Source organism: Amblyraja radiata, chromosome 17 (genome assembly GCF_010909765.2).
Source record: "Amblyraja radiata isolate CabotCenter1 chromosome 17, sAmbRad1.1.pri, whole genome shotgun sequence".
In the NCBI taxonomy this organism is placed as follows: Eukaryota; Metazoa; Chordata; class Chondrichthyes; order Rajiformes; family Rajidae; genus Amblyraja; species Amblyraja radiata.
In genome coordinates this window covers 24776430-24848518 of record NC_045972.1, presented here as the reverse complement: position 1 = coordinate 24848518, position 72089 = coordinate 24776430, and the positions used below count along the sequence as shown (strand labels likewise).

At 44.4% G+C, this 72089-nt stretch overlaps 1 long non-coding RNA gene across 1 annotated transcript; it reads right to left on the bottom strand.

The window, feature by feature from the left end:
* Positions 1 to 28950: 28950 nt before the first annotated feature.
* LOC116982940 lies at positions 28951 to 57602 on the bottom strand. Its single transcript, XR_004414565.1, has 3 exons — positions 57593 to 57602; positions 49667 to 49703; positions 28951 to 28971 (listed from the first exon to the last, which is right to left on the bottom strand). It is a non-coding gene; the product is annotated as an uncharacterized LOC116982940 (long non-coding RNA).
* Between the last annotated feature and the right edge of the window lie 14487 nt (positions 57603 to 72089).

The window sequence follows — 72089 nt, the reverse complement described above, 5'->3', positions numbered from 1 at the left end:
GAAACTGCAGCGGATCCTCAGGCTCCTGATGTCAGCCATCACATCATTTGCTCGTTCTGTGGACAATACGGAGATGACCACTAACCAACTCTCGCGCTGTTGTGCAACACGCAGTTTGAGATAAATAACCTCCGTAAAGAAATTATAAGACCTGCCCTAAAACCAAAATTCGCGGCATTGTGCAAAACCCCAGCCACTGAGCCAGACACACTGCTCTTTGGCAAAGACCTCACGAAAAAAGTAAAGGATATGGAAGAGGCCTCTAAAAAACTTTCGGTCTCATGAGGGCAGGCCCCGGGACGAGCAAACCCAAAAAAACAATACCCAAGCGGCAGCACCCCATCGCGTCCACCAGTCGACGTCTACCCTATGGGACTGGTGAAAGCTCGGGGTCCGCATATCACCACCTGAAGTATTTTTTAGTGTTTTGATGTGGGGGAAGAGGGTACGGTGCGGGGGATACCGTCCTTCAGCCGCTTCCTGGTGAAGACGCGACTATTATTCGAGTCGCGTCCCCCCCCCCCAGCGGCCTACCTACCGGATTGGCGTGGCCTTTCCTGCTGGGATCGACCAGAGCTCCAGCAGCGGCGGGACAGCGCTGTAACATCGCGGGGCTGGCGATGCCTTATCGGGGATCGCCGTCTGGAGCCCGGAGTGCTGGACCTGTGGCACCGACATCATGGAGCTGCGGTTTGCGGGTTTGCGGGCTCCCAACGCGGGCGGCGCTGATGGACAGCGCGGGGTCCTGTGACTCTGCCCGGCTCGGCCTGCGGACTCGGGAGCTGCGGACTCCGGCTGCGGGAGGCGGCTGATCAGGAGGTCCGGGCCGCTGAGGAGGAGGATGTTCACCGTCGGGGTTCGGCGTCGGCGTTCCACCGGCCCGGCGTGAGGGCCTGAACATCGGGCCGCCCGGGGCGGCGACTGCGGGTGCTAGGAAGGCCTCGACCACGAGTGAACATCTGGGAAGAACGGAGGGGAGGCTGGCTGGACTATGGTGCCTTCCTCACCTTGGTGCCACTGTGTTATGTTGTGTCGTGGACTTTCAGTGTTTGTTTTTTTTATTTTTTATTCTATTTTATTTTTAATATGTTTTATTATTTATTATTATTTATTTATTTTTATTTTTATGATACTGCCTGTAAGGGAAATTCATTTTGTTGTCTCTAACTGAGACAATGACAATAAATTTGAATACAATACAACAATACAATTCACCCCAGAGGGTCTTTTCCCTCTCAGTTAAAGAGAAACGAGAGGGACAAGCTGAACTGGTGAGAATAATCACTAAGGGTAACATGGGAAAAAAACAAAACATGAACCCTTGGAATTTGTGTCAAATATATTCACTAAAACTAAAAAAGATGGTGGGTGTCGCATCATCATTGACTTAACTTCACTAAATATGTTTGTTAAGTATGTACATTTCAAAATGGGAACGTTTGTTACTGCCAAACAACTGATTACCAAAGGATACTTCATGGCAAGCATTGACCTCAAAGATGCTTACTATTCAGTACCCATTCACAAGGATCATCACAGATACCTGAAATTTACCTGGATGGGACAGCAATGGCAGTTTAAAGCATTACCCTATGGCTTAACATCAGCCCCAAGATTATTCACCAAGATACTAAAACCAGCCCTGGCAATATTAAGAAGACAAAAACATATGGTCATGGCATATCTTGATGATATCTTAATAGTAGGCAAGACCATGTAATTGGCATATCAGCTGTGTCAGCTACCAAACAGTTGTTCGAAACCTTGGGATTTGTCTTACATCCAGATCAATCTAAATTGAAGCCATCCACAACCATAGACTACTTGGCCTTCACAATTAACTCAGCCCACATGTCTGTAACTTTGCCAAAAGACAAAACAACAGAATTGGCACAATCATGCAACAATTTAATGGTCAACGAGCGACCAACTATTCGACAAGTAGCAAGAGTAATTGGGGAAATGGTAGCAGCATTTCTGGCTACACAATTTGGACATTTGCACTATCAAAACTTACAAAGAGCAAAGGTACAGGCATCATTAACCCTACTTTAGTTATCCAAACAAATGCCAGTGCTCAAGGCTGGGGAGCGACTAACTCCATATCCAGCACAGGTAGTAGATGGGCTAACCTAGAGTCATCATTACTACTTACACTGGGCATTAACTATCTAGAGATGTTGGGTGCCTTTTATGGTTTAAAAGCATATGCATCCAATATGCATCACTTGCATGTACGGTTACAAATAGACAATACTACGGTGGTGGCCTACATTAACCATATGGCCGCATAAAATCGATATCATGCAACAAATTGGTCAACACAATTTGGCAATGGTGTGTCGAAAGACATATTTTGCTATCAGCAACTTACCTGCCAGGTAAGCTAAATACAGTGGCAGACACCAGGTCACGCAAATTTAATGACAACACCGAATGAATGTTAAACCCCAAAATGTTTGCAAAGATTATTAAGCAATATGGCACGCCAGATATCGACTTATTTGCATCAAGGCTAAATCACCAGGTACCTATGTATGTCGCTTGGGAACCAGACCCTGAGGCTGCAGCGGTAGATGCGTTCGCGCTGGATTGGGGAAATGTCTTCTTCTATGCATTTCCTCCCTTCTGCCTCATCAGCCGTGTACTACGCTAAATACAAATGGACTCTGCTTCAGGTATTTTGATAGTACCCGACTGGCCTACACAGCCATGGTTCCCATTACTCCATGACATCCCTCCGAACATCCACAAGAAAACAGTACTTGTCCAGCATCAAAAAGTAGGAGAAGTACTGCTTGGATACAGGGACCACCTACTCAACCGCTACAGTTACCAACGTACTGGAATTCCAGGCGAACCTTCACCACGATGAAGGACTCAGCTACAGTGCCATCAACACAGCTAGAAGTGCCCTGTCTGTCTATTTAAAACAAGCTCCAGGACAACAGGCCATGGGGTCCCACCCGCTGGTGGTCAAACTAATGAAGGGTATTTACAACTCTAACCCCCCTAGACCAAGGTACACCCATATATGGGATGTCAGTGTGGTCCTGACATACCTCAGGGGGATGGCCACCAGCCAGATCCCTCAACCTGGAACAATCTACACTCAAAACACTCATGTTGATGGCACTTGTATCTGCACAGAGGGTCCAGTCACTACAACTATTGCGACTGGACAACATGATCACAGCTCCAGACCAGATCTTTCATTATCCAGGGACTGATCAAACAGAGCAGACCAGGAACACCTAATCCAGTCGTGGAATTCCGGGCTTACCCGCCAGAACCACGGTTATGTGCCATGACCCACCTACTGTCCTACATAGACACAACCAAAAATATTCGAGGGAGTGAAAAAGCCTTATGGGTCAGTCATAAAAAACCTTATGGTCGGGTGACGAGCCAAACCATTTCGAGATGGCTCAAACAAGTGCTAAAAGCTGCTGGGATAAACACTAACATGTACAAATCTCACTCCACCAGGGCAGCATCCACGTCGACGGCCAAAAGAATGGACGTGCCTATAGACCACATCTTGGCTACAGCAGGATGGTCAGGGGAAAGAATGTTCAGAACGTTTTATAATAAGCCGTTGGCAAAACCTGCTTTATTTGCAGAAACATTTTTACAGACTGCAAATATTTAATTTAAGCCCAGGGGAGCAATTTAATTTCTTTGTTCAAAAGGGAACTGCAGATGCTGGAATATCGAAGGTACACAAAATTTAATTTCTTTGTTGTTATTGTTAAAAAATACCGTTGTGTTTTTCTACAAACAAATTCATTGGTTGATTACGATAACACACTTCCTCCCTCAAGGACTTCGGCAGTGAGTGAAGTAATAACTGTTACACGGCTTGAAATCACAGAGATTTAAAATCTTCATGTAGTCACTCACGTGACTCCGAATTAAATTAGTAAGATTAAACGAGAACTTACCAGTTTGAAGTTTGATCTGTATTTTATGAGGTTACGATGAGGGATTACGTGCCCTCCGCTCCCACCCTCAATAATATGGGTCAAACTGATAACTGATGTCTCCTTTTCTTTACTATGTTTATTTCAATAACTGTGTCTATCTGTGATTCCACACCGCTGCTTTGAAGTATGCCGCGCATGCGTGCTGAGCGGGCTCTTCACGTAATCCCTCATCGTAACTCCTCATAAAATACAGATCAAACTTCAAACTGGTAAGTTCTCGTTTAATCTTACTATTCTTGATTAGTACGGGTGTCAGAGATTATGGTGAGAAGACAGAAGAATGAGGTTAGGAGGGAGAGATAGATCAGCCATGATTGAATGGCGTAGTCGACTTGATGGGCTGAAATGGCCTTCTTCTTCTTCTTGCGTATGCCGTGCACAGCCTAAAGTTGCAAGTCAACTTGTTCTATTTGATCTCTTTGTTTGTGCACGTCGGGTTGATTGCATTAGTCGAAACAGAGTAGACCACGTGAAGGTTGCAATCTTCCACCCTGCTGAAATGGCCTAATTCTGCTCCTATCACGTATGATACATATGATACTTATGACTGAAACTGTGAGGCAACAGCACTATTAGCTGTGCCACTGAGCCACAGAATTATTAACCAAAACTTGACACCGAAGATCTTGGGATATCTGGAGTTCATTTGAAGAGAGACATTTTACTGAGTGCCTTAAAAGAGAAAATAGATAAAGCAGATGGATAGAGTCAAATCCAGAACTGTGCAGTCAGCCAGACGCAGAGACACAAAGTGTCAAGATTCAGGAGTGTTTTATTGTCATATGTTATAAAACGGAACAACAAAATTCCTAATTGCAGCAACACAACAGATATAGAAACATAGAACTCTGTAAGACCCATAACAAACAACCAAATAGTTCAGTATATATTAAAGAAACAGAAAAAATAAATAGTCAAAAATAATGTCCCCAAATCTATATGGTTTAACAATAATAATAATTTATTTGTCATTCGAACATCTAAATATTTATGGAACATATGATCCATACATTTGAACAAAATGTCATTCCTCACGGTGCCATGCAAGGTGCATAGTGGTTGATATTAATGTATGGTGCCAGTGCAGTGGGTGTGTGTGTTTTAGGTGAGGAGTGTGTGTGTGTTGGGGGGCAGCAGCAAGGTGTTCATCATTCTAACAGCCAGGGGGAAGAAACTGTTGCACATCCTGGTGGTGCTGGCCTTGATGCTCCGGTACCTCATGCCGGACAGCAGTGGGACAAAGAGTCCATGGGAGGGGTGGGAGGAATCCTTTATAATGTTGGAAGATTTTCAGAGGCACCTTTTGTTGAAAATGTCCAGAGTGAATGGGAGAGGATGATGATGTTCTCCGCTGTCTTGACTAATCGCTGCAGGGTCTTCCTGCCTGATGCGGTGCAGTTCCCGTACCAGATGGTGATGCAGCTGGTCATGAAGCTCTCTTTGGTACCTCTGTAGAACATAGAGAGAGGATGGGTGGTGGAAACCTCTCTCGTTTCAGCCTCCTGATGAAGTACTGCCTCTGCTGAGCCCTCCCGGCCAGGTGTGTAGTGTTGAGAGACCAGGAAAGGTCATGCACCCCTTGGAATTTGATGTTGTTCACCCTCTCCGTGATGGAGCCATTGATGTACAGGGGGGAGTGGGTGGCCTGCGTTCTCCTGAAGTCTACAATCATCTCTTTGGTCTTGGTGACGTTCAGAGACAGATTGTTGTCTTCACACCAGTTCATGAGCTGTGCCACTTCCTCTCTGTAGGCAGTCTCATTGTTGTCTCTGACGAGGCCCGCCACTGTAGTGTCATCTGCAAATTTGATTATTTGGTTGGTGTTGTGTTTGGCAGCACAGTCGTGGGTAAGTAGTGTGAATAGTAGTGGACTAAACACGCAGCCTTGGGGGGCTCTTCAACTAGATGAAGAAGACAATCATTCTTGAGTGGGAACGGCCAGAATGCCCAGGGTGGCACGATGGTGCAGCGTTAGAGTTGCTGCCTCACAGCGCCAGAGACCGGGGTCGATCCTGACTACGGGTCCCGTCTGTACGGAGTTTGTACATTCTCTCTGCATTCGTGTGGGTTTCATCCCTCACTCCAAGGACATGCAGGTTTGTAATTAAATTGGTTTTGTTAAAAGTGTAAATTTTCCAAACTGTGTAGGATAGTGTTAGTGTACGGGGTGATCGACAGTCAGCATAGACTTGATGGGCCGAAGGGCCTGTTTCCGTGCTGTATCTTCAAAGTCTAAACTCTAAATTACACTGGATTATGTATGAAGCAACTGGAAATGGTGGCACAGTGATGGAACATTGAGAGAGAGAATCACAGAGCTCCCGGTAAAGAGAGGAGGAAATCAGAGCAGGACTAGAGAGAGAGAATGCCATAGATTCCCTGTCGTCGAGAGATCATAGATGGGGAGCAGTGTCTCATAGAACTCCTGCAGAGAGAGGAGGGGATCACAAAGGGGGAGGAGAGTGTAATAGAGAGATTAACAGATCAACTGGCAGAGAGAGGAGGAAATCGGAGAGGGACAGGGAGAGAGTCACTGAATTCAGTTGTGGAGAGATCACAGAGGGGGAACAGAAAGGGTCTCACAGCACTCCTGGGAAGCTAGGGGAGGGAATCACAGAATGGGGGTGGGGTAGAGAGTCTCACAGAACCACTTTCATAGAGAGATCACAGTGAGAGAGCAGAGAGAGGGTCTCACTGAATACCTGGCAGAGAGAGGAGAAAAACAAAAGGGGAGCAGTGAAGGAGAACCTCACAGAATTCCTGTCATAGAGAGATCACAGCGGAGGAGCAGTAGGAGAAAGACTCGTTGAACTGTTGGCAGAAAGAGAAGGGGATCACAGAGCGGGGAACAGTGAGTGAGGGAGAGAGAAAGAAAGTGAGAGATGGGGAGAGGGAGAGGGAGAAGGAGAGAGAGAGCGTCTCAGAGCACGTCGTAGAGAGGAGGGAACGTAACTCTTGATTTTCTCTTTGCTTTTTCATGAACAAGTGTAACAGCTATTAAGAATGTTCTTGTGGCAAGGTGCATTCTTGAAAGAGACGACTTAAATATTGATCCATTTGCGCCCTTCGTGACTCTCTCAGTCAGCACAAGTTACATGAAGGGGAAGCAAGGGGATTTTAAACAAATATTTTTTTAAAAGAGGTTATATTAATATCAATGCGAATCTAAGGTACAGTGCTTTTTACAATAAACGTATTGTCATCCCGCAGCTCGACAGATGGATAACAGCGGCCGTGCCATTGCAGTGGTTGGCAAGACATGACCTCTATACGTCACGTTGAATAAAGTAATAAATGGCAGGCAATGAGTTACAAGGCCGTAATTCAATCAATGAGATGTGGTGACGTTTCAAACCACAAGAGCAAAAGCTCCGTAGATTCTGTTTGTCAGCAGAAGTTAGTGATTCAATTACTGCCTCAGCTCTTGTGCTAGTCTGTTATCAGGTCTAACTATAATGCAGAGTTATTGTCCATCGGTGTTTGAAATGGCTGGTACATCACAGGGATTCTTCTTCTTTTCGTGTCTTTGAAGCTGGTTGACTATATGACAGTTTCCCATTCCTTTACACAGTCCTTTGCGTTTTTGTTGAACACTGCAAGATCCTTTGAGCTGCACTGGTTGGGTAGTAGGGGGCAGACAAGGCAGTGCTGCATCACAGGGATTAATAGTTGCTTATAGTTTAGTTTAGTTTATTATTAGTTTTGTTTATTATTGTCTCAAGGGGCGTAATGGGAGAGTTGCTGCCTTACAGTGCCAGAGACCCGGGTTTGTTCCTGACTACGGGTGTTGTGATGGAGGTTGTACATTCACCCAGTGACCGTGTGGGTTTTCTCTGGGTTCTTCGGTTTCCGCCCACACTCCAAACTCTTGTGGGTTTTTAGGTTAGTTGGCCATGATAATTTGTCCCCAAATGTTTAGGGGGTGCAAGAGTGGGATAAAATAGAACTTGTGTGAATGGGCGATCGATGGTCATCATGGACTTGGTGGGTCGACAGGCCTGTATCCATGCTGTATCTTTAATATAAAAAACTAAAATTAAAAACAAAGAATTGTTGTGTATCAATGTAAATCAATGGCTTGCAATGCTTAAGAAGCTAAGGGCTCACATCTCAGTTAAATCCTTTTCCCCCAGGGTGGAAATGTCTGGCACTAGAGGGCATAGCTTATAAGGTGAGAGGGGGAAAGTTTAATAAAGAAGTGCAGGGCAAGTTTTTTACTCAGAGAGTGGTCGGGTCCAGAGATGCTGCAGTTGTTACAATGGACTAAGAATTGTCAAGTCTAAGAATGGCTCTGACCTGAAACATCACCTATCCATTTTCACAATGCTGCCTGACCCACTGAGTTACTCCAGCTTTTTGTGTCCATTGAGGGGTATGGATCATGTACAGGCAGATGAGATCAGTTTACGTGTAGGAAGCAGGTGCTGGTTTCTGCCGAAGATAGACACGAAATGCTGGAATAACTCAGCGGGTCAGCCAACATCTCTGTAGAAAAGGAATAGGTGATGTTTCGGGTCTATGTACTATGTTCAATGTACTAAGATGCAAAGGGGATGAGGAAGAATTTATTTAGTCAGAGGGCGGTGAATCTGTGGAATTCATTGCCACAGACGTGTGTGGAGGCCAAGTCAATGGATATTTATAAGGTGGAGAATGACAGATTCTTGATTAGTGAGGATGTCAGGGGTTATGGGGAGAAGGCAGGAGAATGAGGTTGAGAGGGAAATATAGATGAGCCATGATTGCATGGCGGAGTAGACTTGATGGGCTGAATGGCCTAACTCTGCTCCTACAACTTATGAACATGAACCCATACCTTGCATAATAGGTGGACTCCAGTAATAACCTGATTGAAACAGGGCATTCATGTTGAACAGTCGATTTCACAGCTGTTTTACTATACATGTCTCATCCATCTACTCTGTACTTCACCCCATTCACATATCTTACTTACCTTTGAGTTTATCCAACTTACTCTGCAGTTCATATCAACCATCCCTCTTGATAATGAGATCCACATTCACACAACTCTTGAATTCATTAGTTTTATTAATGACTGGAGCAATGGTTGCAAAATTTTGTTTTATAATCGCAAAGCATGGCAGTGTAAAAAACTTTACTCAGTGGGAAACACTATCATCAGAAAGATGCAAGAGCTGTCTTTTGTTTCTTCACCATTATTGTCCTCGTTTTACCTTACTTCAGCATTCTTATTGTAATTTATTCCCTCTTGCCTTCTACCCTGTCACAAATCTTGTCTACTCTTCCATACTCTCCTCCTTCTCTATCTGATTAAGACTCATGATTGTTGTTGTCACTGCCAGTTTGGACACAATGCTATGATCTCAACTCTGTTTCTTTCACCACAGCTGCAGCTTGACCTGCTGAGTAGCTCCACCATTTTCTGTTTGAGAAAATAGAACACAGAACAGTGCAGCACAGGAACAGGCTCTTCTTCCACCAATGCCCATGCTGAACATGATGTCAGGTTAAACTAATCTCCTCTATGTGTTCTACAGAAGAACAATGAACAATGGTGGACCCAGTATGGGGGGACCACCATGAAGGAGGGTGAGGGGGAGGGGGAGAGGAGAGGGGAGAGGGGAGAACCAAAGGGGACCTGGCGCGGGGGTACTTTGTAACTTTGTAAGCGCCCTCTATAAGGCGACTATTTGCATACCTTGGGTACGCAAGCAAAGAATTTCACTGTGATTTGTCACATGTGACAATAAAGTATTCATTCATTCATTCATTCATTCGTTCATTCATTCTACCTACAATTGATCAATTTCTCCCATTCTCCGCATGTCCCTGTGCCGATCCACAAGCCTCTTAAATGCCACAATCATATCTGCCTTCACCACCCCTAGTGGCACGTTCCAGGCACCCACCACTCTCTGATAAAAACCTTGCCCCGCACATCTCCCTTAAACTTTCCCCTCCCACCTCAATGTTCTGCCTTCTAATCTGATATTTCCATCCTGGGGAAAAGGTATTGACCATCTAGCCTACTTGTCCCTTTTGTAATTTTATATACTTCTATTAGGCCCCACTTCAGCATCCGAAGCTCTAAAAAAAAATGCCATGTTTGTCCAACCTCCCTTACAGCAGGCACCCTCTAATCCAGGCAGCATTCAGGTAAACCTCTTCTGCACCCTCTCCTAAGCCTTCCCATCCTTCCTGTAACCGGCGACCAGAACTACATGCAATATTCCAAATGCAGTCTGACCAAAGATTTATAAAACTGCAACATGCCTTCCTGATTCTTATATTCAATGCCTTGACCGATCAAGTCAAGCATAGCCTATGCTTTCTTTACCACTCTATTTAGTTGTGTTGCCACTTTTAGTGAGATATGGACTTGGACCCCAAGATCCATCTGTACATCAATGTTGCTAAGGGTCATGCCATTAACTCTATACCTCCCCCTTCAATTCAACCTCCATTATCTGTTTTATATTTTGGATTTCTCTTTCCCTCTCAATCCCATACTCCTGCCTTCCCCCCATAACCTATGACACCGTTACCAATCAAGAATCTGTCCATCTTCACTTTAAAAATACTCAGTGACTTGGCCTCCACAACCATTGTGGCAATGAATTCCACAGATTCACCACCCTGTGGTAAAATAAATTCCTCCTCATCTCCTTTCTAAAGGTTCATCCGTTTTATCCTGAGGCTGTGACCTCTTGTGCTAGACTCTCCCACCAGTGGAAATATCCTCCCCAATTCCCACCGATGTCTCAATGTGGACGCCTTGCCAATTGATATGAGTCAAATGTTTTTTTGAAATCCCACATTGCCAGCTGAGGAATTTTAATTCAAGCTTAAATGATAAAATGAAAAGTTAATATAATAGTGGTGACTATGAAATTAACAGATATTCATAAAATCTCATCTAATCCACGAACATCCCTTTGAGTATCGAAATGTGCAGGCAAATATGTGATTCTGATGTCATTAACTTTCAAATATGTTATAAAATGTCCACGTCAGACATACAGCTCAGTCTGAAAAAGGGTCCCAAACTATTGTGCAGCCCTAATTATTTTAATGTGTTTTGTTACTGGGCTGTCCCGATGATATTGCACTTGATGAGTACAAAAGTACAGCTGGTGATGATGGAAGGGGAAATCCATGCTACATCCATCGTTGTGGACTGCTTTCTTCATTCAGTTGCATTAAGTGCAAATTCTGGGCCAAAAGAAAATGCAGTATACTGTATCAGGAGCTGGAATATAGTTTTAGTTTTAGTATTTTTTTAATTTGCATGGAAACAGGCTCTTCCTCCCACTGAAGATACACACAAAATGCTGGAGTAACTGAGCGGGACAGGGTGACATTTTGGGTCAAGACCCTTCTTGAGAAGTCTGAAGAAGGGTCTCGACATGTAACCTCACCCATTCCTTTTATCCAGCGATGCTGCCAGACCCGCTCAGTTACTCCAGCATTTTGTGTCTATCTATGGTGTAAACCAGCATCTGCAGCTCGTTCCTACACCTTCCTCCCACTGAGTACACTGGTTCTATGTTATCCCACTTTCGCATCCACTCTCTACATGTTAGGGGCAGTTTTACAACCTAATAAAAACACATGTCTTTGGGATGTGGGAGAAAACTGGAGCACCCAGATGAAACCCATGAAATCACAGGGAGAATGTGCAAACTCTACATGGACAGCACCCGAGGTCTGGATCAAATCCAGGTCTCTGGCACAGTGGGATAGCAGCTCCACCAGCTGTGCCACTGCACCACACTGCAAATCCAGATTTTCTTTTACTCCTTGAGAATTGACATTATAATTCCTAATTTCCAATATCACATTAAGATTTGAAGGACATATAAGCATCTATTAACACCACTGGGTAAATTCCCTAAATAGAAATCATACAATTCTTTTTTTTTTTGTTCCTTTCGAAGCTTAATCCTCAGTCAGATCAATACTGATTCGCATTTAATTATTCTGCCTCTTCAGAATACGCTGTGATAATGGGCCTGACTGTCTATCTTCCTGTCATATGGATTCCCTGGAAATTAGTGATCCTATCTAGAAAAAATTCCACCTTTCAATTCTGCTTATAAAACAAAATGATCAGATATGCAATTTATTCCAAATGATCTCTCAGCCTCAGGACAGCAATTATATGAACGCTCAGAAATGGAGGTAAGGGGAAAAGAGGTCTTTATTTTACACAATCTTTAAATTCTGCCTGCAGAAGGTGTACAGATAGGTGTACACAATCATGAGGGGCATAGATAGTGTGAATGCACATATTTTCTTTTCCAAGCATTGGGGAAATGAGGAATTATAAGGTGAGAAGGTTAAGGTTCAATAGGGACCTGATGGACAACTTTTTCATACAGAGGGTGGTAGATATATGGACCAAGTTGCCAGAGGAAGCAGTTGAGGCAGGTAGAAGAACGACAGTTAAAGTCATTTGGACCGGTGCATGGATAGGAAAGGTTTAGAAGGATATGGGCCAAACGCGGGCAGATGGACCAGGTTAGAGGGTCACCTGGTTGGCATGGATATGTTGGGCCGAAGGGCCTATTTCTATGCAGTTTGAATCAATGACTGTGATTGAGTCAAAGAGTCACCAAGTCATCACAGTACGGAGTGATGTGGGGGTGTCGACTCAGAAAGAATCTGTTGATACTCAAAGCAATAAGGAAGCAAATGGAGTATTGTCCTTAATTGCAAAGCGAATGGAGTACTAACGTAATCTTGTTGTAGCTTTAAATCGAGTCATTGAGTCATACAGTATGGAAACAGGCTCTTCGGCCCAACTTGCCCACTCCGACCAACATACCCCATCTACACTACTACCACCTGTCTGCGTTTGGCACATATCCCTCTAAACCTATCCTATCTATGTACCTGTCCAGATGTTTCTTAAACATTGCGATAGTACCTTCCTCAACTACCTCTTCAGCGCCACATTCCATACACCCACCCTCCTTTGTGTAAAAAGGTTACCGCTCAGGTTCCGTTTAAATCTTTCCCCCCTCACCTTAAACCTATGTTCTCAGATTTTTGATTCCCCTACTCAGGGCAATCTATTCCTCTTATGATTCTGTACACCTCTATAAGATCACCCCTCATCCTCTAGTCTTCCAAGGAATAGAGTCCAAGCCTGCTCAACCTCTTCCTGCAGCTCACGTCCTTGGGACTTGGCAACATCTTCATAAATCTTTGCCACACCCTTTCCAGCTTGATATCTTTCCTATGACATGGTGCCCAAAACTGAACACAATACTCTAAATATGGCCTCAACAATCTCTATAACTTTAAAAATCTCATCTTGTATGTGTGTGTGTGTATGTGTGTGTGTATTTGTGTGTATATGTGTGTGTCTTTATAATTTCGCCAAAACTTTAGCAGAAACCACGACTGACAAAAACCTCCGGGAACCGCACGGAAACCTTGGGTGGGGCGCAAAGTCTCCAGAGGTTTCCGTTCAGGTTTCCTAAGTGGGACAGTGGCATTATGCCTCATCTGGAATACTGCATACAGTTTTGCTGTCTTTAATTAAGGAAGAGCTTACTTTCACCGGATGCAGTTCAAAAAAATTCATGACATTAATTATCGGGTGTAAGAGATTGTTTTATGATGGAAGTTTGTGCAGGATAGACTGATACTCATTGGAGAATAGAAATGTGGGAGATGATATCTGATTTCTTTGAGACATGTATGGTTTTGAGGGGAGGCCAGAGGGTGCAGGCTGACAGAATGTGACTGCCTCAGGGTAACCAAGAACGAGGAGTATAGTTTGAAAATAAGAGAGGTTTTGTGAGAGATTTCATCTCTTGGAGGGCTTTGGGCAGTCCAGTGGCGCAGTGGTAGAGTTGCTGCCTCATAGAGCCAGAGACCCAGGGTCGATCCTGACCGAGGGTGCTGTTTGTATGGAGTTGGTATGTTCTCCTTGTGATTGTGTGGGTTTTCTATGGGTGCTACAGTTTCCCCCCACTCTCCAAAGATGTGCAGATTTGTAGGTTAATTGGCTTCTGTAAAATTGTCCCCAGTGTGTAGGATAGAACTCGTGTGCGGGGATCACTGGTCAGCGCGGACTCAGTGTGCCGAAGGGCCTGTTTCCATGCAGTATATCTAATGTCCCAAGACAGCTTTGAATTCTTCACTTTAGAAAGCTCTTAATACAGTCATTGAATATGTTCACGGATGAGATACATTTCTGAACCTTGGGGAAGTTAAGTGTTTAGGGAGAACAGGCGGAACAATGGAGCTGAGGCCAACAAAATGGATCAGCCAAGTTATTGTGGCACCATGACTCGAGCGATTAAAAAGCCAAGTCTTGCTCTTGTTTTTCATGCTCCTGTGATGGAGATATGCCTGATGTAAATAAAGCAAGTCTCTTATCTGAACCTAACTCAGCAATGTAATAGCCCTGTCCCACGGTACGAGTTCATAGAAACATAGAAAATAGGTGCAGTAGTAGGCCATTCGGCCCTTCGAGCCTGCACCGCCATTCAGTATGATCATGGCTGATCATCCAACTCAGTATCCTGTACCTGCCTTCTCTCCATACCCCCTGATCCCTTTAGCCACAAGGGCCGCATCTAACTCCCTCTAAAATATAGCCAACGAACTGGCCTCAACTACCTTCTGTGGCAGAGAATTCCAGAGATTCACCACTCTCTGTGTGAAAAATGTTTTCCTCATCTCGGTCCTAAAAGATTTCCCCCTTATCCTTAAACTGTGACCCCTTGTTCTGGACTTCCCCAACATCGGAAACAATCTTCCTGCATCTAGCCTGTCCAACCCCTTAAGAATTTTGTAAGTTTCTATAAGATCCCCCCTCAATCTTCTAAATTCTAGCGAGTACAAACCGAGTCTATCCAGTCTTTCTTCATATGAAAGTCCTGACATCCCAGGAATCAGTCTGGTGAACCTTATCTGTACTCCCTCTATGGCAAGAATGTCTTTCCTCAGATTAGGAGACCAAAACTGTACGCAATACTCCAGGTGTGGTCTCACCAAGATCCTGTACAACTGCAGTAGAACCTCCCTGCTCCTATACTCAGATCCTTTTGCTATGAATGCTAACATACCATTCGCCTTCTTCACTGCCTGCTGCACCTGCATGCCTACTTTCAATGACTGGTGTACCATGACACCCAGGTCTCGTTGCATCTCCCCCTTTCATAATCGGCCACCATTCAGATAATAGTCTACTTTCCTGTTTTTGCCACCAAAGTGGATAACCTCACATTTATCCACATTATACTGCATCTGCCATGCATTTGCCTGCTCACCCAGCCTATCCAAGTCACCTTGCAGCCTCCTCACAGCTAACACTGCCCCCCAGCTTTGTGTCATCCGTAAACTTGGAGATGTTGCATTCAATTCCCTCGTCCAAATCATTAATATATATCGTAAATAGCTGGGGTCCCAGCACTGAGCCTTGCGGTACCCCACTAGTCACTGCCTGCCATTGTGAAAAGGACGCGTTTACTCCTACTCTTTGCTTCCTGTCTGACAGCCAGTTCTCTATCCAGAGTTCATTCCAAGAGCTCTCCCGAGTTTGCCCTGATTCGAACTTGGAGATTTACGGTAATGTCCACTCGTCGGTATTGGGGCTCTCGTGGACATTTTCAACATGTTGAAAAATCTTCACGAGTCTTCCCATGCTTACCTGCCGTTAGCGAGTCTTCCCGAGTAACTGCCGTTATCGTTACGAGCCGCTAGGAGACGTCCCCGAGCTCCGACGTACCCACTACGTTCATTCTCCGTGCTTGCCACGAGTTCGATTTTTTTTAACTCGGGAGAGCTCTTGGAATTAACTCGTACCATGGGACAGGGCTTTAACCCTGAGCATGCACAGTGAAAAGGAGAATGTGTGAATGTTTATGGCTATGTGTGTGTGTATACTCATCTAAATGTTTCATAAACGTCGCCACAGTCACTGTCTCAACTATCTCCTCTGAAATGCACCCATCATCCTTTGTGTAAAAAAGTTACACCTCAGGTTTCTATCCTGCTCAGCATCTTTCCTGCTCACCTTAAACTTATGTCATCTGGTTCTCAAATACCCCACGTTGGGCAAGAGACTCTGTGAGTGAACCCAATCTATTCTTCTCATGATTTTGTACACCTCTGTACCCCCTCATCCTCCTGCACTCCAAGGAACCCTAATTTGGTGAAACTCTCCCTATAGCTCTGGCCCTTGTGTCCTGGCAGCACCCCCGTAAATCTCCTTTGCACCAACTTGACAACTGATTTCCTATAACATGGTGCCCACAATACTCTAAATGTGGCCTCACCAACATCTTTTATAACTGTAACAGGACTTCCGCACTTCTACACTCAATACTTTCCTTAAAGTAGTGGGATCATCAAATGATAAGAGAGTGGCATGTGCACAAAGTGGCCTTTTTGATAATTTAGATTGTTTATTCAGAGTAAATTTTGACATAATGTCCATTTGTATTGAAATCAGTAATCTTCCAATTACAACAAGAAAAAATAGCATTTGTAAAAGAATGATATAAAGTCCGTTGTGAGTTGGTGCTGAGGTAAGGTTGTGCTGGGTGGTTCATGAGGCTGATGGTTGATGGGAAGAATCTGTTCATGAACCTGGAGGACATGGTTCTCATGGTCCTGTACCTTCCTCCCGATGGCAGCAGTGAGACGAGAGCGTGGCCAGGTTTGTGTGGGCCTTTGATGACTTTAGATGGCTTTTTGAGACAGTGCCTCCTGCAGATCCCTTCAATGGTGGGCACTTGAAGTGCAATTATGCGGATTAGATACTGTAGGTGGCGGACAATGATCGTAGAATTTAGAAGGGTATAACACAGGAACACAAGGGCGGCTTGGTGGCACAACTGTTGAGTTGCTGCCTTACAGCACTGGAGACCTGGGCTTGATCATGACTACGGGTCTTGTCTATACGAAGTTTGTACGTTCTCCCTGTGATCACATGGGTTTACTCTGAGTGCTTCGGTTTCCTCCCACATTCCAAAGACGTATAAGTTTATAAGTTAATTGGCTCCGGTAAAATTATAAATTGTCTCTCGTGTTTAGGATAGTGCTAGTGTACGGGGTGATTTAATTGTCCGTTGATCCCGTGTTAACCTACATATGAGAAATAAAACTGAACTGAACATAGTGACAACTGCATTGTCAGAGAAACAGTATTCCATGAAATAATAAGCCACGTTCTTGAACAGAGTCCAACATAGACATGATTGGCCCAATGACCATAGTCTTGTGTCACACATTGCCACGATTCTCTCTATAAATGTGAATTAAATATCAATACTCTACATAATCACTAAATTAATTATTTGCCACACTTTTCTCATGCCCAATGTACCCATTTCTATAGCATTGACATAAAATTTAGTTTAGTTTAGTTTAGTTTAGTTTAGCAAAAGAGTGTTGAAGCAGGCCCTTCAGCCCGCTGAGTTCTCGCCAAGCAGATTTTCTCTGGGTGCTCCGGTTTCCTCCCACACTCCAAAGACGTACAGGTTTATAGATTAATTGGCTTTGGTAAAAATTATAATAGTCCTTGTTTGTAGGATAGTGCTAGTGTATGGGGTGATTGCTGGTTAGTGTGGACTCATTGGACGGAAAGACGTATTCTGGGCTGCAGTAGAGTAGTTTGCACATACTCTTTGCTGTAAAGGATGTTTGCATTGTACAGAAGCTGTAATACAAATTTACTAAGTTGATGCCAGTGAGAAAAAGAACAGGGACTTAAAAGAGATAAAGATTCTGCTCACTGGAGCACATTAGGTTAAAGGAACCAAACAGAAGTGTTGAACGTTATACGAATAAACTGTGAAAGGTTATTTCCACCAGCCGGTGAATCAGTGACAAGGGACATAAATTTAGGATTAGTACCAGACGGGAGAGGTTGTACAGGATGTTTTCATCTGTGTGGGTTATTAGGATTTGCAAAGCTTTACAGGAGTGACTATTGAAGTTAAGTCAGTCATAACATATAAGTGGAGCACTTGAGGGAGTAACATATTAAAGGGTATGGGATGTGAGCTGGGAAATGGAATTAGCGTTGATAATTCCACAAGGAGATTCAGCTTTCATGCAGATATGATGGGCAAGTGACTAGCTGCTGTATAAAGTGTCTTTGATCAAAGCATATTTCATAAATTCATTCAGGCTACACACCCGGCCTGGAAACTTGGAAATTGGTCGTTCATTTAAATCCCTAACATTCTCAAGACCAGGATCTCAGCAAAATATTTGCCGTTGAGTTTTGACGTACAACCAAGGGATCAATTTAGTTAAGTTTAGTTTAGAGATACAGCGTGGAAACAGGCCCTACTGCCCACTGAGCACACGCTGACAAGCGATCACTAGCACTATCCTACACACTGGGGACAATTTACCGAAGCCTATTCACCGACAAACCTGCATGCCTTTGGAATGTGGGAGGAAACCAGATCACCCAGAGAAAACCCGCATGGTCACAGGGAGAACTTACAAACTCTGTACATGCAGCAACCGTAGGCGGGATAGAACTTGGGTCTGAAACTTTGTAAGACAGCAACCCTACTGCTGCGCCACCCCAAATTGATCATAATAAGGGACACCAAGTGTTGGAGTAACTCAGCACGCCAGACAGCTTCTCTGGAGAGCAGGTGACATTACAGGTCTGGATTCCAACTTCAGACTGATCAGACTTCAGACTAGAATCCCGACCTGAAACATCACCTATCCATGTTCTCCACAGATGCTGCCTGACCTGCTGAGTTACTCTAGTATTTTATGTCAATTTCTTTGTAAACCTGTGTCTGCAGATTTTTGTTTCTACAAGCAACCTATCTGCTACATCAAGGGGAAAGACAACCGGGTGGCCGACGCATTGTCCCGGCCCGCTATCAACGCCGTGTTCGAGGTGGCGCCCGGAATGGACTATTCTGCTCTGGCGGAGGCACAGCTCACGGACGGTGAGGTGCCCGCCTACCGGACTGCCATCTCCGGCCTCCGCCTTGAGGATGTCCCTCTCGGTCCTGGGGGAGAAACAATCCTGTGCGATGTGTCGTCCGGTCAGCCGCGCCCCATCGTCCCTGCCACCTGGCGCCGGAGGGTGTTCGAGGTGATCCACGGACTGGCTCACCCATCAATCCGGGCGACAACGGCACTAGTGGCTGCTCGTTTCATGTGGCACGGTCTGCGCAAGCAGGTTGGCCATTGGGCTCGCACCTGCATTCCGTGCCAGACGGCAAAAATCCAGCGCCACGTCCGTGCGCCGCTCCAGGAGTTTGGTCTACCTCACCGGCGGTTCGACCATCTCCACATAGACATTGTAGGGCCTCTCCCGCCGTCCCGGGGCATCACCCACCTGCTTACAATGGTGGACCGCTTCACGCGGTGGCCGGAGGCCATTCCGTTGACCGATACCTCAACGGCTACGTGTGCTCGTGCGTTGTCCGCGCACTGGATTGCTCGCTTCGGGGTGCCGGCGCACATCTCCTCAGACCGGGGGCCACAGTTCACCTCCGAGCTGTGGTCAGCCATGGCTCACTTGCTGGGGGTGCGGCTACACCACACCACGGCTTACCACCCGCAAGCTAACGGTCTGGTGGAGAGATTCCACCGGCAGCTGAAGGCAGCACTGAAGGCACGACTCTCCGGCCCGGACTGGATGGACGAGTTGCCGTGGGTCATGCTGGGCATCCGGACTGCTCCCAAAGAGGACTTGGGCTCATCATCGGCGGAGCTCGTTTACGGGTCGCCACTCACGGTGCCCGGGGAGTTCGTGCCGTCGGCGCCGGGGCAGCAGGGAACGCCCTCATCCACCCTACAGCGCCTTCGCGAGCAAGTTGGCAGGCTCGCACCCGTCCCGACGTCCCGCCATGGGACATTTCGCCCACACGTGCCATCAGCCCTCAGGGACTGCCCGTACGTCTTCCTGCGCCGTGATGCCCACCGGACTCCACTCCAGAGGCCGTACGAGGGTCCGTTCCGAGTGCTGGAACACGGGCAGTCGACTTTTGTCCTGGACATGGGGGGCCGGCCGGAGGCAGTGTCGATCGACCGGTTGAAGCCGGCACACCTGGACATTGACCAGCCGGTGCTGGTTGCCCAACCTCGGCCCCGAGGGCGCCCCCCTTCACGGCTCCCTCCGCCTGTCACTCCACCTGTCCTCCCGCCGGTCCCTCGTCCTGTCCCTCCACCTATGCCTCCGCAAGCCCCACGAGCGGCTAACTTCCGCACACGGGCCGGCCGGGTCGTTCGCCCGCCGGTGCGTTTCGTGCCTCTGGTTCTGGGGGGGGGTCCTGTGGCGGCTCCCAAGGGTCGTGCCACCTTAGTGTCGAACCCCTCGGCACAGGAGTGGTTCAGTCCGGAGGCGGCCCTTAGCCGGAGGCTTTAAAGGGTGGGGTTTGGGTGCCATCTTTCTCTCGTTTGGTCTTCCCTACAACCGGGAGGATCAGAATAAAAAGTGTCTCTCTCTAAACACGACTCCGTGCTTTATTCCAAGACACACGCTACAATGTGATAGAATGTTACATCAAGATTGGAACTGATTAATTTCAACCAGGATCTTGAATCTAGACAAAGACAAGAGTAGATTGAGATACAGCATTAACTGGCATGGCGTTATTTGATCTAAGGAAATTGTTCTTAATGTTACCACCTAGAGCCGTATATCTGAGAAACAGAAAACATAGAACAGTACAGCACAGGAACAGGCTGTGTTCGGCTCATATTGTCCATGCCAAATTTAACTAACCCTCTTTCACTGCACATGATCCATATTCTTATATTCCCTGCATGTCTAAAAGCCTCTTAAATGTCACTACCGTATCTGTCTCCGCCACCACCTCTGGCAGCATATTCCAGCCACCCTCTGTGTAAAAAAACTGGCCCCGCACATTTCCTTTAAATTTTCCCCTCTTGCCTTAAAGCTGTGCAATCAGGTCTTTGACATTTTCACACTGGGAAAAAGATTCTGATTGTCTTTCCCTATCTATACCTCTCATGATTTTTATAATAAAATTCTGCAAAAGAAGAACTGAGATATTGATATGGAAAAAGGAAAGTAAGGTATAAGACTAATCCATGGAGTGAATGGGGAGATAATTGGACAAAGTTAGTGACGGTCTCTTCCCCACTGAGACAAGATCCATTACATTGGGGAGCAAAGAAATGTTAGAGAAATGAAACAAGTATCTTGTTGAAGAAAACATTAAACATCTCAGGAAAATACTGGAGGACAATGGTTATGGAATTAATGAGCATCTGAAAGAAGTCAGCGGATGGCACAGTGGTGCAGCTGGTAGAATTGCTGCCTCACAGCTCCAGAGACCCACTTTGATCCTGATCTTGGGTACTGTTATCCCAGCTGGTATCAGACAACTGAACCATCCTCTCATCAGCTAGAGAGAGGTCCTGACCTCCCATCTACCTCATTGGAGGCAGTCAAACTAACTCTAGTCAGGCTTTACTGGGCTTCATCTTTAACTAAATATTATACACTTTATTCTGTATCTATACACTGTGGACGGCTTAATTGCAATTCATATATTGTCTTTTTGCTGACGAGATAGCACACAACAAAAAGCTTTTCACTGTACCTTGGTACACGTGATAATAATAAACCATTTAATCTGCATTAAACAAAACTAAACTAAACTGTCTGATATTGCACGTTCACCCTGTGACTGCATGGGTTCACTCCAGGTGCTTCGGTTTTCTCCCACATCCCAAAGACGTGTAGGTTTGTAGATTAATTGGCCTCTAGAAATTGGCCCTTGTGTGTAGGAAGTAGATGAGAAAGTGTGATAACATAGAATGAGTGTGAATGGGTCACGAATGGATGGTGTGGACCCGGTGGGCTGAAGAGCCTGTTTCCACACTGTATTTTGCAATCCATCAAAGTCAGCATTGGTAAAAGGCTGGTGGACAAAATGATGGATCCAAAAGCTGATAAATACCGAAATCTGATGATTCATTTCCAATGTTTCTGTAAAAGGTGGCTATTGAGATACTGAATGCACCGCTAGTCACCTCCTTAGCCTCTGAAAACCGTCCCACTGCTTGGAGGGTTGCAAACATAATCTTTCTATTTAAGATTTCAGAGTGAGTGAAAGTGGGAAAAAACAGTCAGTGACATGAGAAACGATCAAACCTACAATTGAGGAAATTATAACAGGTCGCTCAAAGACGGAATTGAACAGAGTCAACTTAACTTCATAAAAATAAAGTTGATTTTGAAGCTGTTGGAGTTTTTGTTTTTGAGATTGTCACAGAATAGTTAAGGGTAAGCCAGCATATGTGGTGTATTTGGGTTTTCCGAGGGCCTTCAATACTGAATGTTACTAGTCATACAGCACAGAAACAGGCTCTTTGGCTGAACTTGCCCATGACGACCAAGATGCCCCATCTATGCAAGATGATGCCCAAGTCAGGCAACTCCGTGCTGGTTCCAGAAACAGATCTACTATCACTCAGTAGAATCGCTCCACTCTTTTGTGTACACTGTGGACAGCTCATGAGTAATCATGTAAAGTTTTTCTGCTGATTGGATTGAATGTGACAAAAATATTTTCACAATACCTTGGTACACGTAACAATAAACAAGACTAAATTAAACTAAACTAAACTAAACTAAACTAAACTAAACTAAACTAAACTAAACTAAACTAAACTAAACTAAACTAAAATAAAATACAATAAACTATACTAAACTAAACTAATCTAAACTAGTCACATTGGGGCCATATCCCTCTAAACCTTTCCTATCAGTGTACCTATCCGTGTGTGTTTTAAATCCTGTTATTACACCTGCCTCAACTACCTCTTCTGGCAGCTTATTACAAATACCCACTCTCCTCTGAGTGAAAAAGTTGTCCCTCAGGTTTCTATTAAATCTTTTCCTTCTCACCTCAAACCTATGTCCTCTGGTTCCTGATTGCCTACCCTGGGTAAAAGACCCTGCATCCATCTGTCATTTCCCCTCATATTTTGTTTTAATTAAGTGAAAGCTCCTGGGATTATGGTTAATATACTGGCATGGATTGATGGACAGAAAACAGATAGTTGTACGAAATGGATCATTTTTGGGTTGAGAGGGGATGACTAATGAGGTGCCAAGGAGTGGAAATGGGGTCTCAGCTGTTTTCGATCTATATCAATGATTTGGAAGATGAGATCAAGTGTAATATATATGTTTAATCAAAGCAAGGTAGCAACGTGAACTGTGAGGAGAATTCAGACTAACCTCAGAGGATGCAGAGAGCTAAACAAATGGCTATGGACATTGAACATAACGTGCACAAAAGTGAGGTTTCCACAAGTTTGAAAAAATATTATAAAAATAAAATATTATTTCAATGGTGAACAATTGAAAAGTGTTGGGGTTTATCTTAGTTTAGAGTTACAGCATGTAACCTGGACATTTGACCCACCGAGTCCATGCTGAACATCAATTACCCATTCACACCAGTTCAATATTATCCCAATTTCTCATTCACCCCCGACTAAATTAAGGGGAATTTACAGAGGCCATTCAATCTACAAACCCACATGTCTGTGGGATTTGGGAAACCCAAGTGGTCACAGGGAGAACGTGACAACTCCACACAGACAGCACCCGAGGTTAGGATCAATCCCCGGGTCTCTGGCGCTGTGAGGCAGGAACTCTACCAGCTGTGCCACTATCCTGTTGATGTTCTTGTGAGAGAAGTTAAGTTACAAGTAGAGCAAGCTATTAGGAAGGTAAACAATATTTAGAAATCTATTGCAAAGGGATTTGAGTACAACAACAAAGATGCTTTGGTAGAATTCCAGAGCCCTGGTGAGACTGTACATGGATAATTGTGCACAGATCTTAATTTTTCCTTAATGAGGGTATATTTGTAAAATAAAAACAAGGACAAAATACACGTTCTATTTTTCAGGAAAGGCATAAATAAAAATTCTAAAAAATGTCTCTGAAACTGTTACGATAGAAATGCTGGGAAACTATATTTAGCAACTGTATCTTTCCCTTCACTCTATCTGCTGAACTTGAGTTTGACTTGATTGTATTCATGTATGTTTTATCTGATATGATCGTATGGCATGTAAAGCAAAGCTTCACAATGTACCTCAACAATACACCTAAACCTAAAATGTAGCTGGGAAAATCAGTGCCTGAGAATCAGCTGTCGTCAAAAGTCCCTAGTGGCGGCGCGGCTCTGGCTGCAGCGGCTCTCCGGCAGTCCTGTTTGTTTTGTGTTTTTTGGGTTGTTTATTTCCGTTTTGGTTAGTCTAGTTTTGGTTTTTAGTTTGTGTTTTGGGGGGGGGGGTTGAAACGGGGCTTGCTGTCTCTCCCTGCGGGGGAATGCGACTTTTTTGTCGTATTCCCCTTCTCTGCCTCCGTCTGCGCTGAGGCCTAGTGGCGGAGCTGGCGACCTCGAGGCTCAGGAGGCAGAGCCTGCCAGGACTCGCACTGAGCTCGCTCCCGTGAGGACGGCCCGGCTCGGGGCTGGAACAGGGCTTTCGTGAGGGGCTGTGACGCTACCGTGAGGACGGCCGGCCCGAGGAAGGAACGGTGCTCCCGTCGGAGTAGCCGAGCTCGGGGAGGTACGGCGTTCCCAGCCTGAGGGAGGAGCGGCGCCCGGTCGGGGCGGCCCAGCCTGAGGGAGAAGCGGTGCCCGGTCGGGGCGGCCCAGCCTGAGGGAGGAGCGGCGCCCGGTCGGGGCGGCCCAGCCGGATGGAGAAGCGGTGCCCGGTCGGGGCGGCCCAGCCTGAGGGAGGAGCGGCGCCCATTCGGGGCGGCCCAGCTGAGGGAGGAGCGGCGCCCGGTCGGGGCGGCCTGGCGCGAGGGAGGAGCGGCGGCCTGGCGCGAGGCTGAGACGGTGGCAGTACTCACGTGAGGGCGATCTGGCTCGGGGCTGGAACGATGCTCCGGGGGCTGGGACGGCAGTTCTGGTGGCGGTGGCCTGAGACCGGGGGTTCGGCCGCGGGCCAGCGGCTGCGTCAGCAGGTCTGGTGAGCGGCAGCTTCGACTACCCCGAGCCGCGGTGTTTGAGCCGCGAGGACAGGTTTTAACATCGCCCGGGGGGTATCGCCTCAGCGCAGAAGGAGAAGAGGAGGGAAGAGACTGCAGCCCTAAGACTTTTGCCTCCATCACAGTGAGGAGATGTTGGGTGGACTCACTGTGGTGGATGTTAATATGTGTTTATTGTTGTTTTTTATTGTATTGTATTATATGTATGACTGCTTAAATTTCATTCAGACTTCGGTCTGGATGACAAATAAAAGGAATTCAATTCAATTCAATTCAATTCATTCAATATCGAGATTGATAGATTATCTAATATTAAGGGTATTAAGGAATATCGGGTTATCAAATGAATCATGGTGTCAAATATCAGCCATGATCTTTCTTATTTGGTGGGTAACCTGTTGTTTTGATGATCGACTTTACAGGTGAGTGAGGTGACTATTGAAGGAACATGGGTAAGGGGGATCTCATTGACACCAACCAAATAATGAAAGGCCTGGATAGAGTGGATGAGGAGCTGATCTTTCCAGTCGTGGGTAAGTCTAGGACCAGTAGGCACAGCTGCAGAATAAAAGGACGTACCTTTAGACTGGAGATGAGGAGACATTTCTTTAGCCAGAGAGTGTTGAATCTGTGGAATTAATTGCCCATAGACAGCAGTGGAGACCAAGTCATTGGGTATTTTTTAAAGCGGAAACTAGTAGGTTCTTGATTAGTAAGGGTCTCAAAGGTTATGGGAAGAAGGCAGGAGAATGGGGTTGAGAGGAAAAATTGATTAGCCCCGTCTACTCATTTCAGTATCTGGTCAGTGGTCACCCACAAGACGATAATGCTCAGGGTCTTGGCACCTCACATGCCATTGATGTCAAGTGTTTTGGTTAAAACCATGCATAAGAGGTGAATCACTAGGAACTACAGATGTTGGAATCTTGAGAAAAACGCAATGTGCTGGAATAACTCATGTGTCAGGCAGCATCTGTGGAGGAAATGGGTAGGTGATGTTTCGGCTCAGAACCCTTGTTCAGATATAGAATTGTGTATTCCTGTTTCCATTGCTTTCCTTTAGACTTTAAACTTTAGAGATGCAGCATGCTAACAGGCTCTTCAGCCCACCGAGTCCGCGCCGACCAGTGATCACCCCATACACTATCACTATCTTACACACTAAGAGCAATTTTACAATTTTACAACTTTTACAATTTTACCAAAGCCAATTACGCTACAAATCTGTACATCTTTGGAATGTGAGAGGAAATCAGAGCACCCGGAGAAAACCCACGCGGTCACAGAGAAGGTTCAAATTATATACAGATAGCACCCGCAATCAGGATGAAACCTGGGCCTCTTGCACTGTGAGGCAGCAAATCTACTGCTGTGCATCTGTGCAGAACTGTAGTATACAGTTGGGTCATCAGTTCAAAGTCAGTGCCCCTTTTGTTAGAAGATAGACATAAAGTGCTGGAATGCTCGAGACCCAATAAGGTGCCGGCAAGGCCACATTTGGAACATTGAGAGCAATTTTGGGCATGTCCTGTCTCTGGAGAGGGTCCAGAGGAGGTTTACAAGAATGATCCCAGGAATTAGTAGGTTAACCTATGATGAGTGTTTGTCAGCACTGGGCCTGGACTAGTTGGAGTTTAGAAGAATGAGGGGAGACCTCATTGAAATATACAGAATAGTGAAAGGCTTGGATAGAGTGGATGAATTGAATTGAATTGAATACATTTTATTATCCAAGTATGTATACATACAAGGAATTTGCCTTGGTGCTTTGCTCGCAAGTAACAATACGATATACAGTACAGTAGACAATTAAAAAAAACACTTTATAATTTAAACATGTGAAGAATTAAATAAAATACCAGAGCACAAGGAGGCTACAGACTTTTGGCTGTTGAGTAGAGCTACTGCTCATGGAAACAAGCTGTTTTTATGTCTGGCTCTGGTGGCTTTGATAGTCTGGAGTCGCCTTCCAGGTGGTTGTGCTTCAAAGAGTTTGTGGCCAGGGTGAGAGGGGTCAGAGATGATCTTACCCACTCTCTTCCTGGTCCTTGCAGTGTACAGTTCGTTGATGGGGGGAAGGTTGCAGCCAACAAACCTCTCGGCTGATCGAATGATGCGCTGCAGCCTACGGATGTCATGATTGGTGGCTGAGCCAAACCATACCATGATGGAGAAGGTGAGGACAGACTCTATGATGGCAGTATAACACTGGACCATCATTGCCTGTGGCAGATTGTGTTTTCTCAGCTGCTGCAGGAAGTACAGTACATTCTCTGTTAGGGTCTTTTTGACTCTGGAGTCAATGGTGGCCTCCCATTTAAGGTCCCTGAAGATGATTGTCCCAAGGAACTTAAATGGCTCCACAGATGTGACTGTGGTGTTGTTGATGGTGAGTGGGGGGAGGGGGAGCTCTCCCAAAGTCTACAATCAATTCCACCGTCTTAAGAGCATTGAGCTCCAGGTTGTTGCGATGGCACTAGGATGCCAGCTGTATCACTTCCTGCCTGTAGGCAGATTCCTCCCCATCCTGGATCAGTCCAATCAGGGTTGTGTCATTCGCAAACTTGAGAAGCTTGACAGAGGAGTCTGTGGAGGTGCAGTAATTGGTGTAGAGAGAGTAAAGGAGAAGGTAGTTTAGGCAGCCTTGACGTGCTCCTATGCTGAGGATCTGCGGGTCTGAGATGTGCTTTCCCAGCCTCACATGCTGCTTCCCGTCTGCCAGGTATTTGATGATCCACTGACAGAGGGGTTCAGGCACAGTCAACTGAAAGAGTTTGGAGTGTAGTAGCTCTGGCACAATGGTGTTGAATGCAGAGCTAAAATCCACAAACAAAATCCTTGCATAGGTCCCCTGGCGGTCTAGGTGCTGGAGGATGAAGTGCAGGCCTAGGTTGACTGCTTCATCCACTGATCTATTTGCCCGGTATGCAAACTGCAGGGGGTCCAGCAGGGGCAACAGTTTGTGTTATTTTTCAGGCGGGCCAGCACAAGTCTTTTAAGGGTCTTCATGATTACAGAGGTCAGTGCGACAGGCCTGTAGTCATTAAGACCTGTAATCCTTGGCTATTTGGGTAAGGGAACAATAGTAGAGACTTTGAAGGAGGCAGGGACCATGCAAGTTCGCAGGTTGAAACCGATTGAAAATGTCCGTTTAGACTGGTGCCAGTTGTTCGACACAAAGCTTGAGGGTAGAGGGGGAATCATTGTCCGGGCATGGAGATTTCTGGCTTTTCTGTCTCATGAATAGCATTGCCACCTCCTCAATTGCTATTGTTAGTGATGAAGAAGTGGCCAGACTGAGGTTGGGCAGCAAGGAGGGGGTGGGTAGTGGACGAGGGCCCAGTCTTTGCAGATTGGAGTCAGGCTGTAAGTAGGTATGAAGTGGTGATTGGGGGGGAGTAGGTGGGGAAGGGTACAGTCTTTGCAGACTGGAGCCTGGCTGTAAGTAGGTGTGAAGTGGTTATTAGGAGGGAGTAGGTGAGGGAGGAAGGGAGGAGATACCGGGGTTATATTTCTGTCAGAGTCCCTCTGGTCCTCACCTTTCACCCCACCAGCCGGCAAATACAACACATAATCCTCCGCCATTTCTGCCACTTCCAACGTGACCCCACCACTCGCCACATCTTCCCATCTCCCCCCATGTCTGCCTTCCGCAAAGACCGCTCCCTCCGCAACTCCCTCGTCAATTCTTCCCTTCCCTCCCGCACCACCCCCTCCCCGGGCACTTTCCGTTGCAACCGCAAGAAATGCAACACCTGTCCCTTCACCTCCCCCCTCGACTCCATTCAAGGTCCCAAGCAGTCGTTCCAGGTGCGACAAAGGTTCACCTGTATCTCCTCCAACCTCATCTACTGCATCCGCTGCTCTAGATGTCAGCTGATTTACATCGGTGAGACCAAGCGTAGGTTGGGCGATCGTTTCGCCGAACACCTCCGCTCAGTCCGCAATAACCTACCTGACCTCCCGGTGGCTCAGCACTTCAACTCCCCCTCCCATTCCCAATCCGACCTCTCTGTCCTGGGTCTCCTCCATTGCCAGAGTGAGCAACAGCGGAAATTGGAGGAACAGCACCTCATATTCCGTCTGGGGACCTTGCGTCCTTATGGCATTAACATTGAATTCTCCCAATTTGGCTAGCCCTTGCTGTCTCCTCCCCTTCCTTAACCCTCTAGCTGTCTCCTCCCACCCTCCCATCCGCCCGCCCTCGGGCTCCTCCTCCTCCTCCCCTTTTCCTTCTTTCTTTCCCCCCCCCACCCCCCATCAGTCTGAAGAAGGGTTTCGGCCCGAAACGTCGCCTATTTCCTTCGCTCCATAGATGCTGCTGCACCCGCTGAGTTTCCCCAGCAATTTTGTGTACCTTATATTTCTGTCTATCGAACCTGCAGTAGAACACGCTCAGGTAGTTGGTCAGCTGACGATTGTCCAAGGAGCGGGGGGGGGGGGGGGGGGGCAAACCAGCATCTGCAGTTACTTCCTACACCCTTAGTGGCAACCTGGTTTACATACTCTTGGGATCAACTGTCCTATTAAAAAAAAGAGCCCTACCACATTAAATCCACAGCCTTAGATTATAGAGAACCAACTTACCACATTTGCGAGCTTCATAACCGAGAAGAATTCAGCAGAGATTTGCTTTCAAAAAATATGAAATCTGTCATTTACTGTTTATAAAAATGCAATAACTTTATATAACATCAATTTATAAGCTACGTATAAAAGTGTTTAGGTTTATTGGTTTCATGTCTCATATATTTTCCTCGCATTCTATAGTGAAAGATATGTTAAATTGTTTAACACTCAACAAATTGTTAATTACTAAGTAATGTATTTGCTGTCTAGTGGGTTTAGAGAAATGAAAGTATTAGGTGATGGTATTTAACATTTTGTCTAATACATTTTAATTATGAATGTGTAATGGTGACAAAGGTGGAAAATAGTTGAGGGAGGAGAGAATAGATTGGAAATGTTTACAAAAAAATTTAATTTCAGTGTAATGCAGGATTTCTGATGCAATAAAAAGAGGTTTAGCATCTGCTGTGGTCTTGAAGCAATGGATTTGGTTGTGCTATTTTATCCAGGATTGTACTTTCCAGTTCCTGTTTTGAGTTGGTGTGCATTTGTCCGTGTGTGCATGTGAGAATGTGTGTGTGTGTGTGTGTGTGTGTGTGAGATAATGTGTGTGTGTGAGAGAATGGGTGTGCGAGAGGGTGTGTTCATTGGTATGTGTGAGTGTGTGCACACGTGTGCATGTGTGTGTCAGTGTTTTAGCATGTGAGAGAGTGTGAGAGTGTGTTAGTGTGTGAGCGAGAGAGCGTATTTATGGGTGTGTTTGTGGGTGAGTGTGTGTGTGAGTGTATGTGAGTGCATGAGTGTATGTGTGAGTGCGGGGTGTGTGTATGTGTCTAGTGTTTGTCTCTGTGCGTGTCTATTTGTGTCTGAATGTTGCTTATGTTTGTGTGTGTCTCTTTGTAACTTGTGTTTGTGTGTGAGTGTGTGAGTGCAGAGTGTGTGCATTTGTCTGTTTGTGTGCAACTTATGTTTGGTTCTGTGTGTGTCTATTTGTGTCTGTATTACCTTGTGTGTGTATGTGTGTGTGTGTACATGCGTGCCTGTCCGAGGGGTGGAGTTGTGTGCTGGGGGAATGGATCAGTGCGGTTGGTGGGAAGGGCAGCCTTTGTTGGATTCTCTGGAGCTTCTCACGCTGGCAGAGAAGCAAGAGCGAGCTCTCAGGGTTGACTCCAGAGAGCTGGGATAATGCCTCCCTCAAGTTCCCTCATGTTGCATCTTCCCTTTGACAAATTTCCAGCGGTGTGCTGCTGTGTCAGAGGTGATTTCTTTGGGCTGAGATATCAAACCAAAGATCTGTTTATCCTTCCCGCTGCACAGAAGAGTGACAAGGCCAACGGCGATATCTATCTTTAAATTTATTCATTCTTTGCTGCATTGCACATCCTTAATTACTCTTGAAGTGAGGAGCTGGTGATATGGGCTTTCAGGAACAGACCGAATAAAATGTCCTTGTCTGATGAAGGAAACTACAGAGTGGTGGACACTGCCTGGTCCATCAGAGACACTAAAATCAAAAGGATCTGTGGAAGAACTGCTTCAAAAAGACAGTCAATTTCACCAAAGACCCACACCACCCTGGCCGCACTATCATTTCGCTCCTGCATCGGGATGAAGGCACAGGAGTCAGGAAGCAGTGACCACCAGGTTCAAGAACAGCATCTTCCTAGCACTCCATCAGGCTTTTGAACACTACACAACACCAACCTCACAACTATGATCTTTTATTAATTGCGGCTTTGCTGCAGAACAGATTTCAGTATTTGGATGATAATAATTAACTAGCATTACAGTTATTAACTTATTTTATTTTTGATTATTACATATTATCTCTGTGTTGCTGCATTAACGGGCTTGTTAAGCTGCAGCAAATAAGAATTCCATTGTTCCATTGTCAGTACATATGATATTTTACATATGAGATGCAAGGAACTGCAGATGCTGGCACACCTTGACCAAAAAACACAAATGCTGGATTAACTCAATGGGTCAAGCAGCATCTCTGGAAGAAAGGTCCTGACCTGAAATGCCACCCATCCTTTTATCGAGATATGTCTATCGGTGGAGATCATAGCTAGGTGCAATTTTGGGTAGGTACACTTCTTCAAAGTGATTGTAGTCGAGGGGGAGTCTTTCTTACAGTTTGGCTTTCTTCCCAACCAATTGTTCAAGCGCTTTTGATTGCAACATGCGCCTTCGTCTCTCTTGGAAACAGTCATTAGTCCGAAAAGGGATCTCGACCCAAAACGTCTCCCATTCCTTCTCTCCCGAGATGCTGCCAGTCCCATTGAGTTACTCCAGCTTTTTCTGTCTATCTTCAGTTTAAACCAGCATCTGCAGTTCCTTCTTACACATTACTCAATTCAAACCAGACTTAATACCCAAAGGAATGGTTAATTAAGATAAAAACTCAGCCAAATACATTGTTTTAATTATCACAATATAATAAGCCAACAGCTCATCGATGGTGGAAAATTTAACAATAACTATTTAAGTAAGAATCTGACATGTGTTTGAAGAATTTTGTAGCATTCTGCAATGAGCAGGAAGCAGGAGCAATTGTTTAGCTCCTTCAGGGACAGCACAGCAATGATGGGCAGAATGGACTTTCGCGGCAGTTTCCATCATTGCATAAGCTCCGGGACTGAGATTAAGCTCATCAGGGAAATCATGGTTCTACTCCAGATCTGCAGACGCTGAGTTGCTGCAAACCTTTGATACAATTACTTGGTTTGATTAAAAGAAAATATGGTATTAGTCGAGGGAATTAGTTGCTACGTGTTGGAGCACTTCATTGAATGGAAGGGTGATGTTGAGAGTTCTGAGTGTCCTATCATTATGAACAGTTTATAATTTGTTTCCAAAAACTGGTTATTTAATTGAGTCATAGAATTTTGTGGTATAGAAATTGGCCGTTTCATACCTATCTATTTGCCCCTCTACACTAATCCGATTTTCATGCTTTGGGTCTGCATCTTTGATGTCTTGTTCTTCAAGTGTCTCTCTAAATGTCTCTTATACATAGTAATTGTATCTGATGCCTTCTCCGGCAGTAAGGTTCAGATATCTTACTGCAAAAAGGTTTGCGTATTGTGGCATGGAGGTCCTACTGCAGTTGTACTGGACCCTGGTGAGATCGCACCTGGAGTATTGTATGCAGTTTTGGTCTCCTAATCTGAGGAAGGACATTTTTGCTAATAAGGTAGTGCAGTGTTGGTTCACCAAGTTAATTCCCGGGATGGCGGAACTGACATATGATGAAAGAGTGGGTTGACTGGGCTTGAGTTCACTGGAATCTAGAAGGATGAGAGGATATCTTTTCGAAACATATAAAATTCTTAAGGGATTGGACAGGCTAGATGCAGGAAAAATGTTCCCGATGTTGGGGGAGTCCAGAACCAGGGGTTACAGTTTAAGAATAAGGGGTAGGCCATGTAGGACTGAGATGCAAAAAAAACTTTTTCTACCAGAGAGTTGTGAATCTATGGAATTCTCTGCCCCAGAAGGCAGTGGAGGCCAATTCACCGGATTTTCAAGGGAGAGTAATGGGCCTGTCCCACTAACGCAATTTTTTTTGGCGACTTCCAGCACCCGTCATAGTCGCAGCAGGTCGCCGAAAATGTTCAACATGTTCAAAATCCAGTGGCGACCAGAACAAGGTATGACTCTTTGGGCAACTACTCATGACCATACAGGCTTCACCCTGCGACATGTCGCTAGAGTGTCGCCTGTATGTTCGTGAATAGTCTCGTCAGTCGCCCAAAGAGTGGTAGCCTCTGTCTGGTTGCCGCTGAATTTTCAACATGTTGAAAATTTCCGGCGACCTGTAATGACCTATGACGGGTGCCGGCAGTTACCGCAAAAGTCGGTTAAGTGGGCAGGCCCATTAGATTTAGCTCTTAGGGCTAAAGGAATCAATGGATATGGGGAAAAGCAGGAATGGGGTACTGATTGGTTCTAATGGGAAGTACAGTCTGTAGCTGCTAGAGGTTCGATGTACAATTGGGCAACTACTTTTCACTAATTAACAGGACAGGTTGAAGTAAAGTGATGTTCTGAGGACAGTGAACTCAATAACTATCAATCTTTGAGTTTGAGTTGAAGTTTTGTTTATTGTCACGTGTAGCGAGATACAGTAAAACGCTTTTGTTGCGCACTAACCAGTTAGGAGAAAGACAATACATGATTACAATCGAGTTAATCACATTGACCAGATACATGATGAAAAGAATAACGTGAATAATATTTAGTGCAAGATAAAGTCCAGTAAAGTCCGATCAAAAATAGTACAAGGGTCTCCAATAATATAGATAGTAGCTCAGGACTGCTCTTTAGTTGTTGGTAGGATGGTTCAGTTGCCTGATAACAGCTGGGAAGAAACTGTCCCTTAATATGGAGGTGTGCATTTCACACTTCTGTGTCTTTTGCTGGATGGGAGAGGGGAGGTGAGGGAAATGTGAGGGGTGAGACTTGTCCTTGATTATGCTGGTGGCTTTGCCGAGGCAGCACTACCTGTAAATGGGAAGAAACTGTCCCTGAATCTGGAGATGTGCGTTTTCACACTTCTGTAACTCTTGCCTGATGGAAGAGGGAGTGACCGGGGTGAGACTCACCCTTGATTATGCTGGTGACCTTGCTATTAAGCCAAATATTAATTACTGTCAAAGATGCTGGCTGTTGTGGTCTCTGCAGCTCATATTATCCATGTGCTTCCATAATTTAATCAAAATTCTTCTCAGGTGGTACTGAATTTTAACAATTCTCTCCCCTTTCTTTTCTACAATGGTGATTACAGAGCAAATGTATTATAATAATTACACCGCTCTGTTTATCTGGTTAAAAAAAACACTCTCATCATTTTAAGTCGACAGTTCCACGCGCATTGTCAGAATTAGCAGGCTAATAATGCTGATTTTCATCCTGATATGCTAATTAATTATTACAAAAAAAACCTTGCCATCTCTCTCATTATTTTTCAAAGTGCTTGTGAGACCATCACAATAAGGTAATGAGGCATCAAATGAACAGTGGGTTGTGTGTGAGGTTTAAGACAATCATTTGTTGCAATTGTGACAATGATATATATAATCAGAAATCAGTCAGGTTACTTATTGCTGTGTCTTTTTATATCACCCTCAATTTTCTTCCTTAAGGGGCTGTCCCACTTGGGCGACATAATCTGCAAGTTTAGAAGAGTATCTTCAACCTTCAAACTCTCAGCATGGTCAACACGTGGTCCTAGGAGGTCCTATTAGGTCGCTGGAACTCTCCTTCATGCTCAAGGGAAGTTTCCGAATACTCGTGGCCTCAGCTAGGTCGCGGAAAAATGTTCAACATGTTGAAATTTTTTCCGCAAGTATAATGTGGTCAGCATGGTTCTTTTTGACTCATAGTGCAGTGGAGTGGGGTCGCTATTTAGTTACAGGCAGCCGAAGGCAGCCGTAGGCAATCTCCTTCGCTGACCGGGCATTTCGATTGGCTCATTGGAGTTTCAGGACCAAGGAAAACCTGTAAGTAAACCTGTAGGTAAAATGCCCGTTAAACTTTATTATACTTCTTAAAAGTGTCTCCACTCCTTCTCCCCCTCCCTCTCTCCCTCCCTTCTCTCCCCTTCTCTCCCCTTCTCTCCCCCCTTCTCTCCCCCTTCTCTCCCCTTATCTCCCCTTCTCCCCCCCCCTTCTCTCCCCTTCTCTCCCCTTCTCTCTCTTTCTCTTCCCTTCTTCCCACCCCCCTCCGTGCTCTCTAAAGGACTTACCTTACACTGTGGCAGCTGTTTACCTTCCTCTTCATTGCGGGTGTGAATTTCAGACAGCGCTCCCCCGCTTTCCCTGGCCCTCGCTTTTGCGATTGTGTGTGTGTGTGTGTGTGTGTGTGTGTGTGTGTGTGTGTGTGTGTGTGTGTGTGTGTGTGTGTGTGTGTGTGTGTGTGTGTGTGTGTGTGTGTGTGCGGTCGGTCGATCCAGCTCGCGGTTTCATCACGGACGGTCCATCCAGCTCGAGGCTTTCCAGGTGAGTGCCCTTGAGCTTGAAGGTCGAAGACACTCTTCTTAACTCGTGGATTAGGTCGCCCAAGTGGGACAGCCCCTTTACTTATATGTAAGATGATAGTTTTTCTAGTGAATGGCCTTTGTCGACTCTGGGGTAGTGATCTGTGTGTCATTTTTTAGCTTTTGATTTAGAACATGGAACAGCATGGAGGGATGATGTGGGGAGGAAATGAACAGGCGATGCTTCGGGTCAGGACCTTTCTTCAATGTCTTTATTCTGAAAAAGCATCTTAACCCAAAACGTTGTCTTTCCATTCCCTCCACAAATACTGCCTGTCCCGCTGAGTTCCTCCAGCAGTTTGAGATCTTCAACAAGTGTTCATTAACATGGTGGCACAGTGAATAAACTGACAAACCACCAGTTCAGAGACCTGCCCATACCCTCCACAGATTGCAGCCTGATTCACTGAGTTTTAAGGAAAAAAACCTTTTCACCCAGAGAGTTGTGAATTTGTGGAATTCCCTGCCACAGAGGGCAGTGGAAGCCAAATCACTGAATGGATTTGAGAGAGAGTTAGATAGAGCTCTAGGGGCTAGTGGAGTCAAGAGATATGGGGAGAAGGCAGGCACGGGTTATTGATAGGGGACGATCAGCCATGATCACAATGAATGGCGGTGCTGGCTCGAAGGGCTGAATGGCTTCTTCCTGCACCTATTATCTATGTTTCTATGAGTTCCTCCAAGACCTTGTGTTTTGCTTAAGTTTCAAGAATTTGTAGTTCCTTGTATCTCCTTATAAATCTCATACATTTCAATGAGATCACCACCTGCCGAAATCTAGAAAAGATCCTCTTGGCAGGCCTTTTGTCAGAATGTTAGCTTAGCAAGGAGAGGGGATATTCACACCAAGGGACGTACAGGTTTGTTGGTAAATTGGCTTCTGTCAATTGTAAATTGGCCCAAGTATGGAGGATAGTACTACTGTATGGGGTGATCGTAAGTTCATAGGTTCATAGGTTCCAGGATTAGAATTAGGCCATTTGGCCCATCAAGTCTACTCCGCCATTCAATCATGGCTGATCTATCTTTCCCTGCCAATGTCATTCTCCTGCCTTCTCCCCATAACCTCTGATCGCTGGTGGCGCAGACTCGGGGGAGCCAAAGGGCCTGCTTCCACGCTCTAAAGTAAAGTGTAGTCTAAATGATATTTCCCCTAATATAAGCATATCTTTAATATAAACTTACAGGCTGAGAGTATGACAGGCCTCACACTGTGTGAAGTGAGATGTTAATGTTTCAGTGCATATATCCTTCTCTTTTGATTTCCCTCAATGCCAGAACAATCAGAGATCATAAGCATCTATTCTATTGTCTGTCAAGCGGCATAAGTTAACATTTGACATATGTCTTTGAAACAATCCAGTAGCTTTTTGATTTAATTTATTTTTTCACCTGGGACACTGAAACAAATCAAACTATTAAGGACAGGCATCGCCCATTGAATTCACTCATGAGTCAGGTAGTCAACTGCAGTACAACAATAAATATTCACGTTGCATTTAACACAGCAATTCACCCTTAAGTGTGAAGTTTGCACATTCACTATGTGGAGATTGCATCTTCTCCCTGTGACCATGTCTTTCATCCGGGTGCTTTGGCTTCTTGCTAGTAGGGGTGTCAGAAGTTATATGGAGAAGGCAGGAGATGGGGTTAGGAGGGCGAGATAGATTAGCCATGATTGAATGGTGGAGTATTGATGGGCCGAATGGCCTAATTCTATTCCTATCACTTATGATCTTATGATTTTATGATCTTCCCCCCACAGCAGGTTTGTAAGGCTGTAGAAGGGTCCTGACCTGATTCATCACCTATCCACGTTCTCCAGGGATACTGCCTGACCCGCTGTGTTACTCCAGCACTTTGAGTCAATTAATGTACGTTAATTGGCCTCTGTAAAATTGCAAAATGTTATAACTGTAAAATTTCCGTAGCACTTTTTGTGATCTCAATGTGTTTAGTTTAGTTTAGTTTAGTTTAGGGATAGAGCGCAGAAACCGGCCCACCGTGTCCGAGTTGACCAGTTACCCCTGCACACAAGTACTATCCTACATTCTAGGGACAATTTACAATTCTCACCAAAGCCAATTAACCTAGAAACCTATATGTCTTTGGAGTGTGGGAGGAAACCAGAGCACCCTAAGAAAACCCACACGGTCAGAGGGAGAACATACAAACTGAGTACAGACAGTCCTGGGTCTCTGGCACTGTAAGATAGCAACTCTACTGCTGCACCACCGTTCCGCCACAGTTACTCCAGCATTTTGTGTGTATTTTTGTAGGTTAAATGGCTTCTGTACAATTGTTAATTTTTGAAACGGTAACATTGCTATAAGCACTCTTTATGATCTCAGTGTGCTTTATAAATAATTAAATATTTTTGAAGGGAAGAGTTCAATACCATGTAAGACCAAGAAAAGAAAATATTTACTCTCTGGGAATCTCTGGAAATTCTTCCCAGAAAACTGTGGGGATCGATTACATGAATATTTCAAAGATGAGATAGGGCTGTAATTAGTAAAGAAAACAAGTGTTATAGTCATAAAGTCACAAAGATGCCCCTTCTACACTCGTCCCATTTTTCACATTTGGCCCACATCTTTCTAAACCTTTCCTATCCATTATATGTATATGGTATATAGTTATATAGTTATAGGAATATGAAACCTATGGCTCAAGAGTCTTCGGTGAAGAGACTGAGGCAAGGAGGCTACACTTGTTTGAAATTTGTCTTCTGAAGAAATGGCAGGCATGATGGTGCAGTGTGTTTCCTGCAGGATGTGGGAAGTCAGTGACATAGCTGGTGCTTCTGAAAACGACACCTGCAGAAATTGTGTCCAGGTGCAGCTCCTGAACGAACCTGTTAGAGGAAGCAAATGTGTTAGGAGAAGCAGCTGGATGACCTCAGGGCCAACCGTGAAAACGAGGGTTTTGTGGACAGGACCTATAGGGAGGTTGTCTCCAAGGTCAGTGGCTCCAATCCTAGTGATGAGACTCGACTGGCGAGACCGACATCAGGCAGAGCTACAGTGGTGGGTGGCTCCATTGTCCGAGGTGCGGACTGGAGATTCTGTGACGGCAGGCGAGATTTGAGGATGGTCTGTTGCCTCAATGGTCCCAGGGTTCAAGATATCACGAACTGACCAGAACATCCTCGAGACGGAAGGTGAACAACCGGCAATAGTTGTGTACGTGGGCACAAACGACGTCGGGAGAAAGAGGAAAGAGGTTCTGCAACACAAGTTTAGAGAATTTGGAAGAAGACTGAAAAGCAGGACTGGTTATCCCTGGATTGCTTTCAGTACCTCGTGCTACTGAGGGCGATAGAGGATCTGAATGTTTGGCTGGGGGGTTGGTGCAGGGGGCAAGGATTTAGCTTTATAGAGCACTGGGATCTCTTCTGGGTTAGGGGTGACCTGTACAAAAGTGACGAGTTACACCTTAACTGGAGGGGGACCAACATTCTGGCAGGCAGGTTTGCTAGTGTTACACGTGTGGGATTAAACTAAATAGTGGGGGGGAGGGATTGACAAATTGGGAGTATAAAGATGGAGCTAAAGGGGAAGGGGAAGCCTTCTCCCTGGTCGGCTCCAGTACAAGCTGCTCTAAGAATCCATCACGAAGGCACTCCACAAACTCCCTTTTTTAAGGGGTCCAGTGTCAACCTAATTTTCCCAGTCTACCTGCAAGTTGAAATCTCCCATAACAACAGCAGCATTACTTTTACGTCATGCCAATTTTAACTCTTGTTTCATCTTGCACCCTTTATCCAGGCTACTGTTTGTGGTCATTAGGGTCTTTTTACTCTTACAATTCCTCAGTTTTATCCACATCTCCTGATTCTATGTCACCCCTCGCAAGGGACGTCCCCGAGCTCCGATGTACCTGCTACGTTCATTCTCCATGCTTACCACAAGTTTGATTTTTTTTAAACTCGGGAAAGCTCTTGGAATGAACTCGTACCGTGGGACAGGGCCATAACTCAGCAGGTCAGGCAGCATCCTTGGAGAACGTGGATAGATGACATTTCGTGTCGAGATTGAAGGAGGGACTCGCTCCTACACATCACCTAACCATGTTCTCCATGGATGCCGCTGACTTGCTGAGTTACTCCAGCACTTTGTGTTTTGCATATAATCCAGCATCTGAAGTTCTTTGTTTCTACACTCAGGAACAACTTGTTCCCAGCAATCATCAGGCTGTTGAACACTACAAACGCCAACTAAACTATGAACCACAAACTGTCTTCATTGCACTAGGACTTTGGGCTTTTGTTTGCACTAATATATATTTTTAATTTATTGAATTTTCTCTTGTTTATTGTGTTATATATGAGTACTGTGTTTGAAGACCTGTTATGCTTCTACAAGTAAGAATTTGATTTTTCCATTTACAGTAATTATGGCAATCAAACACTCTTGACTTGAAATATAACCCCATATACATCGGGATTTATCCACGTAAATACCAGAGCTAAAATAATATAAATTATGAATTTGGCCAGAACTAGGACTTGGTGCTATAGCAGTCAATAATCAGCGAGCATTCACTATTTGAGATGTTGTTAAGCTGGAAAGAGTGCAGTGAACATTTACAAGGATGTTGTCAGGACTTGAGGGTCTTGGGAGAGGTTGGGCAAACTAGGAATACTATTTGGAGCTGCAGGAGGCTGAGGGGTGATCTTATAGAGGCATATAAATTCATGAGGCGAATAGATAGGGTGAATGCACAAAGTCTTTTAACCAGAGTGGAGAAATCAATAACTATAAGACATAGGTTTAAAGTGAAGGGGAAAGATTTGATAAGAACCTGAGGGGCAACCTTTACACACAAATGATGATGGGTATTTGGAATGAGCTGCCAGAGGAAGTAGTTGAGACAGGTACTATTTAGGTACTAACATTTAAAAGACATTTGGACAGGTACATGGGCAGGAAAGGTTTAGAGGGATATGGACCAAACTCGGTCAAATGGGACTAGCATAGATGGGGCATGTTGGATGGCATGGACGTTGGGTCGAAGGGCTTGTTTCCTTGCTGCATAATTCCATGAAGACAGGCTGTATGGAGACAAGGGTTTGGAAGTTTGCACAACTGAGAGGGGAAACAACTTGAAGGGAAAATAGATCAAAACAAAATACAAGATGCAAAGCGGAAGACCCCTTTTCATCTCTCCAATTTAATTGAGGAACCCAGTTGTTGAGACTTGTAAATACTGCCACTATTGTTTCATAAATTGCCTTGGTATATGACTGGGAGTGAAAGCTGTCATATAAACTGCTGCATTATTAACAACCAGCTGTCAAGAGGATCTGGCTACTGTCCTGTATCGTTGCCTCTCATCTTACTTTATTTGTGCCTATTTTTGTCATGTTTCCTAGTCAACAGATCACTAAATGAGTGTGTGTTCTTCCTTCCGAAGGCAGCTTTATTCACATCTAAAGGCAGGTCGGTATTGATCTAGCAGTGTGAATATCATGCTCATTGCTGGATGTAGATCAAGGCTTATTTACTTTTTTATCGCCAGTGAAATGGCTTCAGAATGGCTTTGTCGTGCTCTCCGATTCTGCATACATCTGGCCTCACTGCGACATGAATGAATCACTTGTCACTTTGTATAGAATGGAAGCGCCGGTCTGCTCTAATTATTAACAAAACACTGGTAATACTTAACATTATATCAACTTGGTAAATGAAGCAAGAGTAGGCGATTCAAATTTTAGTCTTTAGAGGTACAGCGTGGAAACTGGCCCTTCGGCCCACCGAGTCTGCTCTGACCAGTGATCACCCCATACAATAGCACTATCCTATTCAGAACTAGGGATTATTTACAATTATACCAAAGCCAATTTACCTACAAACCTGTACGTCTTTGGAGTGTGGGAGAAAGACGGTGCACCTGGAGAAAACCCACGCAGGTCATGGGGAAAACATACAAACTCCACATAGATAGCACCCGCAGTCAGAATCGAACTCAGGTCTCTGGTACTGTGAAGCAGCATCTCCACCGCTGCACCACTATGCACTCCACTGTGCCACCCTTCCAGTCTGCACCATTAATTATCAATACACCCTCCCAAATCCCAAAGACGTGTCGGTTTGTAGCTTAATTGGCCTCTGTGGAAAATAAATTGCCCCTGTTGTGTAGGAGTGCATGTGAAACTGGTTTGTGGGACAAGTGTAGATGGGGATCTTGGTCGGCCTGGCAAGTTGGGGATGAAGAGCCCGTTTCCATGCTGTATAACTCTAGGACTATGTCTCTATGGTATGTTCAATAATTTATTTTTCACTTGTACCAAGATACAGCAACATTTTTTGTTAAAGCACTAAGTGTTGGAGTAACTCAGAAGGTCAGGCAGCATCTCAGGCACCGCCCGCACTACAATTAGTCTGAAGATGGATGCAGGCTCGAAGGGCCGAATGGCATACTCCTGCACCTATTTTCTATGTTTCTATGTCTAAATGCTTCAGGGCATCTAGTTGTATGAAATCAGATACAATTTGGATATTTAAAATGTATTAGACAGATACTTATGTAGGAAAAACATAACAGGATACAATCCCAATGGGACAAACAGACCTCCTGCCCAGAGTAGTTGAATCGAGGACCAGAGGGAATAGTTTTAAGATGAGGGGTAAAAGATTTAATAGGAATCTGAGGGGTAACTTTTTCACACAAAGGGTGGTAGGTGTATGGAACAAGTTGCCAGAGGAGGTAGTTGAGGCTGGGAGCTGGGATATGTTGGCTGGTGTGTGCAAGTTGGGCCAAAGGGCCTGTTTCCACACTGTATCACCCTATGACTCTATGAGAACAAAGGTCAGCAGCGACACGGTGGGCTGAAGGGCCTGTTTCTGTGCCGTACGACTCTATAACTATGAAACTCCTCTTGTGTACACAAATTGTTGTGTTGTCCATCACAGTGATATCTCGACTGAAGGTAAACCTTGAAATTACACATTCAAGGTTATTAACCAGAAAGGTTTACAGATCACAATTCTTTTCTGTGCAGCCTCGGATAAAGGCAGCACACACTCAGACAAAGATCTGATGCAGGAGGTTTTTTTTTCATTAAAGCACCTGGCAATATTAAACAGTTTGAATCCTTTGGTTAATAATAAATCATGTTGTCATTCCCACAACAGCATCTGAGCAAATTACTGATTGCTGAGCTGATATGAAGGGCACAGATTTACATTGTGTTGCCCATGATATCGGATTCAACAAATAACTTAATCTAATGCTGCTGCATTACCCTTGTGCAGGATGTCCCTTCTCAAATTATTGTGTATTCTATTCAATGTGCTGGTGTTGATATTGGTTTGTGTGTGTTTTTTTTGGTTCCTTTGCAATGTTTTTGAATTTTAGCTCTGCCAGTAGAAATATGTTTACTGATCAAAAGAAATGACAGACAGCTTCATATTCAATAACTTCCCCAATCACATCAGGTCTTTATACTAATGTGCACTTGGGAACAGTCCATCCTTTCTTTCAGAAGCCAATCTGGCATTCACTCGCATTCACACACGCGCACACATACAAACATGCACACATGCACACACACAAGCGCACACACACACACACACACACACACACACACACACACACACACACACACACACACACACACACACACACACACACGCACACGCACACGCACACGCACACACACATGCAGGAGGATGAGGAGTGATCTTATAGAGGTGAACAAAATTATGAGAAGAATAGATCGTCTTTTTCCCAGACTAGGCAAATTGTGAACCTGAGGACATAGGTTTGAGCTGAGGGCAGAAGATTTAATGGGAACCTGAGGGGTAATTTGGAACAAGCTGCCAGAGGTGGTGGTTGAGGCAGGTAGTATCATAATATTTAAGAGACATTTGGTTGGCATGGGCAAATTGGGCTGAAGGGCCTGTTTCCATGCTATATGACTCTATGACCCTATGCCTCTATGACTAGAGCCATTGAGTCATACAGCACAGAAACAGGCCTTTCAAATGAATTTGTCCAAGCTAACCTTAATGATAAACAGAAATGGGCCCAGCACCAATCCCTGGGGCACAGCACTAGACGCAAGATTCCAGTTTGAAAAAATACCTTCCATCATCACCTTCTGCTTCCTACTATGAAGATAATTCTATGATCTAACCTTCCAGGCAGGATCTCTGGAGAAAACGTTTCCATGACTATGATACACACACTCCTCTTTCTGCAGGAAGTATTCTGGTCACTGTTAACATTTCCTGTGGGGCAAAACCAGATAGAAGTACAGGTATATAAAATTATGAGTAGCATAGATAGGGTAGACAACCAGAGCCTTTTTCCAAAGGGTGAAAATGCCAAATATATTGGTTTAAGGTGAGAAGGGCATAGTTTAAAGGAGATTTGTGGGTCAAATGTTTACACAGGGACTGGGGTGGAACAGGCTGCCAGGGGTGTGGGTGGAGGGAGATAGGATCATAACATTTAAGATACTTTTTCATGGGCACATGTTGGGCATGGAGAGGTATGGATCACGTCTAGGCGGATGAGATTATTTTATCTTGACATTATATTCGGCACAGACACTGTTGGTCGAAGGGCCTGTGCTGTACTTTTCTATGTTCTATGGAAAATTTGGAGAATTGCATGGAGTTCTGGTCGCCCCATATGGGGAGTATGTGGGTGTTTTGGAATGGGTGCTAAGGAGGTTCACCAGAATTATGCCTGGATTAGGGGGTATTTGATACAGGGAGAGGTTGGACAGACTTTGATTGTTTTCTCTGGAACGCCAGAGGTTGAGAGGAGACCTGATAGAAACATATAAAATTATGAGAGGCACAGATAGGTTAGACGGTCCGAACCTTTATCTCAGGATGGAAAAAATCAAATATGGAGGAGAGAGGGGTAAAGTTCAAAGGAGATGTACAGGGCAAGTTTTTTAAACAGAGGATGGTAAGTGCCTGGAGTGGTGGTGGAGGCAGATATGATAGTGGCATTTCAGAGACTATTGGATAGGCACATGGATATGTAAGGAATGGAGGGATATTGAACACATGCAGGCAGATAAGAGTTGATTTTGGCATCATATTCAGCACGGACATTGTGGGCCAAAGTGCTGTACTGTCATAAGGTCATTAGGTCATAAGTGATAGGAGGAGAATTGGGCTATTTGGCCCATCAAGTCCGCCATTCAATCATAGCTGATCAATCTCTCCCTCCTAATCCCATTCTCCTGCCTTTTCCCCATAACTCCTGGCACAGTATTGTTCTGCTTTTTATGTCCTCGTGCCTGTTTGGTGGAGTTATCGTTGACACATTTTATGTTAATATTCTTCTAAAAATATTTCAGCATATTAAACATATATATTGATAAACCAAAAAGAAAAAGGTGATCCTTGGGTTACATAAAATCAATATTTCCTTAATTCAGAAATAAACAGTTTTCCCCCAACACCAAGATAACAACCTACTGCCCATAGTAGTCGAGTATCCTGATGTACGACTTGGTTTTTTCACTCAGTACTCGTTTGTAGAGATACGGAATGGAAACAGACTCGTCGGCCCACTGAGTCCATGTCGACCAACGTTCACCGTACACTGAAGACAGACACAAAGTTCTGTCGGTCAAGCAGCATCTCTGGAGAAAAATGGTGGGTGACGTTTGTGGGTCAGGACCCTTCTTCAGACTGTACACAAATTCTATCCCACCACAATAGGGACACTTTACAGAAGCCACTTAACCTACAAACCCGCATATCTTTGGAATGTGGGAGGAAAGCGGAGCACCTGGAGAAATCCCACACGATCACAGGGAGAGCGAACTGTGTCAGACGGCTATGATTAGTTTAGACTAGAGAAACAATGTGGAAACAGGCACTTTGGCCAACTGAGTCCACACTGACCAGCGATCCCTGCACACTACACTATCCTACACACCAGGGACAATTTACAATCTTTACCAAAGCCAATTAACCTACAAACCCGTATGTCTTTGGAGTGCAGGAGGAAACCAGAGCACCCGAGGAAAACCCATGTGGTCATGGGGTAAACCTACAAACTCCTTTCAGCCACCACTCATAGTCAGAATTGAACCCGGGACTCTGGTGCTGTAAAGCAGCAACTCTACCGCTGTGTCACTGTATCACCCCCCTGCTGTAACGTAGATGTTTGTATTCTACTTGGATTTTTTTCAGCACCACAGTCTCTCTGCCTGCACTCCCTAACTTTGGATGGTGATGTGCTTTGCCCACGATGCCGTGTCAGATAGAAACTGTCGGGTCTTATCTGTCAAAGCTTTCCATTTTTTCTGCCTCTTTCCATGACAGGCAAATGGATGGTTGTCACTGCAAGACGTGAAGAGCCATTGTGGGAAGCAGGTTACATATGCCGAGCTGGAATGTGCGTAGGAAATTCATTACTTAAAGTGTGCTATTTTCATTTGGCTGTTTAAGAAGGAGGCTGATGAGATTTTGTCTTTATTTTGTGGTTGAGAACATTATTTGGCAGAAGACCCGGAGTGACGGAGTGAAGTAGTAAATCTCTGCCAGGCTGCAATCTGGAAGCTGGCTAGACAGTTGGCAGTGCCATCTGCAATCAGATTGGGTAAGGGAAGAAAACATCATCTCCAAGCAGGACTGCCCATCTCAAGTGAGCATTAAATATTGGGAACACTTCAGAAAGAGTCATGTATGCAGTTTTTTAAATATATATATTATATATATATATTTTTTTAAATAGTTACAGCATGGAAACAGGTCATTTGGCCCACCGAGTCCACGCCAACCATCAATCTCAGCAGGGCACTGTCGAGAACTAAGGGGAACCTGGTTGTGGGCCGCCGAGAAGGAAAGGGAACTCAGTGGGGTGTGGGTGACAGGGGGATGGGATGCCTGGTGCAGTCAGAAGGTAGGCCTGTTCGATGAACTTTTGTAACTTTGTTGGTGCATGAAACATGGCAACACTTGTGTACTGCCTAGGTGAGATCCGCTGTATGATTTTACCGGGTTGTAGGCAAAACAAAGCATTTCACTGCACCAAGGTACAGGTGGCAATAAAGTATCATTGAATTATTAATCCATTCACACTAGTTCCATGTTATCCCACTTACTCATCCACTCCCCACACCTACCAGGGGCAATTTACAGAGGCCAATTAACCTACAAACCAAGTCGTCTTTGGGATGTGGGAGGAAACTGGAGCACCCAGAGAAAACCCATGTGGTCACAGGGAGAACATGCAAATTCCACACAAATAGCACCCGAGGTCAGGATTCAACCTGGTCTCAGGCTCTGTGAGGCAGTGTGTCTACCAGGTGCGCCACAGTGCTGATTAGTAAGCTTAATCATGCCTAAGACCTAGTAAATGGGATTAGTATTGATTGATGCTTGATGGTTGTCATTGACATGATGGGCCGAAGGATCTGTTTCAATGCTATACCCATTCTATGTTATATGACTGGTCATTTCTTCTTCTCCCCTTTCCTGTCAGGCAGAAGGTACATAAGGTTGAACGTGCACACCATCAGACTCAGGAATAGCTTCTTCCCTTCTGTCATCAGGCTTCTGAATGGTCCTTTCCTAAGCTAGGGTACTGTCCAATTCACCTCTACCCCATTACGGACAATCAACCGTGTCAATGGAGCTGATGCACTACAACGCTGAGAATTATATTTTGCACTCCGTATCTTCCCTTTTGCTCTATCACAGGCAATTAACCTACAAACTTGCATGTCTTTGGGATGTGGGAGCAATCCGGAGCACCTCGAGGCAACTCATGCAGTCACAGGGAGAATGTACAATCTCCGTACAATCAACGTCCGTTGTCAGGAACAAACCCGGGTATCTGGTGCTATGAGGCAGCAGTTCTATCAGCTGCACCACTTTGCATTCCATGCGTTCAGCATATGTAGTCTCTTGTGTCTACAAGGATAACAGGTACCTAAGGGAACTGGACATTTTTGGCAAGTCACCCAATACTGATATGGGGCTCTGACTCTACTTCCTCATAAATGCTGTTCCAAATACAACAGTACTGCAAGACTTCCCTTCATCTGACAGATTACATAGGTTCCAGGAGGTGACTCAGCACCAACAACTCTGCAGTAATTTGGAATGAGCAATGAGTTCAGTCCAGTCAACACCACCCACATCTTTTGAATGACTGAATAGAGCATCCAAAAGAGAGCACATTTTAAATGCAACACATCTGAGATAAACATTAACATGAGGTGGAGGCAGGACAAGAGGTGGGAAACCATCCAACAAATGCTCCAAGTTAGGGTGAGATCAAACCTACAGCTTTGATGCACTCACAACTGCATCTTTGCAGTTTTCCAATCCCTTGCTACAGCGTCAGAGAGAGCCGGGTTCGATCCTGATTACTGGTGCTGTCCGGACGGAGCTTGTACGTTCTCTCTACAACTGTGTGGGTTTTCTCCAGGTGCTCCAGTTTCCACCCATACTCCAAAGACGTTGAGGTTTGTAGGCTAATTGGTTTTGTACAAATGTAAATTGTCCCTCATGTGTAGGATAGTGCTAGTGTACAGAGTGATTGATGGTTAGCGTGGAATTAGTGGGCTGAAGGGCCTGTTTCCACCCTGTATGTGTAAAGTCTAAAATAAAGAATATGATATTTTTGCGCTAGTATTATGATTATCAATTTACATTTTTTTTGTTTATTATAATTTATCTGCATGTAGTGGGTTCATTTGCCTGCTTGTTGCTGCATGTATGAATTTCATTTTTCCATTTTCAGCACAGGTGACAATTAAATACTCTTCACTCTTGACTCTTCTAGTGTTCGGTTTTGGTCACTTTGCTATAGGAAGACCCACAAACAGTGGGGTCACCAACATGGATCTAAAGTACCTCTACTGCTTCTCATAACAGTTCTCCCTCTGCGCATTGTGTTAATTACAATCAATCTGAAGAAAGATCCCTATTCCAAACATCGTCTGTCCATTCCCTCCACAGATGATGCCTGACTGGTTGAGTTCCTCCAGCATTTTGTGTTTTGCATCAGACTAGATGCCATTGAGCTAGAAAGAGTTTAAAAAAAAAGGTTTAGAATGACATTGACAGCATTCAAAGGGCTGAGTGGAAAGGAGAGATTGGGTCGCATGGGACATTGTTCCTTGGAGCATAGGAGAGGTGATCTTGTAGGTGTGTATAAACCCATGAGGACAATTGATAAGATGAATGCACACAGCGTTTTTTCCATTGTTGGGGAAACAAACTAGAGGGTGTGAGGTGAGAGGAAAATATTTAATAAGAAACTGAGGGGATATTTTATCACACATAGAATGATGAGTATATAGAACAAACTGCTAGAGGAAGAGGTTGAGGCCGGTCCAATACCAACATTTATAATACATTTGGACAGGTACATGGATAGCAATGGTTTGGAGGGATGAGGGCCAATCACTGGCAAATGAGACGAGATTGGATGGGCATCTTGGTCAGCATGGATGAGTTGGGCTGAAGGGTCTGCTTCCATGCTGAATTACTCTATGAGTCTGTGATTGAATGAGATGCAGTGCAGAGAAGCTTCAATGGGTTGACTACAGTGATGAAGGGGTCACCTTGACAAGAATGGTTGGCCCAATATTCCTTGTAGATTGGAAAGATGAGGTGATCTTATTGAAGCATATAATATTCTCACGGGGATTGGCAGGATGGAAACTAAGAGGTTATTTCCTCTCTTGTAAGATTCTAATGTTGGGGATATGTTTTTTTGAGAAAATGTGTTGTCTAGTTCACATTAATATGAAAAGGACGTTTTTTTTCTCTCTCGGAGGAGCGTACATCATTAGAATTTCACTGAGAGATGTAGAAGTGAAGTAACTAAATATTTCCAAGACACATTTTTGATCTGCTGTGGGAGAGTTACAGTTCTTTCGTTCCACGACAGCCCCTTCGGGTGAGGCAGAGTTTCACTTGCACCTCTTCCAACCTCATCTACTGTATCCGTTGTTCCCGGTGTGGACTCATATATATCAGCGAGACCAAGCGTAGACTGGGCGATTGTTTTGCTGTACTCCTCCGCTCAGTCTGCTTTGGCCTACGCCATCTCCCAGTTGCCAAACGTTTCAACTCCCCTTCTCATTTCCATACTGACCTTTTTGTTCTGGGTCTCCTCCAGGGCCAGAGTGGGGCTGAATGCAAACTGGAGGAACAAACACTCATATTTTGTCTGGGCAGCTTACAAATGAACGGTATGAATATTGATTTCTCTAATTTCAACAAATTCTTGCCTTCCCTCTCTCTCCGTCCCTCCCCTACCCTGGTCGTTATGCAAGTTTCACTGTTTGTATCCCATCATTACCACCTCTTCCACAGCCAACAATAGACCATTGTGGGCTCCACCTTTCTTGAGTCATCGGTGCTGACTGTAATTTGTTCTGAAGCTTTTTATACCTCTAGTTTCTCTTTCCCCTGACTCTCAGTCTGAAAAGGGGCTCGACCCAAAACGTTTTCCTTTTCTGCATAGCGGCTGTCTGACCCGTTGAGTTACCTGCATTTACCCGCATTACTTCAGCATTTTGTGTATATCTAAAGCTCTTGGGATACTGGCAGGAAATGGTGTTGAAGCCAGGATAAAATCAGCCATTCCACATGTTGTTGTAGCCCACTGTAAGTGAACACTCATTGCTCTAGAACATTAGTAAATTAAGCTTTCAGTATCCACATAGTGCTTTATTGTTAGATAAACCATTCAAATTGTAATATTATTTGAATTAGCTTGTGCCAGGTTCATAATGTTCCCAGCTAACTTGGCATCACTGATACAGTGAGAACATGATATAGGCTCAAACCAATTGTTTGACAAGAAACAGGAGGAAAATCAATTGTTTCATAGTTAAAATGCATAAGCGTTACATCCTGGTAGTTCATATTTCAATACTGTGCCATATTCATAAATATAAAATGGGTAATGCTCATTAAATATACATAATAGTCATATCTCAATATGAGCTTTTTCAATTTACATTTACAGCTGACAAAATAAGAAAAAGCCAAATATTAAAGCTAAAGAAAAAATATGCGACTGGAACACGGAAATACACTTTCTCTTCATTAAATGGGAATTGAAAATCTCCGCAGCCACTTCAGTGCGTAATAAAGCAATGTTTCTCAGTTGCAGCAAAATGCCACCCATTATATCCTGTGTGCATCAAAGGAATACGCCAAGTAGGAACAAAAATCTGTAAGTATTCAACATAAAAGTCCTGATTCAATCATGTACGGAGTCATTATGCAGTTGTAAGCAGTTGGGGGGAAAAAAACTCAAATGTCGAATGTTATTCAGTTTTGAGGGATGTGAATAAGTTATTTCCAATCCTATGACTTCCCTGTGAAATATACTGGTGAGTTGCCTTAAAACATAGAACATAGACAGGTACAGCACAGGAATAATTCCGTATGCCCACAATGTCAATGTCGAACATGGTACTAAGATAAACTAATCTCCTCTGCCTGCAAATGATCCATATCCCTCCCTTTGCCTGCATATTCATGCACCTATCTAAAAGCATCCACTGCTCATATCATATCAGACTCCATCACCAACCAGGGCAGCACATTCCAGGCACTCACTACCCTCTGTGTACAAAATGTTCTCTGGAGCATTGGAGGCCGAGGAGAGACCTGATAAAGGTTTATACAATTAAGAGAGGCATGGATAGGATGGACATTCAGAACCTTTATCCCAAGGTGGAATAGCACAGCTAGAAGGTGAGAGCAGCAAAGTTTCAGATAGCTGGCTCCTAAACTCTGAAATTCACTCCATAATTCTCTTCATCTCAAAACCTTTTTTTTTTACAGTATTCCTTAGAAACTATTTATTTAACCAAACTTCTGGCCATCTGTTACATTATATCTTTACGTAGTTTAGCGCCAATTTCAATTTGAAAATGCCCTTTGGGTCGTTTGGCGACTTTTATAGGTGCTACATAAATACAAGATGTTTCTGATCTTGTGAGGGGATTCACAGGGATAAATAATGCAACATCTAACTTCAGTGTATGTTCACTCACGTACACATGCTTACATACACACACAAACACATGCTGTAGATATTTGTGCACGCACGCACAAATACAACAAAGATGCACACACATGCTCAGAAGCAATATACTCACAAAATATACAGTAAGAGCGTCTAGAACTGGGAATGGTAACAGGATTAAGCTGCATGGGTTTCAGAAGGGAAAATCTTGCCTGAACTATATTACTGAATTCTTAGAAAAAATAGTAGGGAGAATAAACAATGGTAATGTAGTTGATATAATTAACCAAACACTAATGAATGCTAGGGAATTCAATACCAAGATGGATCCCTGATTTAGAATGGTGATGAGGATGAATTTCTTTAGTCAGAGGGTGGTGAAGGTGGTGAATCAGTGGAATTCATTGCCACAGATGATGGTGGAGACCAAGTCATTGGGTATTTTTAAAGAGGGATTTGATAGGTTCATGATTAGAAAGGTTGTCAAAGGTTATGGGGAGAAGGCAGGAGAATGGGGTTGAGAGGGAATATAGATCAGCCATGATTTTTGAATGGTGGAGTAGTTGATGGCCCGAATGGCCTAATTTAGCTCCTATGTCATGGTCTTATTGTTGGGTTCAAGTTAGAAAGCAAAGAGTGAGAGTAAAATGTGGGTTGTTCATCACGCAAGAAGTGGTGTGGGCTCCTGCGGGTCATTGCTGGGACCATTAATAATTTAGTCTAGTTAAGAGATACAGCATTGAAGCAGCCTTTTGACCTAATAGGTTCACTCGACCATCGATCACCCCAACACAAGTTCTATGTCAGGATCGAACTTAGGTCTCTGGTGCTGTTAGGCAACAACTCTACCGCTGGTGCCAGTGTGCCATCCAAAGATGCACACAACTTTATAAAAAATAAAATTAAGAATTACAGACAAATGCAAAGAAGATATTGTTCCTGGCCATTGCGATGTGCCCGGTTACAGAGTGTCTCATTATTCCCAATGAGTTTCAACACGGAGCCTGGCGATTAGATTTGCAGCTTGCTGCTGAATCAAATCCAGGTCATTTTGTGCAGCAGATAAAAAGGTACCAAAACTGAATAATTAATCATAATCTTAATTAATACTTAATTAATTCTGTCTGCCCTACCATCGCTCACCCGCTGTAAGCCTGAAGACGTCCTACATTACGATGCATGTATCTTAGCTTAAAGCTCTGTTTCGTCCATCACTCCCCCACTTGCTAACTTAAGAAGGCTCAGTCCAAAAGTCTTTCTACCTTCATCATTTTCCCCATTTGTAGTTTTTTCTAACATATCAGCTTTCCTCTAATTTTGGACTCTAATAATTTAGTTTAGTTCAGTTTAGGTTAGAGATTTAGCATGGAAACAAGCACTTGGGCACATCGAGTCCGCGCAAATCAGCAATCCCTGCACATTAACACTTGGCTACGCACATTAGGAACAATTTTTATAATTTTACCAAGCCGATTAACCTACAAACCTATACGTCTTTGAAGTGTGGCAGGAAACTGGAGCACCAGGATAAAACCCACGCAGTCACAGGGAGAACGTACACACTCTGTATAGACAGCACCCATGGTTAGGATTGAACCCGGGTCTCTAGCACTGCAAGGCAGCAGCTTTTCTATTATCCCACTGTGCCATCCAGTTCTCAATGGAACAATCTGAAGCACAGTTCAAACACTATGCCTTCCTCTGAGACTTCCCTTCATTTGGGTGGAGAGTGTTAGTATTACTTGCAAGGCTAACATTCATTGTCCATCTCTGATTGCCTCCTAAATGGCTTGATAGTTCATGAGACCAACCACATTGGTAGGTCTGGGGTGACTGAAACTGGGAAAGGAATCAGGTAAAGTTTTATAAAGATCCAGTAGTTTCATAGTCACTGTTGGTGATAGATTTAGGTTTAGGTTTATTATTGTCACGTGTACCGAAGCACAGTGAAAATTAACTGGATTAACTCAATGGGCCAGGCAGCATCTCAGGTGAACAAGGCTAGGTGATGTTTTGGGTTGGGACCCTTCTTCAGACTAGAGTTTGTAGAAGGGTCCTGGCCTGAAAAGTCAGACTGAAGAAGGGTCCTGAACCAAAATGTTACTGATCCATGTTCTCCAGGGATGCTCTGAAGAAGGGTTTTGGCCCGAAACGTCGCCTATTTCCTTCGCTCCATAGATGCTGCTGCACCCGCTGAGTTTCCCCAGCAATTTTGTGTACCTTCTCCAGGGATGCTGACTGACTCGCTGAGTTACTCCTGCACTTTATCTTTTTTTTTGTAAACAAGTAGCCGCAGCCCCTTGTTTTTCCAGTGAAAGGTTTTATTTTGCATGCTATCCAATCAAATCAGATAATACTATACATAAATATATAAATACAATCAAGCCAAAATAGGTGAAGCAAATGGGAAGATACAGAGTGCTGAAAATAGTTCTCAGCCTTGCAGCGCAACAGTTCTATAGACAAAGTGCAATGTCGGATAACAAACGGGAAGACATTTTGCTGAGTATGGTGGTGAGTGCTTTCAAGCTTCTGTATCTTCTGCCAGGCAGGAGCAGGGAGAAGATGGCATGACCGGGGTGGGAATGGTCTTTGATTATGTTGGCTGTTTCCCGGCAGCAGCATGAAGGGTAGATGGTGTCAATGGTGGTGAGTCTGGTCTGTTTGTGTGACAGAAAGTATTTATTCCAGATTTGAATTTAATTATCAGAATATACATTCTCCAACTACTACGGTAGGATTTGATCTACTGTCTCTGGGTCAATAGCCAAGTCCAGATATTAAACCAATAATTTAACTACCTTACCACCCAATTCAGTAAATGCACTGCGATAAAAGCTCTCTTGCAGATGAAGGAGCCCACGATTTGGTCCCATTTGAAATACCTCCTACTCAAGCGAATAAAAATCAGGGGCAATGACTTTGTCAGAATAAGAAATCGGTAGATATGCAGAATAAACACATGGAAAGTAAAGTGTAAATAATTATACATTTTTATGAAAAAGGCTGAATAAAATGTTCAGTGCCATCAAACGTGATTCTTCCAAAGATTTTTACATTTAAATGTTGGATTTAAATCTCGACAGCAACTCAAGATGATTGACAGCAGAATATGGGGCTGATGTGTATCAAAGGAAATTATCGGAGGTAATTTTGAAATTATTCTGACATTATTGCTGGAAAATGCGTGAAGTGCTTTTAAACAGATGTACCTTAGGAATTTAACCCTTTGATCAGGCATCCAGTTTGAGGTGGGGGAGGTGGTATTGAGATGGCAATGGTCTTCCACATGAGATCCTCCTGTGAAGCAAAATGCAACGTGGACTTCAAGCATCAGAGACAAAGTCTGCAAGCCGGAATGCCTTGATGAAGTTTTGACAGCTTTCTGCTGCCAAATGTGTCTCAGCTATTTTAAATGTCTTTATTAGACAACGGCATTGTAAAACTATTTAAAATTAAACATTCTTCAACATTCTTCCGCATCATTCCTCTAAAGTCTAAAGTCACCTACCGTCCATGACATGGAAATAGATTATTACATGTGCGGGCGTGGCGTTGAAGGACGAGAAGCCGAAGCGATGAAGTGGAAGCCAAATAACCGAATGGACACAACGCCGAAAAGCCAACTAACCGAAAGGGCGGGACGCCTAAAAGCCAACTCACTGAAAGGGCGCAATGCCGAAAAGCCAAATAACTGGCATGACGCCGCCGGGAGGCGGGACTTGTCAGCGATTGGTCCAGACACCCGCGTCCATCACATCACTGGCAGGGGAGACGGGAGGGTGGGGGTCATTTTCCCACACAAGACTGCCCGGGGCTGGAGGGTGACAGGGCGCTCTGAACCCAAGCACCAAGGTGTAAGCGGCAGAGGGAGCGCATCCCTCGGGACAGCCCTCACTCTTCCACCCCCCCCCGGGATCAGTGCTGTCCGGCCACGGCTGCCCTCTGCCTCGTCTCCCCCATGCGGCCGCACTGTGATGGGCTGTGGGTCGGCAGCGCACACATACGGGGCCGGGTGGAGCAGAGTTGGGGACAGTCTGGTCCCTCCGCCCACCCAGAGTCAATGACCGCGATGCACCACCACCGGACCCCAAACCCCGCACCAGGGTGATTCACCCCCCCGACCCCCGGACCCCGACCCACACACGGGGTGATTCACCCCCTGACACCCACACCGGGTGATTCACCCTCCCTCCCATCCCCAGCTGCGGAGACAGACGGCCCGGGGCGCATTAGAAGATTGTCTGAGCATCTTGAAATCAATCTCATGAGCACGAGTGAAAGATAGCCGAGCGACGCGGTATCGATCAGCCCACATTGCACAGTGGTAAAGAATGAAATGGAAATTGCAAATTATTCAACTGCAATTTTACCCCTTCCCCGACACAATGGCAGCAATAACATACTTGCCACATGTTTAATCTTTTTCCGGAATATGCATAAAAAAGGCAGTATATATATATATAACCTCCCCTTTCTTCTGACCATGTCTTATGCAATATTCAGCAAGCCAACCTGGACAATTAGCTTGGTGTAACAGTTGTGTCGGAAGGAACTGCAGATGCTGGGTTTAACTGAAGATGGACACAAAAAGCTGGAGTAACTCAGCGGAACAGGCAGAAGCTCTGGAGAAAGGAATGGGTGACGTTTCGGGTTGAGACCATTCTTCAGACCTGAAGACTGTGTCTGAAGGCAAATATGCGGCAAATATGTTATTGCTGCCTTCGGGGAAGGGGGAAAGTTGCAGTTGAATAATTTGCAATTTTCATTTCATTCTTTATCACTCTGTGCAATGTGGGCTGATTGATACTGCGTCACTCGGCTATCTTTCACTCGTGCTCATGAGATTGATTTCAAGATGCTCAGATGATCTTCTAATGTGGTCATTGTTCTGAGCACCAAATCCTTTCAGCTATACCTGCAACTGAAGCTATGGATGGATTAGTAGACCTTGAAGAGGCATTGACACTTTGTTTTTTTGTAGATGGTTAATAGATGTAAGGTATGTGATTTGAGAGTAATGTACTTTCTGTGGGGGGAAAAAAGTACGATTTACTCGACACCACTGCGAAAATGGCACTGTTAAATGCGCTAAGTACAAAAAAACAAATGAATTACAAATAAACTGAAAAAATACAGATTATTTGGTGTTGGGAGCTTGTTGTGTGCGTTATGCAGGCAACCAGGCGGTATTACTGTGTTTAAACAATAAATACAATGTGCTTCTTGTTGTCAGGGGGGGTGGGGGGGTGGGGTGGTAGTGGGAGGATATAAAAGAGTAAGATTAAACGAGAATTTACCAGTTTGAAGTTTGATCTGTATTTTATGAGGAGTTACGATGAGGGATTACGTGAAGAACCCGCTCAGCACGCATGCGCGGCATACTTCAAAGCAGCGGTGTGGAATCACAGATAGACACAATTATTGAAGCAAACATAGTAAAGAAAAGGAGACATCAGTTTATCAGTTTGACCCATATTATTGAGGGTGGGAGCTGAGGGCACGTAATCCCTCATCGTAACTTCTCATAAAATACAGATCAAACTTCAAACTGGTAAGTTCTCGTTTAATCTTACTATTTTACTTCGGAGTTACGTGAGTGACTACGTGAAGACTTCAAAGCTCTGATTTCAAACCGTGTAACAGTTATTACTTCACGCATTGCCGAAGTCCTTGAGGGAGGAAGTGTGTTATCGTAATCAACCAATGAATCTGTTTGTAGAAAAACACAATGGTATTTTTTTAACAATAACAACAAAGAAATAAAATTGCTCCCCTGGGCTTAAATTAAATATTTGCAGTCTGTAAAATCTTTTCTGCAAATAAAACAGGTTTTGCCAACGGCTTATTATAAAATCTCCGAACGGTCTTTCCCCCGACCATCCTGCTGTAGCCAGGATGTGGTCTATAGGCACGTCCATTCTTTTAGCCGTCGACGTGGATGCTGCCCTAGTGGAATGAAATTTGTACATGTTAGTGTTTATCGCAGCAGTTTAGCACCTGCTTGAGCCATCTCGAAATGGTTTGGCTCGTCACCCGACCATAAGGTTTTTTATGACTGACCCACAAGGCTTTTCATCTCCCTCGAATATTTTGGTTGTGTCTATGTAGGATAGTAGGTGGGTCATGGCACATAACCGTGGTTCTGGCGGGTAAACCCGGAATTCCATGACTGGATTAGGTGGACCCTCTGTGCAGATACAAGTGCCATCAACATGAGTGTTTTGAGCATAGATTGTTCCAGGTTGAGGGATCTGGCTGGTGGCTATCGCCTGAGGTATGTCAGGACCACACTGACATCCCATATATGGGTGTACCTTGGTCTAGGGGGTTAGAGTTGTAAATACCCTTCATTAGTTTGACCACCAGCGGGTGGGACCCCATGGCCTGTTGTCTTGGAGCTGGTTTTAAATAGACAGGCAGGGCACTTCTAGCTGTGTTGATGGCTCTGTAGCTGAGTCCTTCATCATGGTGAAGGTTCGCCAGGAATTCCAGTACATTGGTAACTGTAGCAGTTGAGTAGGTGGTCCCTGTATCCAAGCAGTACTTCTCCCTTTTTTTGATGCTGGACAAGTGCTGTTTTTATTGGATGTTCGGAGGGATGCTGACATGGTGTCGACGGTTTGTTCTGATAATCCCAGTCCCAGAAGTGGTTTGTGCAGAATCTGCAACCCAGGAGTTTGATTTTTTCATGGCACGGGTGGCTTGTGCCCGACACTGGGTGTTAATAACTCTAGGTCACTGGGGAATTCCATCGGAGTTTCAACAACCATGTCATGGAGTATTGGGAACCATGGCTGCGTAGGCCAGTCGGGTCCTATCAAAATACCTGAAGCAGAGTCCATTTGTATTGTGCGTAGTCCCCAACTGATGAGGCAGAAGGGAGGAAATGCATAGAAGAAGAATTTCCCCAATCCAGCGCGAACGCATCTACCGCTGCTGCCTCAGGGTCTGGTTCCCAAGTGACATACATAGGTACCTGGTGATTTAGCCTTGATGCAAATAAATCGATATCTGGCGTGCCATATTGCTTGATAACTTTTGCAAATTTTTGGGGGTTTAACATCCATTCGATGTTGTCATTAAATTTACGTGACCTGGTGTCTGCCACTGTATTTAGCTTACCTGGCAGGTAAGTTGCTGATAGCCAAATATGTCTTTCGACACACCATTGCCAAATTGTGTTGACCAACTTGTCGCATGATACCGATTTTATGCCGCCTATATGGTTAATGTAGGCCACCGCCGTAGTATTATCTATTTGTAACCGTACATGCAAGTGATGCATATTTGTGCATATGCTTTTAAACCATAAAAGTCACCCAACATCTCTAGATAATTAATGCCCAGTGTAAGTGGTAACGATGACTCTGGGTTAGTCCATCTACTACTTGTGCTGGATATAGAGTTAGTTGCTCCCCAGCCTTGAGCACTGGCATCTGTTTGGATAACTAACGTAGGGTTAGTGATGATAATAGGGCTGAAACTATGCCAAACGTTTTTTGCCCACCACTGTAGTTCTGATATTGCTTCAGTGGGTAACTTTATAACATGATCATAATGACCTGTGTGTCGTTTTGGTGCCTGTACCTTTGCTCTTTGTTAGTTTTGACAGTGCAGAGGTCCGAATAATTAAATTGTTGCATGATTGTGCCAATTCAACTGTTTTGTCTCTTGGCAATGTTACAGTCACGTAGACTGAATTAATTGTGAAGCCCAAGTAGTCCATGATTGTGGATGGCTTCAACTTAGATTTATCTGGATGTAAGACAATCCCAGGGTTTCGAATAACTGTTTGGTAGCTGATACAGCTAACATAGTCAATTCCATGGTCTTGCCTATTATTTAAGATATCATCCAGATATGCCATGACAATATGTTTTTGTCTTCTGAATATTGCCAGAGCTGGTTTTAGTATCTTGGTGAATAATCTTGGGCTGATGTGAACCCATTGCGTAACGCTTTAAACTGCCATAGCTGCCCCATCCAGGTAAATTTCAGGTATCTGCGAAGATCCTTGTGAATGGTACTAAATAGTAAACATCTTTAAGATCAATGCTTGCCATGAAGTATCCTTTGGAAATTAGTTGTTTGGCAGTAACAACCATTTCCATTTTGAAATGTATACACTTAACAAACATATTTAGTGAAGTTAAGTCAATGATGATGCGACATCCACCATCTTTTTTGGGTTTAGTGACGAATATTTGATACGAATTTCAAGGGTTCATGTTTTCCCATGATACCCTTTGTAATTAGTCTCATCAGTTCAGCTTGTCCCTCTCGTTTCTCTAACGGAGAGGGAAAATACCCACTGGGGTGAATGTTGAACTGGTGGCAATTTTTCTAGTATGAATTGTATTTTATATCCACTAATGCCATTGAGTGTATACTGATCACTCGTGATAGACTCCCGTGCTTCTTAAAACAGGTGTAATCTCCCCCCTGTTAGTATTAAGCCCCTATTTTCTATATGCTGGTAGGAACCAGACCCACTTACCTCCATGGTTATGGGTATTGTTCTGTTTCTTGCCGGTCCAACGAGTCTTGCACGTTGTCTGACGTGGCGGTGATGTTGGGGGGTGGCGCATTTTCCATGGGGTCCGCTATGGGCCCTGGTCTAAAGAAGACTTTCGGGGATAGAATGCGGACCCCGAGCTTTACACCAGTCCCATATGGTAGACGTCGACTGATGGACGCGATGGGGTGCTGCTGCTTAGGAATTATTGTTTTTGGTTTGCTCGTCCCGGGCCTGCCCTCTTGAGACCGAAAGTTTTTTAAAGCCTCTTCCATATCCTTCATATGCTTTGTGAGGTTTTTGCCAAAGAGCAGTGGGTCTGGCTCAGTGGCTGGGGTATGCACAACCCCGCAAATTTAGGATTTTATGGCAGGTTTTATGATTTGTTTACGAAGGTTGTGGTCATCTCCGTATTTGTCCACGGAACGAGCAAACGATGTGATGGCTGACGTCAGGAGCCTGAGGATCCGCTGCAGTTTTCTAAGGCCTTATTGACCACCTCTCCTGTAGGGGCCTGTTGGAGAGGTGGTTAATGCTGGCCGCTGGTTTGGCCTTTAACGGCCTCCTCCACGTAGCGGTCCACCACACCTAGCAGCTCTTCCTGTTCCTCCACCCCTTGCATACTCCCGAGATCTTCAGCCATCGTCCCCTCTTCTTGACCAGCCCAGTCCTGGTCACCAAAGCTACCCTCGGGTAAGGAGGAAGCAATGGACAGTGCATAAGGCACTGTGGAGGGAGTGCCTGAACTCCCCCTGCGAGAGCGCCCCTCACGAAGAGTGTCTCGCTGGAGCTACTGCTCCAGGAGCCGCTCCAAGCGGCTCACGCGGCTGTCTCTCCCCCAGGCGGGTGGAGAGACATCCTCGTCCGACAAGTCGGAATCCACCGGCCGTACGCCTCTTCCGTGGCTTTACTTCCAGCCCGCTGCTCAGGCGCTAGCGGGCTGGGCTCGGCGCGGTGTCGGGGAATAGCGGAGCGCCCGGTAAGCGGTCCTACCGCCTTGTTGCTGCCCCCCCCCAGATGGAACGCTCCTCCGTGGAATCGAGCGGGGAACAGGTCTTTTCAGGCGGCTGTCTTTTCCCCCGTGCGGGTGGAGAGATGTCCCCGTCCGACAAGTCGGAAGCCACCGGCCGGATGCCTCTTCCGTGGCTTTACTTCCAGCGCGGTGTCGGGGAATAGCGGAGCGCCGGGTAAGCGGTCCTACCACCTTGTTGCTGCCCCCCCCCCAGATGGAACGCTCCTCAGTGGAGTCGAGCGGGGGACAGGTTTGTTCTAGAGCCTTTCTTCTCTGCCTGAAAGCAGAAGGCTCCCTGTGAAAGAAAACCCGACCTCAGAGCTTACCTGACGGTCCCTTCTTTCACCCCGTAGTGGGAGCGCCTGACTCCCAATGCGCCGCTGTTGCACTGCTGAACGTAATGCCGCGCATACGTGCTGAGTGGGTTCTTCACGTAGTCACTCACGTGAATCCGAAGTAAAATTGTTCATTGTCATGCACACCTCCCATCGGCCTGCCAGGGAATTTGTTTCCCCCCATGTTTTAAAAGTGATTTACTATGGCTGCCAGCGCCTCGGGCCGGGGGGGGGGGGGTGGGGAATCCCCCCGTGTGTGGGTTAGGGTCCGGGGGTCGGGGTCCGGGAGTCAGGGGGGGTGAATCACCCTGGTGTGGGGGTCGGGTTCTGGTGGCGGTTCATCGCAGTCAGTGACTCAGGGTGGGCGGAGGGACCAGGCTGTCCCCAACTCTGCTCCACTCGGCCCCATGTGTGTGTGCGCTGTCGATCCACAGCTCATCAAAGTGCGGCCGGACGGGGGAGTCGAGGTGGAAGGTGGCCGTGGCCGGACATCACTGATCCTGGGGTGGAATAGTGGGGGCTGTCCCGAGGGATGCGCTCCTTTGGCCGCTCACACCTTGGTGCTCGACTTCAGAGCGCCCAGTCACCCTCCAGCCCCAGGTGGTCTGGTGTGGGAAAATGACCCCCACCCTCCCATCTCCCCCGGCCAGTGATGTGATGGACGCAGGGGTCTGGACCAATCGCTGACAAGTCCCTCCCCCCGGCGATGTCATGTCCGTTATTTGACTTTTCGGCATCCCGCCCTTTTGGTCAGTTGGCTTTTCGGCGTTGTATCCGTTCGGTTAGTTGGCTTTTTGGCGTTGTGCCCTTTCGGTTATTTGGGTTTTCGGTGTCATTTCCATTCGGTTATTTGGCTTCCACTTCTTCGCTTCAGCTTCTCGTCCTTCAATGCCACGTCCGGGTACCAGATTTTTATTCCTTCATCATCACTAGGTCTGAATTTTGTGGGAGCATCTTCACCAGATGGACTGCTACATTTCAAAGAGGCAGCTTACTTTCTACAGAAGATATATTCTTAGAGTCATCGAGTCATAGTCATACATCATGGATACAGGCCCTTTGGCCCAAGTTGCTCACGCTGACTAACAGGCCCCGTCTCTACTACTCCCACCTGCTTGCGCTTGGCCCAAATCCAAACCTATCCTATCTATGCACCTGTCAAAATGTATTTTAAAAATTGTTATAGGACCTGCCTCAACTACCTCCTCTGGCAGCTCATTCCATATCTACCCCCCTTTGTGTGAAAAAGTTGCCCCTCTGGCTCCAATTAAATCTTTCCCCTCTCCCCTTAAACCTATGTCTGGTTCTTGATTCCCCTTTGATGGGTAAAAGACTGTGCATTTATCCTATTTAATCCTCTCATCTTATACACCACTATAATGCAGTTTGGAAGTTATTTCCCAGTACCTTCTAAAAAATAATTAGCGTTGGGCAATAATGTTTGCTTGCATCCCATGTAAGAATATTTGTTTTTAATAATTCCATGCCAAGCATTTGAAACTATCTTCAATGGAAATGTGATGGAATCAGATTAATAGGACAGAGAACCTTTGCACTAAAATAAAATCTTGCAATTTCTCCCTGCACTTTTCATGACCTCAAAGTGTCTCGTAGTAATATATAGCCAATTAACGATGTATTAATATGTGGTTGATGTTGTATTGAGAAAACATAGCAGCCAATTTGTGCATTCCAAGCTTCCAGAAGGAGCATTGAAATAACACACAGTTAATCTGTTTTTCTGATCTTGATTGATGGCTAAGTATTAAGGCAGGAACAGTTCCCTAGCTCTTTGTGTTTGGATCATTCAAAATAGGTGTCTCTCACACTGCAGTATATACGTTCTCCAGTATTAAGGAACGCCAGTCCAATTTTCTTTGTCCTCCATCTCGGGAGTGGTTATGCAGAATCCATTCCACGTTTTCCCCTTGATTTTGATTTGCTTCAGTAAGTTTGGCTCCATATTTTTTGGGTAGATCAAGCCAGCTGGATCTCAGACAGAGGCGTGTGTTCAGAGAGGTGATGAGTTAGAACATATGGTTGATGAACACGATGTTGTGAAGAGCTAAAATTGTGAGACCTTTGATTAGATATGTGAGGTTGCCTCTGAGATGATTAAATGCCTCCAAGGCTCCGGTTTGGCAACCCAATTACAACCATATTGCAGTTTGGACCAAAACCTCCATTAAATTCCTGACGTTTTTTAAATAACTGATTGCACTTCCCTCTGTATCTATTCAGAAGTTCATGACTCCTGCACAATGGTTCAAGAGAACAATGGTTCTTTATTATCACGTATGCACAGCACAGTGAAACACACTTTGCACAACACCCAAATGCACAGTCGCCAAATTTTGGTGGCGTTTACAAAGAAAAATGTCCAAAGTCCATAGTCCAAAATCTGGTCAAATGGTGAAAGTACTGTTGTACCCCCTATCCAAGTAAACCATAAGTACACTAACACTATCCTACACACTAGGGCCTATTTGCAATTTTTACTGCAACTGTACCGCTGCGCCACCATGCTGCCCCTAATCTAAACTAAACTAAACTAAAGTAAGCATCGGCAGTTTCATGCTTCTTCAAATGTCTTATGTTGTTTCAACTGCTTTCAATGTTTTCAATGTTAGTTTGACAAATTTTACATCTTTGCTAATGTAAGGAAGATATAGAGACCAATAAATTAATTGATAGCCTTGATAGCAAGTTCAGCTTCATAAAAATGTATGACCAATTATGAACAAAATCATGAGCAAGCGCAGAGATCACTATCAAGGTCAAAACCAGTATTCTCCAGGAAGTCTAGTTTAGTTTAGTTTAGAGATACAGCTCCGTAACAGGCCCATTGGCCCATCGAGTTTGTGCCGACCAGCGATCATCCCGTGTACCAGCACTGTCATATACACTAGGGACAATTTACAATTTTTACCAAAGTTAAAAAAAAAAAAACCTGTCTTCTTTAGATTGTTTGAGAAAACTGGAGCATCCGGACAAAATCCACACGGTCATGATGAGAACATGCAAACTCCGGACAGACAGCCCCCATAGTCAGGATCAAACCAGGGTCTTTGGCGCTGTAAGGCAGCAACTCTACCGCTACTCCACCATGCCGCACATCAGTTCTTGCCAGAAGAACCACTCACGTTGAGAGATGACCCAACGGGTAGACAATCCATCTCCAGGAGCATTCGTCTCTCTGGAGAAACGTCCTGGCTATAGGTATGTACAACCAGAAGTCTACCATGGTGGCGGCACAGTGGCACAGCAGTAGAGTTGCTACCTTACAGCGTCAGAGACCGGGTTCGATCCTGACTACGGATGCTGTCTGTATGGAGTTTGTACGGTCTCCACATGACCGTGTGGGTTTTTTCTGGGTCTCTGGCTTACTACACACTCCAAAGATGGTCAGGTTTGTAGGTTAATCTGACTTGGGTAAAAATTGTAAATAGTCTCTAGTGTGTGGGAGAATGCTGGTGTACAGGGTGATCATTGGTCGGCGTGGACGCAGTGGGCCGAACGGTCTGTTTCCACGATGTATCTCTAGACTAAACTAAACTAAACTATTGTTGTTGGAAGGAACTGCAGATGCTGGTTTAAACTGAAGATAGACACAAATTGCTGGTGTAACTCAACGGGACAGGCAACATCACTGGATGGAAGGAATGGGTGACATTTTGGGTTGAGACCCTTCTTCTAAACTAAACTAAATTATACTAATCTAAATTAACTTAAATTAAATTAAACAAAACTAAACTAAACACTAGAGATCGAGTGCTGGCAAATGTGATTAGTATAGATAGTTAATGGATGGTATGGTCACGATGGGACAAGAGGCATGATTCTCCGTGACTTTGTGATGCAATTTTGGCTGATAAGTAGGAAGACTTCTCATGCAGATATCTGTAATTATTTTTGTCTGATGTGATGTAGATCTAGTTCTTTAATTGACCAATTACTCACTGCCAAAAAGAGTCAGTGAATTTAAAATAAAGAATGTTGATTAATAATTCTTATGTAAATTGGATATTGCTCTGCAATTATTAAGGTTGAGGGATAATATTAGGTTGTGAAGAAGGGTTTATTCTGTATCAGAGGGACTATGGCCTGATAATGCACATATCAACACATAATGTAAATATCAATGGGTGTTCCATTCTTTATATAAAAGCACAAGAAAGGTTTTCTCCGTTCAGCATTTCCAACGTTTGATATCGCTGCTGATCTACTGCTGTGATCAATGTTTCTTCCCAATTTGTATATCTTCCACTTGCATTTTTGTCCAAAAATCTATCAATTCTGGCTTTGAATGTACTTGTTAATATGCTCTTCTCAAGCTTACCCCCCAGTCTGGTTCAGTCAAAAACAACTGAGTCAAGCACTGGAACAACTAATCTTTATTTTTGGATTGCACAACAAATTCCTCTATATGATACCTAAACCACCACGGGTTCGATCCTTGTATCTGCCTGGCCAAGCCCTTCAGCCTCGTGCAAGCAGAAACATTGCAAAAGGTCACGCAGTCCCAAGCGCTCTTCCAGAAGATCGACAAAGGACCTCGAGGGGGCTGCCTTTTATAGGTCCCCGAACCTTGAGGGGCCGAACTACATAGGGGTGGTCTCTTTACAATCCAATCAAACATTTTAATTACATAAAAACATAGAAACATAGAAAATAGGTGCAGGAGAAGGCCATTCGGCCCTTCGAGCCAGCACCACCATTCATTAGATCATGGCAGATCGTCCCTAATCAATAACCCGTGCCTGCCTTCTCCCCATATCCCTTGAATCCACTAGCCCCCAGAGCTCTATCTAAATCTCTCTTAAATCCATCCAGTGATTTGGCCTCCACTGCCCTCCATGGCAGGGAATTCCACAAATTCACAACTCTCTGGGTGAAAAAGTTTCTTCACACCTGAGTCTTAAATGGCCTGCCCTTTATTCTAAAACTGTGGACCCTGGTTCTGGACTCGAATTACATGAGTACATTATAGACAGTTCCCCAGACCAATAACAGAGTCTCCCATACATTGTTTCAGGAGAAGCTTCTGGAAGAAGCTAACTTAAGTTGAATAATACAACATTGACCATGGAATTCAAACAAACCTGCCAGGGCTTAACACTTTAGCCAATCAACAAACAGCAGGGTAACTGTCTTGCAACATTATTTACAATATCTATAATAGTTTGCACTAATCCAATCACATCAATGCATTAAAGTTTGTTTGCAGAGTTTTTATATATTTTATCAATTAAGGGGAAATGAGGAGAACACCTGGATCTTTCATCCTTACATATCAATCTGATGCCCAGACTGGTCGGCGCCATCCACACCCTGTAAATTTCTACTGACAAAGGTTAAACAATTCTGATAAATGCAGGGATCCTTCATTTTGTGGTGTCTTTAATCTGGTCAATATTAATATACTCATTGACTGAATGTCCATGGCCCTCTGAAATAGAATGTCAATGATTTACAGTCTTGTGTACAAATAAATTCTACTTGATTATAAATTGTAGAACCTTTTGCCTTTGCCCTTCAGTTCTAAAATCTCCAACCTTAGCAATGATCTCCTCTGGACTATGTTTAGGTTGCACTACGTAATTTGATTTTCATGATTATGGTCTGGTTACCTTTAGTTTAGTTTATTGTCATGTGTACCGAGGTACACTGAAAAGCTATGTTGCGCGCTGACCCGTCAGTGGAATACTATGATTACAATCATATATTAATGATTTAGATGATGGGATTAAAAGTAACTAGCAAATTTGCAGATGACTCAAAGCTGGGTGGCAGTGTGATCTGCAAAGAAGATGTTAGGAGGTTGCAGGGTAACTTGGACAGGTTTGGTGAGTGGGCATATGCATGGCAGATGCAGTATTATGTCAATAAATGTGAGGTTATCCACTTTGGCGGCAAGAACAAGGAGGCATATTATTATCTCAATCGTGTCAGATTAGGAAAAAGGGAAGTGCAACGAGACCTGGGTGTCCTTGTGCACCAGTCACTGAAAGTAAACATGCAGGTACAGCAGGCAGTGAAGGAAGCTATTGGCATGTTGGCCTTCATAATGCGAGGATTTGAGTATAGGAAAAAAGAGGGCCTTCTACAGTTGTACAGTGAAACCACATCTGGAGTATTGTGTGCAATTTTGGACTCGTAATTTGAGGAATCCTTGCTATTGAGGCAGTGCAGCGTAGGTTCATGAGGTTAATCCCTGGGATGGCGGGACTGTATTCACTGGAATTTAGAAGGATGAGAGGGTATCTTATAGAAATGTATAAAATTATAAAAGGACTGGACAAGCTAGATGCAGGAAAAATGGTCCCAATGATGGGGGAGTCTAGAACCAGGGGTCACAGTCTAAAAATAAAGGCAAGGCCATTTAAAACTGAGAAGGGAAAAAACTTTTTCACCCAGAGAGTTGTGAATTTGTGGAATTCTCTGCCACAGAAGGCAGTAGAGGCCAATTCACTGGATGAATTTAAAAGAGAGTTGGATAGAGCTCTCGGGGCCAATGCAATCAAGGGATAGGGGGAGAAGGCAGGCATGGGTTACTGATTGTGGATGATCAGCCATGCTCACAATGAATGGCGGTGCTGGCTCGAAGGGCCAAATGACCCCCTCCTGCACCAATTTTCTATGTTTCTAATTGAGACCTAGTATTACTGGTAAGTTATTGATAATTGTTTATTATATAATTATTTGTGATGTTATTGCATTAATGTACCTGTAAAGCTGCAGCAGGTGAGCATTTCATTGTTCCGCTTCTGGTGCTTATGACAATTAAACACTCTTGATTCTCTCGACTCTTGTCATCCAGCCTGTCAATCCTTTTCAGAATTTTGGTTGCCCCAACAAGGCCACCTCTCTTTCTCCAAAGCTCTTCTGAGTACAATAGTTTAGTTTGATTTTGTTCAGCTTAGTTGAGAGATACAGTGTGGAAACAGATTCTTCGGCCCACTGAGTCCGACCGACCAACGATCCCCGCACACTAAACTATCTCCTCTGTATTTATTGTGGAGAAAGATATGAAGACTGGGGAACCAGAGACAGTTTATGGAGATGTTGAAGAGAGAGTTAGATTTAGCACTTAGGGCTAAAGGAATCAAGGGATATGAGGAAAATGCAGGAATGGGATTATGATTTAGATGATCTGCCATGATCATATTGAATGGTGGTGCTGGTTCGAAGGGCCGAATGGCCTACTCCTGCACCTATTTTTCTATGTTTCTATCCTACACACACTAGGGGCAATTTACAATTTTACCAACTCAATTAACCTACAAACCTGTACATCTTTGGTTTAGGTTTTGGTTTTGGTTTAATTTTAGGTTTAAGTTTATTGTTGTCACATGCACCAAGGTACAATGAAAAGCCTTGTTTTACATGAAATACAATCTAATCAGATATACCATATATACTGTAGGTATAATCACTTCAAACTCAAATACAATAGATAGAGAAAAGGGAAAGATGCAGAGTGCAGAATATAGTTCTCAGCATTGTAACACTTGTAGAGCACCAACCATAGACACAAAGTGCTGGAGTAATTCAGCAGGTCAGGCAGTATCTCTGGAGAATAGGAATGGGTGATATGTTGGGTCAAGACCTTTTTTCAGTTGTTTGTTTCTACATTCTAGAGCACCAGTTCCTAAGACAAAGTTCAACATTCACAATGGGGTAGGGTTGAATTAGACAGTACCCCAGCCTATGGATGGACTCTTCAGAAGTCTGATAACGGAGGGGAAGAAGCTGTTCCTGAGTCTGGTGGTCCAAACATTAAAGCTTCTGTACCTTCTGCTGAACATGAGCAGCGAGAAGAAGGAATGACCAGTTTTCATGAGTGTATTCTGAGTTTTCTGGTGTGTTGTTGTAAGTAATAGAATAGATAGGGTGTTTTATCAGGGGTAGGGGAATGAAGAACCAGAGGACATAGGTTTAAGGTGAGAGGATCTAAATTTAATAGGAACCTGAGGTGCAACATTTTCACTTAGGTGGGTGTACAGAATGAGCTACCAGAGGAAGCAGTGGAGGCAGATACTATACCAGTATTTAATGGACCCTTGGACAGGTACTGTACATGGATAAGGAAGGTTAATAGGGTTATGAGCCAAATGCAGACAAATGGGACTTTCTTAAATGGGGCATCTTGGTCAGCACAGACGAGTTGGACAGAAGGGCCTGTTTCCATGCTGTATGACTCTGACTCTAAATAATAAACTCATTCAGACCATCAACTGTATACATTCAAGCATTACCATCATTTCATAACTTATAAATTAAAGTTATATTACTCACAAATTTTTATAGAGATGAAACTATACACAGTTACAAACGTGATTAATTATAAATTCACTGTCCCTTAATCTTCTTGATCACAAACCCTTCAGTTATGACCTGCTATTAACATTTTTGAAGAGACTACTTCAAGCATTAGCAATTTTGACGAATCACCTCTTTATGTAGGTCTCACACAGCTTTGGTCAGGCATCCAGTTGCATAATTGTTGTGTTAGTATAATTATCTACATAACTCTGAATACATTGTATCACTGCGTTAACATAAGCATCTATTATCTCTAATTAATAACTGCAGCAGATACAATTATACTCTGTATTTGGCACACAACTAAACATCATGATTTCAGTAGTAAATGTCCTTACTTTTAAGCAATTAGGAAGGAAGATAGTACATGGGCTTTCGTGGCAAATGGATTTGAGTATGAGTAAATGTGTCATCCTGAGATTATATAGGGCCCTGGTGAGAAGGCACCAGGAATATTGTATGTAATTCCAAGATCGAAGGGGAGGGTAGTGGCGGGAGAAGAATGTCGGGCTGGAGGTGATTGAGTTTTCAACAACTTTTAGCTCAATTTACCTGCAATATTCCCAATATACTGCTGCAAGTAGGAATTTTATTGTTCCATTTAGAGACATATGGCACTAAAACACTCGACTCTCATGCCTCAAATCTGGTGACATCTGAATGAATCTATGCTACACCCACTGGGCAGTATGGTGGTGCAGCGGTAGAGTTTCTGCCTTTCAGTGCCAAAGACCCGGGTTCAATCCCAACTACGGGTGCTGTCCGTATGGAGTTTGTACGTTCTCCCTGTGAGTGCTTGGGATTTTTCTTGGTGCTCCGGTTTCCTCCCACACTACAAATAATCGCAGGTAAAACATGAACAAATTGTCCCCAATCCTGTAGGATAGTACTAGTGTACATGGTGAGTGCAGTCTCAGTGGGCCAAAGAGCCTTGTTCCACACTGTATCTCTGCATCTGTCTGTACTGTACTTCCACGCAGTAACTCTAAAGTCTATACTCTAAAGAAAGAAAGGATAGCAGTAAATTAATTCCGTTTCCAGCTCAGGCAGATAGATTAATGGTTCAACTCCATCAGTTATCATCAGATGGGAAAGAAGGTGAGAATTATGTTTGTAAATGTGCATCCCATGCAGGTTAATTGGCATTGGTAAAATTGTAAATTGTCCCTAGTTTGTGGGATAGTGCGAGTGTACGCTGGTCGGCTCAGACTCGGCGGGCAATGGGCCTCTTTCCATGTAGTATCTCTAAAGTCTAAAGTGGTGGGAGAGGAATGTTGGGCAGGAGATGGTTCAGGGATCAACAACTTTCAGCTCAATTTATTTGTACAATATTCTCAATATACTGCTTGCAAGAAAGAATTTCATTGTTCTGTTTCGGGAAAATGACAATAAAACACTCCTGTCTCTAATGGCTCAAATCTGCCGACATCTGAATGAATCTGTGCTGCATCCTCTGCACTGGCTCAACATAGTTTAAGTTTTGAGATAAACAACATGGAAACAGGCCTTTCAGCCCACCTATTCCACGCCGACCTGCGATCACCTGTTCACGCAACTTCTATTCTACACACTAGGGACAATTTACAGAAGCCAATTAATCTACAAATCCACATGCCTTTGCAATGTGGGAGGAATCCGGAGCACCCGGAGAAAACCCACGTGGTCACGGGGAGAACGAACAAACTTCATACAGACAGCACCCATAGTCAGGATTGAACCCGGTTCTGTGGCGCTGTAAGGCAGCAATTATACTGCTGCACCACTGTGCCGCCTTAAGATCCCCCCTGTTTCAAGTCCAACACTACAAGCAGGACTCCAACTGTGACTAAACAGGTTCATACAGCTTTACCATTACACCTTCACCTTCACATTCTCTGCGTCTTTTGACAAAGTCTCATAATCCATTAGCATTTTTATGACTTTATCCACCTGGGACTCTGCTTGTAATATCTTTTGACCCTGAATTCCCCATGTCATTGTACTCAGCCACTTCAGGCAACCTTCCTCCGTTCAAAATATAATTATTACTTTTAATTATTTTTTATCCAAAGTGTTCTTGCCTTGCAGTCCCGGATTTTCAATTCCAACCACCACCCTACTGTTCTTTTTGCCAAGCGATCAATATTCTTTTGAATAATAATAATAATAATAATAATAATAATAATAATAATAATAATAATAATAATAATAATAATAATAATAATAATAATAATAATAATAATAATAATAATATATGTTATTGTCATTGCACGTAAGTGCAACGAGATTTGGGTTTGCATCTTCCATCCGATGTCATAACTTAAATGGAACTGCAGATGCTGGAAAATCAAAGAGGAACTGCAG